The 72,089-nt window shown below is 34.3% G+C and overlaps 2 protein-coding genes and 1 long non-coding RNA gene across 4 annotated transcripts; all 3 read left to right on the plus strand.

Annotated features, from left to right (window-relative positions):
• The first annotated feature begins 11,340 nt into the window (after positions 1–11,340).
• On the plus strand, positions 11,341–33,333 carry LOC132613134 (uncharacterized). The gene is made up of 3 exons (XM_060327183.1): positions 11,341–11,883; positions 13,224–13,918; positions 33,234–33,333. The coding sequence occupies exons 1-3, from the start codon at positions 11,341–11,343 to the stop codon at positions 33,331–33,333; spliced, it is 1,338 nt and encodes a 445-aa protein (XP_060183166.1).
• Positions 33,334–36,303: 2,970 nt separating this feature from the next.
• Positions 36,304–37,005, plus strand: LOC132613136 (uncharacterized). Its single transcript, XM_060327184.1, has one exon. The coding sequence runs from the start codon at positions 36,304–36,306 to the stop codon at positions 37,003–37,005; it is 702 nt and encodes a 233-aa protein (XP_060183167.1).
• Positions 37,006–42,280: 5,275 nt separating this feature from the next.
• Positions 42,281–43,177, plus strand: LOC132615771 (uncharacterized). Of its 2 annotated transcripts, none has more exons than XR_009572826.1 (3): positions 42,281–42,520; positions 42,689–42,772; positions 42,938–43,177. It is a non-coding gene; the product is annotated as an uncharacterized LOC132615771 (long non-coding RNA). The 2 variants fall into 2 exon arrangements; XR_009572825.1 differs by having other exon boundaries at positions 42,689–42,764.
• The last annotated feature ends 28,912 nt before the right edge of the window (positions 43,178–72,089 follow it).

A 72,089-nucleotide genomic window follows, 5' to 3' on the forward strand; every position in this document is an offset into this window, starting at 1 on the left:
CTAATCTAGGTTTTCTAGAACATGGGTATACTACTAAAGATATGAGAGAGAAAAATGCATTAAGTGGAATTGATCCTTGTTCCTCTTGGTAAACAACTAATGTACTATTAAGCCTTTTTGTAGCATGTGTGTCATAAGGTAATAGTAGATCAATTCTAAATATTATGTACATAAAATATCTTATTTTGCAGAAAGTCCATGGATTCACATGCCCTAAAGTTTATACATAGATTCACCCCTGGCTAGATTGCATGAATGCTCAATATATACTTAATGCTTGGTTTATTTCTCTGTGATCCTAAGTGCATATCCTGCAATTGCACTAGCACCCTTTTCTCTCTTTTCACTTACCAACTCATCTTGGTTCACACAACTATATTTCCATGCCATCAAGTTATCCCAATTTTACGATAATAATTAAATATTCTAGATCAAAGATTGGATGTTACACAATTACACAAAACAAACATGATTTTTGATGAGTTATGCTATTTTATGTTTTGATGATTTGACAAACTAATTCGAGGAACCAGATACATTTTTAGATGAACCAGAAGGGATCAAGTTCTACCCGTTACAAAGGTCAACTCTACAGCTGTAAAACTGCTGACAGTGTATCGACTAGTAGCAGTGCAGCAGCACAGCAGCAGAGTACTAGTGATCAAAAGCAAATGAAATGCCGTTTTCTCACCTATCCTCTTGCTCCACCTATATAAACAATATGTTCCAAGTGAAACCCTAGCACTTGCAAATCAAAAAATCTCTTATATCTTAACTGCAAGCCGCCGCCTCTCAAAGTGCTATCATCAAGAACAAAGCTACAACAAACAGAAGGACCAGTTCTGTCACGACCCAATTTTTGGATCATGATGGCCCCTACACTGTCCCCCTAGGTAGGCGAACCATTCCCAACTCATTTTAATCATTTATAAAAATTATGCGAAAATAAACAATGATTTAGTTAACAGATTCAAATCATTTAAAGAGAAAGTGCGGAAATAACAGCAACCCCAAAATCTGGTCTGGGCTAGTACAAGAGCTACTACCAAAAAGATACAAGTCTGATAAGAAAATAGAAATCTCAAAATATCAATACTATCTCAAGAATACAAAGTAGACAGCCAAATGCAAAGGAAGAGTCTCAGGGTTGCAGATCTAGCCCAAGCTCACCCTGGAATCTCTGTCAAGTAGACTCGAATCACTCTCGATGATAGGAACTGGAACTAGCAACAGACTCTGCACTCAAAGAAGGGTACAACAAGAGTAGCATCAATACAAACAACACGTACTGAGTAAGCATCATAGGCCGACTAAGATTAGTTCACGCATATAAGCATAAAATCAACAAGATAAACAGATAGGCACCTAATACTCAAATCAAGGTCATAGAACATTCCATAATTGAATCGCTTAAGATGAAGCTTCTAAACCACAAGTCTGTCGAGCCTCAATACTCTCACACGATATTCACAAGTCCAAGTTCTGACCCTAGGTACAGTCACTACTCCACAAATTAACTCAGTTAATAATTATATCTATACCACACAACCGTTTCAACAAACCATACCAAAATCAGAACTAAAAGAACCATGTAATAATGCAGAGTTAAAGGTAATGAAGTGTAATGCAAAATATAATGATGTGCAATGCAATGCACTGGCCAAAAACCTCAAACCTGTACACACATGCTAAATGATAATGTTTTCCCAAATAGTCATGACCTGCAGGGGACCCATGGTGTCCATGTACTACCCGTTCCAAAACGAACCTCGGACCACGAGTTCACACCAAGGCCACATCGTCACCCCCTGTCAAATGGGCCTTACGTAGATGTATATGTTCCATCTTCAATTATTATCAGTATTATCCATCACAATGTATGTCTCAGCGCAATCCAGTTCATTAGTATGTATGGACTATGAACAGTTAGCAATATCAATATCAAACACAAGGCATCATTCCCCCAAGTCTTTCAGGAATCGTTTCCGAACCATTTCCATCATGTATAAGTGAATGAATGCAAAATTCTTAAATCAATGTAATCAATGCCAATGAATATACTATGGAAGTCAAAATGATATAAGTCATATCAAGACTTAGATAAATCAACTCAACAGTAAGCATGATCAATCAGTGAAATCAAATGCAATGAAAGTGCAAGTCACAATAATATAAGGCATACCAAGACTTTAGATAAGTCAGCTCAACCATGGAATGAATCATACAAACCATCTTAGTCAACACAAAGAGCCAATGTCCCCCTTTACTTCCACATATAACGAGTACACCTCACAATTAGTCTTGTTTCACTAAGGTGTTCCATTTTATCGTATATCATCATCAACACCAAGTCATAACTCAATATCAATATACGTATGCAATGACAATGTATGCCATGCACAATATCATCATCAACAGTAAGTCATACGTCAAGTTTCCATCCGAGTACTACCATAAGTAGATATCCCGATTTAGGTCTAAACTCAATATCCTTCCTTTCTCCGATGATATCTGTCACAATAAGAGAGAATGGAGTACAACGCGTATCACAACACAACAATTCAAGTAACAAGTCTAATCACAATAATAGGGCAACAAGCCACCATTAACAAAAACCATCCTAATAGAACTCCATCCCGAATCACCACAGTATGAATACAACTACACCTTCACAATGCGTAAATAAGGGCGACAAGCCCACATAATCAGAAGTCATACCAACCTAGATAATATCCAACCATACATCTTATCCGAAGACATAGTCATGCTTTCTCCTGTCAATTCTACACAATATATACGTTTCACTAATCAAAGTCTAAATAAAGTAAGTCGTAACCTACCTCGAATGTAGAATAGAAGCCACTAACTACTCCACACGAGCCTTCTGTTTCCGAAACACCTTAGAATGATGGCAGTCTAGTATATAATGACAGACCATAATGCTAAGTAAGCAACATACCATCTAATCAACAAAAACATTAATTGGGAAAGAAGACCCAATTTCTTCTACCCTTTCAAATGGATGGAACCATCATTAAATGGTAAATCTATCATATAATCTCACTCCCAACAATCATTATCCTCCAATTTATAGGTTTCTAATCAATTCAACCCTTTCAAAAAAGATTTTAGGCCAAAGTTCCCATTTTTATTACACAATTCTCACCATTAATAATCGAATTCTCATCCTAGGAAGTGATAATCTATACTCTTAGATGATTAGACAACAATAAAATCAACAATCCATCAATTATTTAAGGGTTTACTAATTCTAGGGTTCTAGGACTTTCATTCACCATTAGAGAACCTTAAACTAGCCATGGAACTTAAGCAAGAAGGGTAAAGGAACAAATAAAGGTGGGGACTTACCTTCAAAGATGCTTTCACCAATGGATAGAATAAAATTCTCCTTTTTCTCTCTTGAAAACTATTTTTGGGGTTTTGTGGGTAATGACTTCGAAATTTTAATATAAAAGTAGGTTTCTGCACCCCCACCCCTCATCTTCGTTGCAGCGGTCCCTAGCTTCGTCGTGACGGCTTCGTCATAGCGGTCACGAGTTTTGCTATAGCGGGTTCACTACAGCGGATCTCCTGGTACAGCCCGCACTAAAATGACCATAACTACCTCATCCGAAGGCGAAATGTGACAATTCTTTTTTCTATAGCTTTGTAGTTCCGATACGGATGATTCAATAAAAACACAAAAAAGAAAGGTCATTTGATCGTTACGGTGCCCTTAATTTCCAAAGGACTACGGCGAAAACATAGAATACGAGCGCAACACAACCCGAATCCATCTGAAACTCGTCGGAACCTCACCAAAACATGTGGACAAGTCCAAAATCATCATACTAATTTGTTAGAACTTTCAAAACATTGACACGGGGTCACCTTAACCCGATGTTGACCATGGTCAACTCTATCTCTTTAACTTAACTAATTCCCCCACCAATGACTCAAATCACACTCAAACCTTTCGGGAATCAAAACAATGACTTTAATAAGTCATAAGTCATACTAATGGGACTCGGGGAAGGTTCAACAAGGGTAAATTGGTCAAAAACACTGTAACGACCAAACAGATTGTTGTAACTTCCCCTATCACTAAAGATGTTTTAAGTCCTTAGGTTTGTTGATTCTTTGTCTTTTGTTTTTTAACTTGTATTCCTACACTTCTTTCAAGAAGTGCCTAGTAGGTTTATTTCTCAAGTATTCTACGTTGTACACTTGGCTAGATTTAGTCAAGGTGTGTCTTTGGGGAAGAGATTAATAGTTTAATTCCTAGGTTGCAATAGTTTGTAATCTAAAGTTTGCTCGTTTTTAGTGAAGTTTGAGCAAATCCTACTGCAATGGGTCGCATTTTTATTCCCTTGAGCAAGGAGATTTCAACGTAAATATCTCGTGTTATTTACTTTCTATCTGACTTAAGGGAACAGATAGAGAACCTGATTCTCTATATCGTTTGATGGACTCGTATATTCTATCAATTTTATTTACTTAAAAAAAGAAATTGATTAAACAACTGAACACACGGAAATATTGCTAAAGAGTTAGTGTTAGACCCCGTACTTTTTGAGGAGCACTTATGAAATTTTAATGTAAGTATGTTAGGCTAGGGCTAAGTAAAACAATCTTAGAATATAAGGAGCGAGGCATTATTGAGTATATTTTATGAGTAAGGAATGTACCTAAGGAACTCCGGAAGGTTCTATAAGGAAATGAGTTGAAGAAGTTGAGTTAGTATGACTTTGGAGGAAGATGAGTGTTACTTTGAACGGCAAAATATGAGCCAACTTGGGGAAAGAATATCTTTTAGTATATGAGGCGTTTTGAGGTAAATTAAAAGCCTAAGATGAAGTTCATGAAGTCTAGTTTCCAACGCAATAAATCGTGTGTCGATCCGACACCGGAATCAAACGTTGTGAGCATTTTAAGACAGACTGCTAGAGCAGGGATTAACTTTGGGCGAACGCGCCTGAGGTGGCGCGAACGCGCCCCAAGGTTGTGTGAAGGCCCTGAGAAAATCCTAGGTCGGTGCAAACCGACTCTAGAATGTTATATAAGGGGGCTTACCCCCTCATTTTTCATCCAAAGACCCCTCTAAACTCCCTAAACTTTTTGGAATATTCCCTCAACTTCCGGTTATAAAATTTTAGCGCAAATTAAGTGGAAATCTCCGGATTTAGGTTCGGACAGCGTATAGTTGCGATTATAATATCGTATTACGATGAATCTGGGCTTGGATTCAAGGTGAAAAGTGAAGATATTGCGGTTCCAGTGGGAGTAATGTATGAATATTTCCTTATTAATATTGATTTAATTTTATTTATGGAGATAGAGCTACAAAAAGGTCGTATAATGAATTGATTGGTTGAGAAATTGGATAAGCATCGTATGGGATGTTTTATTGAGTCTGTTGGTGTAGATGGTGATGTGGTGGATATCAGTGTTGCTATTATTGTTGTTTTGTAGGTATTGTGATTTCAGGCTAGGGATATAAACAGAAGAGATGCTCCCGAATTTTGGCAGATTGTAAAGGAGTTTAATTTGAGGACTCATGATAAGCATATGATGATAGGCCTAACCATAGTATGAATGATCTTATATGTAGATTGCGAGATCGAAAATAGGTGGGAAAGTCGAGAAGTGAACTTCCAGGTATGTAAGGCTAGTCCCTTTCTTTCTAAAGGCATGATGCTCTTCTTATGATCCCATACATGTTTTCCATAATATCTTTATTTCCCAAAAGCTAGAGTTCATGATTCTCAAGGTATTTATGATGCTAAAGATAGATTTTTCCTATGATGAGAATGAGGATGATAATGATCCTATTTCTAGAAATTCCAAAGCTTATGGTTTTGATGTTATTATGAGACTATTGAGTTTATTTCTATGATTTTCTTGATTTTATTCATTGTTGTTGATCTCGCCTTATGTTACTTGCTCCTTCAAGGTGAGATATAGCGATAATGGTTGTTCCATAACATAAATCGGAGGTTACCGACCTTACGTCACTCCGATAAAGTAGTAGCTTTTATTTGGGCTCTCATGCATGCTATTTATATATATATATATATATATATATATATATATATATATATATATATATATATATATATATATATATATATATGGGATATGGGAAAAAGGGTGAGCGTGATATACGCATAACCACCTGATCAGTTGGTATACTATGATATCGTCTCGGACGCGAGATATATTGGTATGGATCGGGTCGTTCGTTCCGTGGCAATATATATATATATATATATATATATATATATATATATATATATATATATATATATATATATATATATATATATATATATATATATATATATATGACATATGGATCGGGCTGCAAGTTCCGCAGCACTATTATGTTATATATGCATGAAAAATGTTTTCTTTCAAAAGGCTAAGCATGCATGGTATCCTCCTTCCGAGGCAATCAGATGTACAGGTTATCTTTATCCCCTGTTATGCTCTATATCTCTTATTATGTTGTTTTTCATGCCATACATACTCAGTATATTACTCGTACTGACGTCCTTTCTTTTGGACGCTGCGTTCATGCCCGCAGGTTCAGGTAGCCAGCCTGACGATCCAGCTCGATAGGTCTTCCACTCAGCCGCAGTCAGTGTGCTCCAGCTGATTCAGAGCTGCAGCCCTTCTTGGCATGCTATGTTGATCTGTGCGTATATTGGTATGACGGGGCCTTTTCCTATCTTTTCTATGATCCGTATTCTATAAAGGTCTTTAGATAGTTGTATGATAGTTGGGATGTTATGTAGCCTTGTCGGCTCCTATTTTTGTTGTACAGTATATGTAGCGTCCTAGTCGGCTTGCACTGCTATTCTTAGCACTTATGTTTATATGTATGCGTTGGCTGTGAGTTCTTGATGCAGAATTTACTGTGTTAATTGCCAGGAGATAGCCTAGCTCAGTTATAAGTTATTTATAGGCCACCAAGTTATTCAAGCAATTGTAAGTACGAGTCTAGGAGTGCTCGGTCAGTAGTGGTAGGGCACTCGTCACAGCTCGTCGGCTTGGGTCGTGACAGTTAGGATGGCAGGGTTGGTGCTCTCTCTGCACACGTTAGCTTAACGTGCACCCACTATGGATAGGAGGCCTAATCTTCTATTCCAATAGAAATTGATTCACAAAAACAGTAGGGACGAACTAGTAGATTGAGAAATTGACGTAGGATTCGATTATGGCACAAAAAAAAGGTACGAAAAGAACCAATCAAATTGCTGAAATGAAGAAAACAAATAATCAAACTATAAACAATGAAGAAAAAATACTGCAGGAACTTGAACTGGGTACAACATCCACGACTATGAGCCCAGCTAAGAATTCAAATGGGGGTAATGGGACTGTTACAGGTGCAATTACTGATGGATCAGTGAATAGTACAAATCGACCTAAAAAAATGACGGCGAATGAAAAACTAATAGAATGGAACCATCTCATCAGAGGATCATCGGAGTCCTTACAGTCATGGGCAGATGAAGTTGAACAACTGGAAACATCAACAGGTAATATCATTGAACCTGATACTGCAACTTGTAGTGCGACTAAAGCCTCTGTATGGGATAACTTTGACATATCAAAAATTGTGAATGCTTGATTTAAACTAGAATATGTTCCACTTGCTAATAATGGAGAACACCTAGTAGTAGAAATTGAGGAGGATGACATTAGTACAGAGGTGGAATTCTGGAACAACTCTATTGTATGCTATGTACTAGGAGTGCACCCTCTTTTTTCTGTACTGAATGGATTCATACAAAGGATGTGGGGAAAACTGGGGATAAACAAAATAGTAATGATGAAGAATGGCATAGTTTTGGTAAGATTTGACTTTGGGGAAGGGAAGAATGAAGTCCTGCAGTGTGGGATCTATCATTTTGATGACAAACCTTTAATTGTCAAGGCTTGGGATCCTGACATGGAATTCTCAAGAGAAGAACTGTTTTATATGCCCGTATAGATCAAACTACCAGGACTTGATTTCAGAAGAGTTTAAGCAAAATAGGTAGTCTTGTTGGAAAACCTCTCATGGTGGATAAAAGCACAGAGAAGAAGATAGGGCGGAACTTTGCAAGACTTTTGGTAGAGGTGAGGATTGGATCAACACTGCCAGATACAATATTTTTTCTTAATGAAAGAGGGAATTTGATGGAGCAGAAGGTGACTTATGATTGGAAGCTATCCATATGCAAAGTCTGTTAGAAATTTGGTCACACTGAAGACATATGTAGAAAGAACAAGGCAACTAAACCAGTTGAGACACAGCAAGATCAGATGAACAGGGAAGAAGAGCCTAAAACTAAGAAGAGCAGGAAAGAAGGAACTAAGAAAGGCAAAGAGAAGGAAACTGTAGTACAAATGAATGTTCAGGGTCCACAAAATGCCAAAGGGGGAGGTCAAGGAAATGGGAAATGGAAAAGACATCCACATAGTACAAATTGGCAACAACCAAGACCAGTAACAACTCAAAAACCAAATGAAGGTGTAGTACAAACAGCAAATACTTTCCAACCATTAGCAAAGGAATGTAATGGAACTAGTTGTCAAAATGTGGTAAGTCCAAATGCTGGAAAGGGTGGAGGTGGTGGTAAGGCCCCAACTAGGGATGGTTAAAATACTCAGCTGGAATGTGAAAGGCCTAAATGGCCTCAATAAGCAGAAGAAAGTCAAATTCCTCTGCAATGAGTTAGATGTAGGGTTGATTAGGTTACTAGAAACAAGGGTGAAAGTTAATAATGTCAGTACTGTTACTAATAGCATGTTTGGTGGATGGGAAATAAGAACTAACCATGTTTCCCATTATAATGGAAGAGTATGGATAATTTGGAGAGCTGATTGGTATGAGGGAAGATGTCATAAGTGAATGTGCACAAGCAATCACATGTGATGTCAAATTCATTCCTATGCAGTTGCAGTTTTGTATAACTTTTGTAGATGCTTTCAATTTAAAAAAGGAGAGAAAGGTATTATGGGAGTTCTTGGAGCAGGTAAAAGAGGGGTGTCAAGTGCCTCGGATCATAATGGGTGACTTCAATACCGTCCTTCATCCTGAGGACATAATTGGAGGTAATCCTATCACTCTTGCTGAGGTAGTTGATTTCCAACAATGTTTGGATGAGTGTGAACTTGCAGAGTTACCAAATACTGGATGCCAATTTACTTGGAGTGATAAGCATGGTAAAGATGGAATTTTCACAAAAATTGACTGGGCCTTAAAATGGAGAATGGGTGGATAACATGCCACAATGCATAGTTAATGTGCTGCCTGAGGGGGTGAGTGACTATTTCCCCCTAGTGGTTAAGTTGATAGAAGATAGAACAAAGAAGAAAAATGCTTTTAAATAATGCAATATCTGGAGTACACATCCTGATTTCTTAAGGATTGTAGCACAGGACTAGGCAAAGGAAGTGACTGGAAGCAAAATGTACAAAATAGTAAAGAAGTTGAAATTGTTAAAAGAAAGCCTGAGGAGGCTGCATAAGAAAGATTGCAATAATGTTTTATCCCAGGTGCATATAGACAGAGCTGAATTGCAAAGCCTCTAGACTTTACTGCAATGTAATCCAACTTATGGGGCACTCCAACAAGAGGAGAAGGTGATGTGTGCAAAATTCAAAACTTCTACATATCTAGCTGAATCATTGTTAATGCAGAAGAGTAAAGCTACTTGGATAAAAATGGGATATGATAATACCAGATATTTATTTTGTGTACTTAAGCAAAAGAAGTTAATGCAAACCATAACTCAGATAAATGATGCTCAACAACAATGGCAACATAAACCTGAGGCAATTGCAAATGTGTTTGTGGACTACTATCAAAAGATGATTGGAGATGATGATGGAAATAGGAGATAGGCTCAAGCAGGAATCTTTTCTCAAGGGGAAAGATTGACAATAAAATAACAAATGCAGCTGGTGCAAGCTTATACTGCAAAAGATGTCAAGCAAGCAATGTTTAGCATTAATGAGAATAAGAGCCCTGGGCCAGATGGTTATGGTAGTGGTTTCTTTAGAACTGCTTAGAAGGTGATTGGGAATGAAGTGTGTGATTCTATACTGGATTTCATGGGTAATGGGAAGATGCTGAAGCAGCTGAATTCAACTATGATCTCAATCATCCCAAAGGTAGCTAAACCTGAATTTGCTAGTTAATACAGACCTATATCATGTTGCAATGTATTGTATAAGTGCATTTCTAAAATGTTTTGTGTAACACTGACTGTTATCTTACCTAGTATAGTGAGTGACACTCAAGCTGAATTTGTGAAAGGCAGATCACTTGTGCACAATGTACTGAAGTGTCATGACATTCTGAGACATTACAATAGGAAAAATTCCTCTACTAGATGCCTAATGAAAATTGACCTAAGGAAATCTTATGACATGGTCAAGTGGGAGTTTGAGGAGGAAATGCTTGAGGGGTATGGATTTCCAAACAAGTTCATTCAACTGGTAATAGTGTGTGTCAATACAACAAGATTTTCAGTCAAAGTGAATGGAGAGGGATGTGGATACTTTGAAGGAAGGAGAGGTTTGAGACAGAGGGACCCCATCTCACCCCTGCTCTTTGTGCTAGTGATGGATTATCTGTCTATGATCTTAAGGAAGATGAGCCAATTACTTGATTTAAGATACCACCCCATGTGCAAAGAGCAACAACTTACTCATCTAAACATTGCAGATGATTTAATGATCTTCTGCAAAGGGAATGGAAAATCTGTGAGAAGAGTGATGGAAGCATTAGACTATTTCGCTAAAACAACTGGATTGGAAGCAAATACAGATAAATCTAGTTTGTATGTTGTTGGGGTTACTGATTCAATGAAACAAAGGCTGCTGGACATTATAGGTTTCTCAAGTGGATCTTTTCCAATAAGGTACCTAGACTTGCCTTTATCCCCAAAGAAATGGAATAAGATTGATTGCCAAATATTATGTTTGAACATAACTGAGAAAATTAGATCAGTGTCAACTAGACATTTGTCTTATGCTGGAAAGTTATAAGTGATCAACTCTATACTATTTTCCTTGCACAACTTTTGGGGGGCAGTGTTCATCTTAACCCAGAGTGTAGTGAAGGAAGTGGATAAAAAGTGCAGGATTTTCTTGTGGGGAAGTACAGAGGAGAAGAAGAAACTATCCCTAGTAGCATAGGGCCAGATCTACAAACCAAAGAAACAAGGTGGTTTGAACATTAAGTGTTGTAGAGTATGGAATATAGTAGCAGTTGGCAAGCTGATCTGGCTGCTATTGACAAATAAGGAAATACTTTGGGTGAAGTGGATTCATGGTATCTATATGAAAGAAGATGAGAATTTCTGGGACTACACAGCACCAACTGACTGTAGCTGGTATTGGAAGAGGCTCAATAAGCTCAAACTTGACATGAGGAGGTGGTACAATGCAGACAGATATAATCTTACACCCTCAGGCAAGCAATCAATTGCAAAGGGCTACTATGATATGATAGGTGCAGGACAAGCAATGGAAACCAGCACACTAACATGGAGTAAAATCCTGCAACCTAAACATAGATTCATCTTGTGGTTGGCAGCTCAAAGGAAACTGTTAACTAGGGGAAGATTAGAAAGTATGGGAATTGAATGTGCAAATACTGAATGTGAACTGTGTGATATGCATGCTCATGAAGACAGTAACCATCTCTTCAAGGACTGCACTTGGGCTGTGGGAATGTGCCAGGCTATGAATGACTGGACTAAATTGCAATTGCCAAAGACTAATATTGTTGATGTATTGAAGCTGATAAAACAGAAGCACTGTCCTAGGATGAAGAAGGAAATTGTTGCTGCTGTTCTAGGAGCTATGATCTATCATGGGATGGTTAGAAACTGGAAAAAATTTAGAAAGTAAAGTGTAAATATAGAGTTTGTGATACAACATATGACAACAGTAGTTAAGGAGAGAATATACATGTTTAGAGATTCTAAACGGGCTAGGAAATGTGAGTGGTTTATTGAGCAAATTTGTAATTAGTTCTTTGAGGCTTGAAAGATCCAGCAATCAACCTAGAAGAGAGTTGGAACTTCAGGTGCTCCTTAATGTGTATTCAGTTTTGTTGGTATGGTAATATTTATATTTTATTGCCAAAAAAAAAATTGAAAAGTTTTAAAAGATCGAGATATATGTAGTCTTAGTTAAAAGTAAAAACAAAGACCTCCTGGCCCCCTACCAAAACCCTCCCACTTTTCTAACCTAGGCAATAAAATACGGCAAGTTTGCGGAATTAACTTTTTTGGAATAGCCTTTAATAACAAATCCAGAGAAACACTTATCTCCCATAAGTTGCATGTATCGTCAAATTTTGCATAATCTAGATGAATAAAATTCAGTAATATTAGATAACAATCATATCATCTTCAAATCACCAAAAGGAATTAAAAAAAGCATTATATCCATTTAGACTGTGATGTACAGAAGAGCAAACCATAATTGGAATCTGATCCCCATATAAACGTTTTTTCAAAAGCCATTGCCTTATCTTCACCAATAACGTATGTAGTAGTTGGGATATGTCATATTGATAGCAACAAATAGTGGTGATAGGGAATGTTATGTCTTATGTGATAAGCCAGGTCAACAAATGGGACGCCTAAAAGGGAAAGGAAAAATGAAGGCATCTAATTCGTCTTATGTGGAGAAGGTAAAGCCAACGAATTCAATTTAATGGAGAAAAAATATGAAGCATAAATTAAAGAGTCTAAAGAAGATTGCTTATTAGCTTACTGATATTACTTTTTAGTTCACTTTAAGATATAAACTACTCGGGTATTTGGGTAAACTCATAAGCGGATCAATAAGTACTTTTTAACTTATATGAGTTTGTTAAATATCAAAAGTGTTTACAATTATTTCAAGACAAAATTAAAGAATTTGAAGTTGATCACCCCATCTTACAATTTTTCAGCTTTGAAAAGCTTTTAATTAATTGGAACAAGATTTTAACTATTATCCCTAATACTTTTTATATTTCTAATTAAAACATCTTCCCTGATACACTCTCTTCAATACATTTTCGACGTTTATTCTTCTCCATGTAAAAGAGCTTCTTAAATTACAGTTTTAGTGAATATTAAGGCACTTTTAACACGAAAAGAATAATTATCAGAGCTGGCTTGGCACTTTTACCACGAAAAAAGTAATTATAGAATCTTCCTTGACAGAAACATCAGACAACTCCTCTGTTTGTTGAGCATTGGACCCTTGAAATGTTATTTCAAGTCAAGATCACTTTGGGCAAAATTTTCAGCATAGTGAATGAAGGCTGGAACTGGGAGCTTGTTTGTGACATAGCCATCAACTATAGACAAAGTATCACCAGCAAATTGGTCCTATGGGAATGCGCAGAGCAGTATTCATTTATTTTGAATACTAATGGCAGTTGTTCTCCCTCTTTATCCAAGGCAGGGGCTGGAGGAATTGTTAGGAAGATAAATGGGGACTTGATCATGGCATCTGCTAAACCACTCCAATTCTTAACTAACAAATCTAGTGAAATTCAAGCTGCCCTACATGGATTAAAGTGGTGCCACCAAAAAAATCTTTCAGATTTTCTAATACAATTGAATTCTCTCTTTGTTGCGCAGATGATTCAAGGTAAAAGCAAAGTTCCATGGACCTATCAAAAGCTGATTGAAGAAAACAAGAAGATAGTCACCCAAAGAAATGTCAAAGTAATACGCTGCTACAGAGAAGCTAACATGGTTGCAGATGCATTGTCCAAGTTTTTCAACAACCTTGCTCAAGAAAAGTTCTACTACCAAGAGGGAGATCTGCCAGCTGAAGCTCTAGGACCTCTACGTATGGATAAAATGGGCATCCCATCATTCAGAATTAGGCCAGCAAAGCATACAGGGAGGTATATTGATCCACCTTAGACAGTTAAGTTCCCAGTGCTCAGGCTGGACCTCAGTCTAAGATCTTGAGCAGTTGGGAAAATTATTTTGGTGCTCCATCATGCTATATTGTAGGTGAGAATAAATCAGATTCTTGTTCTGATAGTTGTAGGCTATAATGTACATGCCCTGTTTTAGTATAGTTTACTGATACTAGGATAGAAGAGGTAAGGTTTATGCCCTCCTCCTTGTGTTGTAATACTTTGGTTTTTCAATTAACAAGGTAAGGTTTATGCCCTCGTCCTTGTATTGTAATACTTTGGTTTTTCAATTAACAAGGTAGGAGTTCATGCCAAACCCCAACATCACATGGGTGAAAGCTTGGATGATTGGTTATGCGGGAAAAAAATGTCGATCAAAGAATAATTAAGGTGTCAGTGTGAATCCAAAGGACAACACTGTTGTGGTGAACTTAATATTCCATTGTTTAAAAGCATGCTTGAGTCCATAAAGGGATCGGGATATTACATACAATTACATATCAAACATAAGTTTATTTATTTTCAAAAGAAATCGAAAAGTTGTAAAAGCTCGAGATATATGTGGCCTTAGTTAAAAGTGGAGGGACAAGGCATAGCAATATTCCTAAAGTGTAGAGAAATTGCTAATTATACACCTAAATTTTATTCGTATTATTTACCCTCTTGAACTTACTTTTTTATACTATTTATCTCATTCACTAATTACCTAGTAAGGAAAATACGTAAAATCACAGTATCTGCAAACATACGCTTATTCTATACTAAAAGTAAGGGGCATTTATGTCTTTTTCTTTTGATTCTTTCAAACCTAAACGATTGGACCGTTATCTTCTCTCAAACCCTTGGTCCTTCTTCTCTCACTGTTACGATCTCCATCTTTTCTTTTATTTTCTTTTTCGTTTTTGAATCACTTGATAAGGATTTAGTCGTTTGGGTTTGAAAGAATCAAATGAAAAAAAACATTAAGACCTTTTTTTTTGTTTAGAATTATTTGCCTTACTAGGTAATTAGTGAAGCAAGATAACTAATACAAAAAAATAAGTTCAAGGGGATAAATTATAATACGAAAAATATAAGTTCAAGGATAATAGGAACCCGCATAATTTAGACGTGTAGTTGATAATTTCGCCATAGTTTAGGGGTGTTTCTATGCCTTGTCTCAAAAATAAACACAAGAACTTCCGGCCCCTGTCCAAACCCTCCCACTTTTCTGACCTAACCAACGAAACTGCAAATTTATGGAATCAACTTTAATTTTTTGAAATAGCCTTTAATAACAAATCCAGAGAAACACTTTTCTCCCATAAGTTGCATGTTTTGTCAAATTTTGCATAATCTAGATGAATAAAATTCAGTAATATTAGATAACAATCATGTCATCTTCAAATCACCAAAAGGACTTAAAAGAAAACAAAGCATTATATCCATTTAGACATGTGATGTACATAAGAGCAAACCATAATTGGAATCTGATGCCCATATAAACTTTTTCAAAAGAAATCGCATTTTTTCACCAATAACGTGTGTAGTAGTTGGGATATTATAACTATAAACCCATGCTTCGTCGTCCGTTGTCCTTTAAAAAAAAAAGGGTGGGCCCCATACTAAACAACACCAAGCAATATAAAAAAAAATGAAATCCGCCATCTCCAAACTCACAAAAAAAAAGTGGACCCCATATTAACAAAATCAAGCAATATAAAAAAAAAAAAAAAAAAAAAAAGTGAACTCCATATTAAAAAAACAAATAATGTCCAAAAAAAAAAGTGCAGACTTTGTATTCGTAGCAAACACTAATATAATAAAGTTTTAGATACGGAGCACAAACTACAACGTTATATTAATCGTGTTTTGAACATATATATATGCATAAAAATAGTGCAAACTAATAATGTCCAAAAAAAAAAAAAAAGTGCACCCCATATTAAAAAAATCAAACAATATTCATGTAATTTCCAAAGTATCTCATTAAGTCAATAATGATGGATTCATTGCCACATGCGTATCAATCTATTAGTGGGAGCAAATGAAATTGCGTTTATTCAAAAGGTTAAGTAGTCAAACCATACAATTTTATTTCTTTTTTTATATTAGCCTGAGATCTAATCCAGATATTAAACTGTTGTATTTGCTATTCCGCCATGTCATTTAGTTGTTATGTTTACTAAAATAAATATACTTAAAATATTTATATTTTAAAATAAGATAGAATTTAATTACTTTTATATTTTTATTCTTACTCTAATAAATGTGAAAAGAGATTAATGTCGTAAAAAAAAATCAAATGGAGATTAAATAATGAATAAAGTAAATTAGTCAAATTATAATTCTAATCGACGTTTTCTTAAAAAACCATGCAAAAGACAACATGACAAGTAAAATGAGCTAAACCGAGAATATTTTCCAAAAATTAAAAAATAGTATTTCTTCGTTTAAACAGAAAATCAATCTCTACTTTGTTTCGTTTTAAACATGTAAAATTAATTTAATAATTTGAATTAGAATTATCCAAATCAAAATTTGATAAAAAAAATAATAAGTATTTTACACCTTTAAATTAATGGAATTAAAATTGAAAGTATCAACTGATGCTTAAATATTGCTATTGTTTTATCTCAAAGAGAGGAAAATAGTTTTCTTTTAAACAAGTCTTCTCTTTTAAAAAATATTAATAAATTTGCCGATTTTGTATTCGTAGCAAGCACTAATATAATAAAGTTTTAGATACGGAGCACAAACTACAATGTTATATTAATCGTATTTTGAACACAGTATATATATATATATATATATATATATATATATATATATATATATAACAGTATCCAAACACAACTATATACATATAAATGCACTATAATCTAAAGGATTGGGCCTGTGCGCAGCACGGACCGTCTAGTATGTCATATATATTGATAGCAACAAATAGTGGTGATAGGGAATGTTACGTGATAAGTCATATCAACAAATAGGACGCCCAAAAAGGAAATGAAACTGAAAGGCATCTAATTCGTCTATGCGGAGAAGGTAACGCCAATGAATTCAGTTTAATGGAGAAAGCGTATGAAGCATAAATTAAAGAATCTAAAGAAAATTGCATATTATCTTACCGAGATTACTTTTTATTTCACTCAAGTTATTAACTTATCAGGTATTTGGGTAAGCACATAAGCTGATCAATAAGTAATTTTCAAATTATTCTTGAGTTTGATAAATATCAAAAGTGTTCAAAGACAAAATAAGCTTTAAAAAAAAAAAAAAAAAAAACTTAAGTGATCACCCCAACTTATAATTTTTCGCTTTTAAACACTTTTAATTTGAACAAGATTTTCACTATTATTTTTAATACTTTTTATATTCTAAAAATACCTTCCCTGATAGTCCTTCTTCAATACGTTTCCGATGTTTATCCTTCCATGTAAAAGAACTTCTTAAATTACATTTTAGTGAATCTTAAGGCAATTTTAACACGAAAAGAGTAATTATAAGAATTTACCGACCAAACATATTAATTGTGTATTATTTTTTTGGGATAATTTTAGAGACCTCCCTTCATATTTGATTTCATAATAGCAATCTCACTTGTGATTTATAATATAATATTACAATTACCTTTATAATTTTAATTTTTGTAACATTCTTTTAACCTATCTATTATTAATGTATGAGCTGGTTAATTTACGGTTTCCTATATACTCTTTATTCAATTAATTTTGTAAGCATTTTCAGAAAAACTCATTTCCATCCCCACGCATCTTTGAAATGATAATTCATCAGTTCAACACAAGTAACCCTCGAGATTTGCTTAATGAAGGTATCTTCTAATACCGAGAGCTGTCCATTTATTCTCTTCTAATACCGAGAGCTGTCCATTTATTCTCCATTGCATTGAATCGCCAATAACGATTAGAGAAGATTCAAAAAAAAAACTTAATAGAAAATGAATTACTCGCACAAAAGTCTTCCTATAAGGGGAGCTAGCAGCTCACAAAGGCGTCTCTCACCAGAACTTGGTCGTTGTAGCAAAACTTTGAAAACTTGTTCACTCAAATGTAATGCTACTATTAAAAGAGTTTTACTCAACTACTAATATGAGTTAAGACTCTACACTCAAATATAAATCAGCAACGAATTGCATCACCAGCTTCCTCATTGTCTTCTTATCATTTTCGTTGCATGTCTAGGATACAGTTGGTGTTCAATATATTCACCTCGGAACTATCCTCAGTAGAATCTTCCCGGACATAAAACATTCTCCTCTGTTTGTTGAGTATCGGACACTTAAAATGTTTTTGGTCGAACGAACACATTCTATTGCACCATTTCAAAATACCGTACATCAACATATCAATTTAAACAAAAGTAATCCTATCCCTACCAGTCGACCACATCTACAAATAAAACACCCTACTCGTCCTATCTTCTATGTACCTGCCTATTTATATAGTTCTTCTATCCACTCTCTATCTTTACAGCTTGACTTCCTATTTAAAATGTCAAAAATAGCGGTATGATCTTGATCACCCCTTGGGGCCTTGGTACTCTCTGATTCCACAATGCTTCATTCCTAGCAGCCCAGATGTGGTATATTAATGCAACCAATATAGCCCATAGCAAACTTCTACTAATTCTGCCCTTTCCCTTCCTTGCTAGTCTTCTCCACATTCCATCCATGACATATTACTTCCCTGTATGTGTAACCATTTCATGACGTCCTCCAAACAATACTTCGAGTACACACACTCAAAAAACAGATGCTTGGTAGTTTCATCACAACTGCCACATAAAGTACAATACTTTTCTTTACGCACCCCCATCTTATATAGCCTTTCTCTAGTTAGTAGTATTTCATGCATGGCTAACCAGTTGATAAAGCTATGGTTCGGGATGTTAGCATTACCCCACATTGCTCTCCACCAAGGTTTGTGATTACCCTCAGTCATCCTCCAATGGTAACCACTGCTTGTAGCTAGTGTACTTCCCATTCAGTTTTAGCCAACAGTTTCCCACATAACCAATTGCATATTTCCCTTTAATTCCAAATATCTTTTTCCAGTACCAACAACCATCCTGAGGGGGATAGTATTGCCACTAGTCCTTATCCTTCAAATGCACATGATTGACCCATTTTACCCACAAGTTGTCAGATTTATTGGCTATGTTCCATACATACTTAGCCACTGCTGCCTCATTCCAGATGACACAATCAGTAATCCCTAATCCACAACACTTAAAATATTACTTCTTCTGAATCACTCTGTGGTTTGACCTTTAGATTCAAATTTGCACAAAGTAGTCCTCATCTTGAATTAGTATCAATATTTCTATTCCTTTATCATTAAGGTTCCCAAATAAGTCACGAAAGTTACCTTAATAGGCTCAAATAATGAATTCTCCATTTCAAAGTTACGGGGGATGACAATGTGTCTTTTTCATTCACAAAATATGTTTACAGTGTTTATTAAATTAATAGTTTATTAAAAAGGGTACATTAGTCAAATTATAATTTCTTATATTGATGATATATAGCTACGAGAATTGTTTCAAAGAAATTAAAATAAGGGAGACATGCGTAATATTGCAAACCACAAGGAAGGTTAATGTTGCGAAATCAAACATGAAGGGAATTTTTTGAAATTATCCTATTAGTTTCAGTATTTTCATTCAAACCTAAAATTACTTAATTATAGAATCAAATATACTACTTCAAGATATTTCTCAAACGGTTGATGCTTATAATCGAGCTACAAATCAAATCAGGCAAACGGGCCAAGATATGTTTCTAAAGTCTCTTAATGAATGGATGTCATTTTCATGAATGTTTCATGATGAGTCTATTTCTATCTCTTTGTGTGTGGGTGTGTCTTCTGCGTGTGTGGACTCTTGTGTGTGTGTGTGTGTGTGATTTCTATATGAGTTTGGTTTGGCTGAATTCACGCATTTCTTGTTCTCCTCCCCCTCTCCATTCACACACCCCCGTCTTTAATAGTTATCATAAATCAACAAGGTGAATGTACATGAAATACATGCAGGATCATCCTTAATTAGGATCATCATTCTTACTAACCATCAATGAACTGATTGGATTAACCAACCAATCATTATGTATTGAACAGAAGCACGTCCATATGAGAACTTTGAGGCTTTCTTCAGAGGCCTAACTATGATGCCATTTGCATTACTCTTTGTGGCCAAAACTCCCTGGCAACCTGGCATAGGGATCAAAACGACCACAGTAATTAACCTGTGGCATTCTTATTTCAACATAGAGGCCCAAGTGGAACTCAGGCTCATAAATGCTCGGATTTTTCCCACCTCGTTTGACACTGATGTAACACGACTCCAAGATTGCCTGATCCATGCTATCCTCACAAGGATGCCGATTATTAATATGGTCAAACCGTGCATTGATTAATTCATGCAAGGTTGTCTCACACATGCAAAATCGCATTTAGTATTGTAGTTCGAAAACGTGAAGTAATCTAAAAGCTCACAAGATAACTTAAAGGTCGGAACCTCAAAGTTGCTAAAATAGCTAAAATTATACTCAACGACTTCAATCTACATAATAACTCACAATTATAAAAAGATTAACCATAACGGCTTTAATTTAATCAGCAAAGTATCCAACACTTAAGCCTAACCCTCAAATTAGTTTCAAGATTGACTCAATTAGGTGATACCATGTTCAATAGACTTAAACCCTCTTAAGGATGGTATTATTACATTCATTTGAGCAACTAAAGTCCCTCATAAAAGACTCATGGTCATTATATCATCCCCTCACCTAACTACAAACTTCATTAATGGCATACTAGGGTTCCTGCGTTTATGGCTTCAAACCACTAACTTAATTCAATCATTTATTTCATTATGATCTCATATATATATATATCATTGGAAAGTTTTAGACTTACTTCTTGAAGAAACCCTATAGTATCTCCTCTTATAATATTATCTGATGATTTTTGCAATCTAGGTAACTCAATATGGTTATTGATTAGAACTAATCAATGAAGGTCAACACTTATAGTTAACATAATATAAAATTGCCTTTTGAAGCTTGGTTGAGACATAGGTGAATTTTGAAAGAGAGGTCCTCCAAAACTTAGGCAAATTTCCGGATCAAACCAACTGGGTATATATTATGTATATGTGTGTAAATAACAAATTTTCTCTCTCTACATTAAACTCTCTTCACAACGTCTCTATTAACAGTCTGATTTGGGCGGTTGGGGCACACGCGCCGCCAGATGGGGACGCCGGCGAGCTCTTTTCCAGCGCGCCTTCATGAGATTTCTGATATCCCAGCTGAAGCAATTGCACAAGCGAATGGAATTGGACCAAAACTCAACTATTCCAATGCAATTACATCTATTCCCAAACCTAACCCTAACTTGAAAAAATTGGAGGACCCTAATGTCAGGACAAGAGTTACGATGCACAATGGAGTTCATGCGGTAATATTCAAGGCAAAGGTGTCACACCCCAATCCTGATAGGGCATGATGGGCACCCGACCCTTACTTAGTGCCGAGCGAACCCGCTGCTTCTCGTTATACTCATAATCTCATAGGACTCTTAAGTCATGAAATGAAATGCATAATGGAAGCTTTTCGAAAACATTCTTTTCGTCTTTTTCGAATCAAATAAAATCTGTAATCATGTGAATCTGTAAAGTAATGCATAATAATACATCGGCTTAAATAGCCGCTTACAAGACTGGCATACTGTATACATGACTCTGTCTGCAAAGTCTCTACATAAATCAATATACCATAACATAGATACTCTGACTCGGCAACACTCCGGAAAGAAATGGAGCTCGCCAATCCAGCTGGAACATCTTCTAGCAGTATCCTCTACTCATCCGTATACACCTGCGTGGCATGAAACGCAGCGTCCACAAGAAGGGACGTCAGTACGAATAATGTACTGAGTATGTAAGGCATGAATAACACCATAATATAAATATGAGAGGTAACATGGAGTAAGAGAGATAACATGTACATCTGGATGCCTCATAAGGCAGATGTCATGCATGCTTAGCCTTTTAAAAAAACATTTCTATACATATACATAGTACCATGCCCGGCCATTAAGGCTCGGTGTCATATATATATATTATCATGCCCGGCCATTAAGGCTCGGTGTTATCATCATTAGCACGCGTCCGGGGCAATATCATAACATGCCCACTGCAGTGGTGTGCACATCTACGTGCCATGCCCGGCCGACTATAGCGCGGTGCGGTGTGAGAAAATACATACATATATATATAAAGCATGCATAAGAGCCCAATCAAAAGCCACAACTATATCGGAGTGACGTAAGGTCGGTAGCCTCCGATTATATTATGGATCAATCATCATCGTTTATCCCACCTTGAAGGAACAAGGGTCATAAGGTGAGATTACCAATAATGAAGGAAATTAAGAAATTTCAAAGTAAACTCAATCACCTCATAATAATATAAAGCTCATGTACATGGAAATCTCTATGAATAAAAATCATCTCATAATAACATGAAATCCGTATGCCTTAAATCCCTCATAATCATCATCATGGTTATCATAAATAAATTATTCATCTTTGCCATCATAAAAACTTTAAGAGTCATGAATCTCTAACATTCTTGGAAATGAAAATTTTTATGGAATTCATGCATAGTTTGGTAGGAAAAAGAATCATGTCTTTAGAATCTCAATAACATCATAAGGATCACGAAATTCATGGACTTCTAGCATTTGCGGAACCAATGATATTATGGGTACGACACAAAGGTTTATAACGAAAGGATCATGCCTTTAGAAAGAAAGGGACTAGCCTTAACCTACCTGGAAGATAACTTCTCGACTTCCAACTTACTTCCTGTCTTGCAATTCACTTAATATTATTCATCGCCTCGTAATCTACATATACAACCATTCATACTATTGTTAGAATCATCATTATACGCTCGTCTTGAGCCCCTTAATTAAAATCCTTTTTGATTCTGTCGAAATTCGGGCAGCATTTCCCCTGTTTATATGCCTAGCCCGAAATCGTAATATCAACAACAACAATACCAACATCATCAATACCATTATCCACGCAAATATATTTCCTAAAACATCCCACACGATGTTTTCTAAATTTCTCAACTAACCAACTGGTGATACGACTATTTAATAACTTTATTTCCGTAAAGAAGCCGAAATTAATACCAATAATAACAACAACAATACCCTCAACATTCTACAAGATAATTATATATATTTTCATCCAAAATTCTCTTCAAACCTCAATCCATAAGCCAACAACAACAACACAACAACTACAACTTTTATTTCTTGCAAATATTCCTTAATCAAGGTTGATAAAGAGAAGATTCAATGATTCATAACTTTTATTTACTAAAGTGGCAAGATCTTCAATATTTACTTGTTCCCAAGCTCCTCCAACACAAAATGAGATGATAATCGCGACCACAAGTTGTCCGGACATCGATTAGTATTCCGTAGCTTAAAATTCGCTCAAAATCCTCAATTCTATGTGATATAAAAGCCCCTTTTGTGAGCTGAATTTTGTGGAACATTTTGGACCATTTTGATGCTGAAAATGGGGTTTTAACCCCTTTTATAGTGGCTAAGTCGGCATCACTGTAGCAGTACTGTAGCAGTACTGTGGCGGTACTGTAGCAGCCCTGTTTCTGCGTTGACAGCTCAATTTGTAACGTCTATAATTCTCTACTCCGATGTCCAACCGACGAGCGGTTTGTTGCATTAGAAACTAGACTCGACGAACTTCATTTTAGGCTTTTGGTTCACCTTAAAACTCCTAATATACTAGGAGATGTGCCCCTCCAAAGTTGACTAAAAATATGCCCAACATTTCTCAAATTTTCGTCGAACTTATTTTCTTCAATTTGCTTGACCTCGAAACCTTCCGAAACTCTCCATACATGATATTTATCATTTATTATACATGATAATGTCCATGTTCTTGTGTTTCAAAATAGTCTTTCCGATTACGACTAACGAGATCGTAATTCATCCTTTACTTCATTGTTACATACTTCCCATGGCTTGTACCTTCCGAAACACCATGGGACGTCTCCGATACTCCATTACTACGGTGATGTATGTGTCATGCTCATTCTCTGAAAGTGCGGGGTGTAACATTCTCCCCCCCCCCCCCCCCCCTTCAAAAACATTCGTCCTCGAATATTGAGGTAGAGTTCGCTCCGAGGTAGATGTCAATATTTTTACCCGTATTTGTCGGTATCTACTTTACTTACTTGCAGTCTTACTTGCTCATTTAAAACTGAACTTATCTGAATTATGCAGTTTATCCTTCCTTTTTGTAGCCAAAATTTATGCTTGTACTCAAGGTCATCCCTTTTCTTATTATTTGTGTGTCTACTAACTCTCCATGCTTTATCGCTTTCATTATCTCTTCAGCCTTCGTTGTTTACATTCTTGTATGCCCTTTAATCCTGTGCTTACCACATTCTTTTATCCAATTTTGATCCCATCTTCTTATTATTTAGAAATTTTTGTTCACTTTGACCTCCACGTGCCTTTCTTACATTTTACAGACGTCCCAAGCCTTTGTCTTCTTGGAGTTGACTTATTCTCACTCTTACTTTCTTAAAGACAACCTCAAGGCTGATCATGTTTGGCATCCTTTGCTTTCTATAGCAGTCAAATTAATCTTTGCAGTACTTTACCTTTCAACTAGTTTAACACCGAAATGTCTCGCTTAATTTCTCTTTCCTTCAATCGGACTTCTGGCACTTGGCTACTAACGGTAATTCTTGTACTTATATCAAAAACATCTCAAATCTCTTCTTTAATGATTTATTTCCTTCAATTTACTCTTAAAGTTTCTGATCCTTAGTTCGGCTAATAAATTTGGGGTGAATTCAGAAGTTTGTCGAAAAATAACCAAGATTCTTAGTCATGCAGCGAATTCGGATCTTTGCATTCTTTCTTTTGTCTGTAACCTTCATTTGTTCCTTTTTCCAATAAGAGCCATCATGTTTCTTGTTTCACGAGGTTCCATTGTCACCCGATTGATCTAATCAAACGCAATATCCTTTGATCGTTTCCTTCGGGTTTCTCCTTCTACTTTTAACCTTTGCCCGATTATCACTTAATAAGTCTTTCCCATAGTTTGACGCAATTGTCCGTCATTTAGATTTACCAATCAAGCGGATCTCATAATTCCTTAAATGTCCATCTCCGTTATTTATATCCTTGAATTCTTTTCCTGCGACCTTATCTTCATCTACTTCCATGACTTCACCTTCCGTTGACTTAGTCCTTCCTGTTTCGCAACCCTCTATTTCTCTACTAGTGGACAACTTTCTTATTTGGCTATGACACTTTTTCTTGTTTGCTTCTCTAGTGCTACTTTATATTATGCTCTTAGTACTAATTGATTTTACATACATATAATCTCATTTCCTTGTTAATTCTTTGGTCAGACTCCTTAATTCCTTGCATTGTCATCATAGTTCCACCTATGGTAGCGCCCAGATGGCTTGCAATAGCATTTCCTTGCCAATGTCCTGTTATTCTCATTAATTACTTTACCTCAGATTACTCATCCAATGCGTCAAAAATACCATAGCCAAGGGGTCTATATTCAAATGGGACTCCATTCGACCCATACAACAATCCTCAGCACCATTCCTTATACACTTGTATACAATATTTTCTCATCATCGTTGTTATCTCCTATCACAAGATTATACTTACAACATACTAATGATCGTATCTCAAGGTAATTTACTATTCAAAATATCTCCAGATCTATGTTTGAATCTTTCCTCCAATTTCTTCTCCTCTAATCTTAACATCATTACAAAATAACTCATAAGCCGGGGACTAAAATAAAATCTTACTTAATCACAACTTCCTTTCAATACGAGTGTTCTTCCCTCCTTAAGTCCTTGGCTCTCCTATACTAGCGGCTAATTGAGATTTAACGAGCTTCCATTCTTCTTCAAATATTTATCGTCGTCCCCACACCGTTTTACTAACCATTTCATCAGGACGGTTATTTATATGGTTCTATGACATATACTCTCGCGATTTGATATAAACAGTGACTTATGACTTCACGACGCATGAGATGTTTTCTAGTCTCAGGTAGTACTGCTGTCATGCTATCCATAAGCATATTGTCTTTCTTTCGTTTGACGATCATTGAAATTCCTAAAAATATTCCTCTTTTAAAACCCTCACCTCTTCCAGTGCTACGATTTCTCTTTACTAATCCCGACTATCCTTGATACTTAACCTTGGTCCCTTGTATGCCTTCTCACTTCTTCTGTTACCTTTTTGGGGTACGTTCCTGCATATTTAATTGTAACCAAAAATTTCTCTGGTATGAGTGACTCGAATCATAGCCCGGAACACAACGTATTGCATTGACAAAACTTAATTCTTTGATTTTCTAAACCTTCATTATCTTGTCATGCCTCCCTTCCCCTGTCTATCTCATAATATACTTGCATTTAGTCCATTTCCACTTTTCTTTAGCACATTCTTGCTATATCAGTTTATCTCGAATTTTGACTCCTTCAAACCAGTACATTTCCTTCTTCTGTACTAGGGAATATTCTAATTCGTCTAAGAATGTCCTCATATACCAGTAACATTCGAGTATTGACCGTCTTTGGTAGTCAATTAGCCTAGCCTAGCGATCCTTCAACTCCTCTAGTCCATATAATGCCAGGGTTACTATCATCGCATGGTTTGACTTATTTCTCTTTTGCTAATTGAATTCTTGTATCAAGTCAAATGTCCACACATATTGGACACGACTCAAACCACTTCCTTCCTTCATGCCTAATAGTCCCCTAGATTAATGAATCAATGGTGACATCGGAATTTGTTAGGCTCCTTATAGAATGCCTGACTATACCATGCTCCTTCAGCCGTAAAATAGTGCATTACATTTATTCATACGTATATACCATTATTGGTCTGGACCGAAAAAAAAAACTATGCAGGATTCCGCTTTCCTTCCGCGATGCTGATGTGGCGTGATTTTACGCCACAAATCGATGCTTTTCTGCTATAAGTTTTACTTGTTTTTAAGCAAGTCTATGTGATTTTACGTGGTTTTTAGTGTTTTCAGGTGACGGGACAGATTTGGCATGACAACAGTTAAAAGTGCAGAACCAGGTCATAAACTCAGTTTACGGTCTGTATTCCAGGTCGTATTAAAGAATAAACAGAACAGAAAGGCAGGCTGAGAACATGGTGATTTACGAGCTCAGTTTACGGACCGTATTTCAGTTTACGGTCCGTATTCCAACACGTATTTAACCATTCGAGCATTTGGCAGAAAGTCTGAGTTCTGGAAGTTGAAAGACGACCAGGCAGTTTACGGGCCGTAAACCACTTTACGGTCCGTATTTCAAAAGACGAAAGTTGATCACAAGTAGAAGGATGACCTGGTCGTAAACTGATTTACGGTCCGTATTTCACTTTACGGACCGTATTTCGTAACGACGGGACCAAAGTGCAAATCTATAACTTTTATGTTTTTAAAACCTATAAATAGTCATTGTAGGGTTTTTAATAGACATCAGTTTTTATATTTTTGTCTCTTGACTTAGAACATTAAATACTCTCTAGTTTTTGAAGATTCAAATATCAATTCAAGTATTATCAATTCATCTTTTCTTCCAAAGTAAGCAATTATGAATTCTTCAATTTCTTATTTCTTATTTCTTGTTCTTTGTCATGAGTAGCTAAATTCCCTTACTAGGGTTGTGAACCCAATGATGGGTGTTTTGTGATTGGGTTTGAGATTGATATGCACATAATGGATTATTAGGGTTTAGTTATTCTTCATTCTTCATTCATAATTAATGGTTGCAAACATTGATTAAAGTCATAAACCTTGATTTATTTGGGAAAATAATTAGGGTTGGTAAGAATAACTAACAAGAACTCAAAGCTTTAAACTTTGTTTAATAAATTCACTTAGGAATAAGAAGAATTTACTTGGCATGATTAATCGTTCTTCATGGTTACTTTCTTATATTTGGGAAAATCATAGAAAGACATAATCTTTATTTATTGGGAAATAGTAGAGATTCACATAGAGATTAAGTGCATTCATATAATGATCCATTATAAGTATATCAAGATCAATACCCATGATCATACACCCTATCTAACGGGGACACAACCTTAGTTTCTTTTACCATAAATCTCCACCAAAGCAATAGATAGCAATTAGTTATCGAAAAAAACCAACTTTTACCAAAATCATCGGATTAAGACATTAGACCTAGAACTTAGCATCCTACGACTTTAGTAACCTTTTCACACCATATTTCCTGTGGGATTCGACCCCAACCTTGTTGGGTTACTATATTTGACAACGTCCGCGTTATACCATTAATAGGTGTAATTTGAGCGTATCAGATGCGGAAGGAAAGCACAATGTTCTGAGACCTTCCGCTTTCCTTCCGCGATGCGGATGGAAAGCGCAATGTCCTGAGGCCTTCTGTGTAGGACTCCGCTTGCGGAAGGAAAGCGCAATGTTCTGAGGATGATTTTTGAAAGAGAAGTTAATGATCTAGCCTTGGCCTTTCGGAGTGACATGAGGTCGATAGTCTCCGAATATCTTATGGAATTCGTATCGAGTCCAAAGGAATAATCGATGATGAGTAAAATAATATTTCCAAGAATCAATCAAATAACAAGACATTAAGATTTGCTATACAAAGCATGGGAATGGAGTGGATTTATTATGGAACGCTCATGTTCATGTTCTAGTTGGGTTCGTGTCAAAGAAAGAAGGAAACGAACACCTTACATCGAAGCTTGCCCTTCACCCGAGCCTATATATCGAGAAATATATCATTAATCATACTTTCATCGCATTTCCATCAACTCATAAGTACTCATAGACATCCTTTCCCCAGTACACTTGAGATTCCTCTTACTCTTGGTTCTCGATTCCGAGTTGGGTTTATATCATACCAGTAAAAGTCAATACTTTCTCTAATATTCTCTAATCACATAACTTCCTTTAATCAATTCATAACCGCACTCTCTCGTACTTCTGTCCTGAAGGTCCTCCTAGATTTCCGTTGCTCTTAAAGTGCTCTTTTCCCATTTGCCACTTCATAGTATCTACTTAGAAATTTGCAAGACATTCCACTATGAGTACAAGCCCACCTTGATCTCGTATATATATATACACTTCTAGGGTGGAACTTTCCCGTACTCGTTAACTTCCTTTTCCATATCAATATCTCTTTGTTATCTCTTACTAACCAATCTAATCTATAAATCGTAATACCGTATTTGATTTCCTAATGTCAACTCTCTTTATGTTTCCAATAGGTCTCAATCCTCCGAAACCTCGGATGAAACTCATTCCACTTTCTTTATTTACTAATCATTTTTTTCCTCCAGGATTCCTCCCTTAAATTAAATTAAGATCATTCTAAAACTTCTCTTTGAAAGCGTCCCATAATTGTTCCTTCAATCATGACTTAACAAACGGCTGATGGTCACATTTTCCCTTTACTCTTTCTCTATAGACCTGCAAATAATTCAATTTGCAAAAATTTCGACAGAGTTTCCTCTATAATTCATACTACCTCATTCCTGCACACAGCCCAGAAAACATATCCAATGCTCCACAGAGCACTCACGGATATCATAATGTCTTGCTCAAGTTCTTATATCAACATCTATCCATATTAATAAAACAGGAAACATACCTTTCGAATGAACAACTTCAATTCTCAGCAATTGCCTCGTAGTGGCATAATCAACTGCTTATCCATGATCAAAATATTTGGGGTTAGAATCAGGGACATCATATCCTACGATTTAGCTCTATGGCACGATCTAGGATAAGAAAGAAAGGTCAATGGTTCCTAAATGCCCTGCAGCCTCTTGTTTATAAGTGTGGCGCGTTTCACACCCATAAACAAGACTCTACTGGACACGACTTTGCAGACAACCCCTAGGACGAACTGCTCTAATACCAATTTGTCACACCCCAATCCTGATAGGGCATGATGGGCACCCGACCCTTACTTAGAGCCGAGCGAACCCGCTAGTTCTCGTAATACTCATAATCTCACAGGACACTTAAGTCATGAAATGAAATGCATAATGGAAGCTTTTCGAAAACATTCTTTTCGTCTTTCTCGAATCAAATAAAATCTGTAATCATGTGAATCTGTAAAGTAATGCATAATGATACATCGGCTTAAATAGCCGCTTACAAGACTGGCATACTGTATACATGACTCTGTCTGCAAAGTCTCTACATAAATCAATATACCATAACATAGATACTCTGACTCGGCAACACTCCGGAAAGAAATGGAGCTCGTCAATCGAGCTGGAACATCTTCTAGCAGTATCCTCTACTCATCCGTATACACCTGCGTGGCATGAAACGCAGCGTCCACAAGAAGGGACGTCAGTACGAATAATGTACTGAGTATGTAAGGCATGAATAACACCATAATATAAATATGAGAGGTAACATGGAGTAAGAGAGATAACATGTACATCTGGATGCCTCATAAGGCAGATGTCATGCATGCTTAGCCTTTTAAAAAAACATTTCTATACATATACATAGTACCATGCCCGGCCATTAAGGCTCGGTGTCATATATATATATATTATCATGCCCGGCCATTAAGGCTCGGTGTTATCATCATTAGCACGCGTCCGGGGCAATATCATAACATGCCCACTGCAGTGGTGTGCACATCTACGTGCCATGCCCGGCCGACTATAGCGCGGTGCGGTGTGAGAAAATACATACATATATATATAAAGCATGCATAAGAGCCCAATCAAAAGCCACAACTATATCGGAGTGACGTAAGGTCGGTAGCCTCCGATTATATTATGGATCAATCATCATCGTTTATCCCACCTTGAAGGAACAAGGGTCATAAGGTGAGATTACCAATAATGAAGGAAATTAAGAAATTTCAAAGTAAACTCAATCACCTCATAATAATATAAAGCTCATGTACATGGAAATCTCTATGAATAAAAATCATCTCATAATAACATGAAATCCGTATGCCTTAAATCCCTCATAATCATCATCATGGTTATCATAAATAAATTATTCATCTTTGCCATCATAAAAACTTTAAGAGTCATGAATCTCTAACATTCTTGGAAATGGAAATTTTTATGGAATTCATGCATAGTTTGGTAGGAAAAAGAATCATGTCTTTAGAATCTCAATAACATCATAAGGATCATGAAATTCATGGACTTCTAGCATTTACGGAACCAATGATATTATGGGTACGACACAAAGGTTTATAACGAAAGGATCATGCCTTTAGAAAGAAAGGGACTAGCCTTAACCTACCTGGAAGATAACTTCTCGACTTCCAACTTACTTCCTGTCTTGCAATTCACTTAATATTATTCGTCGCCTCGTAATCTACATATACAACCATTCATACTATTGTTAGAATCATCATCATACGCTCGTCTTGAGCCCCTTAATTAAAATCCTTTTTGATTCTGTCGAAATTCGGGCAGCATTTCCCCTGTTTATATGCCTAGCCCGAAATCGTAATATCAACAACAACAATACCAACATCATCAATACCATTATCCACGCAAATATATTTCCTAAAACATCCCACACGATGTTTTCTAAATTTCTCAACTAACCAACTGGTGATACGACTATTTAATAACTTTATTTCCGTAAAGAAGCCGAAATTAATACCAATAATAACAACAACAATACCCTCAACATTCTACAAGATAATTATATATATTTTCATCCAAAATTCTCTTCAAACCTCAATCCATAAGCCAACAACAACAACACAACAACTACAACTTTTATTTCTTGCAAATATTCCTTAATCAAGGTTGATAAAGAGAAGATTCAATGATTCATAACTTTTATTTACTAAAGTGGCAAGATCTTCAATATTTACTTGTTCCCAAGCTCCTCCAACACAAAATGAGATGATAATCGCGACCACAAGTTTTCCGGACTTCGATTAGTATTCCGTAGCTTAAAATTCGCTCAAAATCCTCAATTCTATGTGATATAAAAGCCCCTTTTGTGAGCTGAATTTTGTGGAACATTTTGGACCATTTTGATGCTGAAAATGGGGTTTTAACCCCTTTTATAGTGGCTAAGTCGGCATCACTGTGGCAGTACTGTAGCGGTACTGTAGCGGTACTGTAGCAGCCCTATTTCTGTGTTGACAGCTCAGTTTGTAACGTCTATAATTATCTACTCCGATGTCCAACCGACGAGCGGTTTGTTGCATTAGAAACTAAACTCGACGAACTTCATTTTAGGCTTTTGTTTCACCTTAAAACTCCTAATATACTAGAAGATGTGCCCCTCCAAAGTTGACTAAAAATATGCCCAACATTTCTCAAATTTTCGTCGAACTTATTTTCTTCAATTTGCTTGACCTCGAAACCTTCCGAAACTCTCCATACATGATATTTATCATTTATTATACATGATAATGGCCATGTTCTTGTGTTTCAAAATAGTCTTTCCGATTACGACTTACGAGATCGTAATTCATCCTTTACTTCATTGTTACATACTTGCCATGGCTTGTACCTTCCGAAACACCATGGGACGTCTCCGATACTCCATTACTACGGTGATGTATGTGTTATGCTCATGCTCCGAAAGTGCGGGGTGTAACAAAAGGATTACAACCGAGTTATGGCACAGGAATGCAAATATACCCTGATCGAAAAATTCTTGAAGACTCGTCCCAGTATTGAGCGGATAAGGTCATGCTTCGCCGAGAAAATTTCTCTGAAGTGCACTCCGAGAATAGGTATGTATGACTACAGGACTGTTTTCATAGAAGTTTCAAATGAAGAGGACTGTCAAACAATTTGGTTTTATAGATCTATAGAAATAGATGGCATGGTAATGTGGTTGCAAAAGTGGATCCCGGACTTTAAACTAGAGGAGGACTCGCTAATAGTTCCGGTCTGGGTGCTATTGCCGGGACTCCCATTTCACTGCCACCCTTGGAATTACGTGAAAAAAATTCTGAGTCCTGTTGGCACCCCTCTGTCCCTAGACCTTGCAACTGAGAACAGAACGAGACCCAGTATGGCCAAAGTGAGGGTTGAAGTCGACCTCACTAAGCCTAGACTAAATCAGATTTAGGTGGGACAGAAAGACGAGTCTAGTCCTTTAAAAGGTTTCTTCCAGAAACTCGAATACAAGGGAGTGCCAAAGTATTGTAGGCATTGAAAACTGTTGGAACATTCTATCCTACAATGTAGGGCAGTAGAAAAAGAAAAACAGCAAAAACTGAAAGGAAAATCTGAGGATAAGGGGGCTGAAAATGAGCAGTCCAACAATCACAATGAGGGGAAAGACTAACAATGAGAACAAAGACAAAGGCTAGGACAATGAAAAGAGACAAGCTATGTATGACACCCCTATAGTGCAACAGAACAACACAAAGAACAACAACGAGGATAAACAGGAGCAGCATTTGGAGCAAGATGGGGGCAACAACCCGAAAGAAAAAAGCAAGAATGCACAACAACAACAACGGGCTACTGAGCAGGGCAGCAAGATAGAACAACTCCAAATTGGGGTCAAGGAGACCAAGAAGAAAAGGATGAGGCCTAGAATAAAGACGAAAAATCTTGCTGCTAAGAACCTGAAAAACATGTTTTTTTCTAAGGCGGTAAGAAAGAGGCAGATCCCTGGTGATCAATAGCAAGAGCACGAGTTAATAATTACAAAGCATGAGGAAAAGGAAAATAACAGGGAGGTAGAAATGGTGCAGAGTAGCTCAGTCAACAGTCCAGAACAATTGGAGGAACCAGAATCATATGGAAGGATACAAACTTACAATGAGGAAACTATGAAAGAGCTGAGTGGTCAACTAATCATAGACCTAGGCCCTTTAAAACTTAAACAGAAGAACTAGGCTCAAGAAAATGATCTTGAGTTGGATAGCATGGTGGAGGAATCAGTGGAAGAGATTGACAAAAACAAAAAAGAAGAAGTGGTAGCAGCTTTGGTCAGACAACAAGGGGTGATTACAACTTTAAATGACCCTGGATACACAATAGACAAGGAGGTTACTAAAATCATCAAAGGGCAGGGATTATCCCCTAGGGGGATAAAACAGAAAAAACAAAAGAAGAAAGGTGGTCAAGCTGAGATGAATCAGGCGGGACTTCTTGAAAGCAACACCAAAAGGAAAAGCTCAAACCCCAAAAAATCCTAATGATTAGAGCAATCATATGGAATATTAGGGAGATGAGATCAAAAGGGGAATTTGATAGGTTACTTAGACTTGTTAAGCTTCATAAAATAAATTTTATAGCTCTTCAGAAGCCTTTCCTACTTTCCACTCAAATAGAAGAATTCAGAGCAATTATAGGCTTAGATAATGCTATTTCAAATATCAACAGTAGAATATGGTGCTTCTGGGATGATGCTATCAGTTATGACCTTATTTCTCACCACAAACAACAAATGACTTTCAAAGTTAAAATCACTGGAGATACTGATCCTTGCTGGTTGAGTGCAATCTATGCAAGTACTAATGCCAACAGGAGAAGAAAACTCTGGAGGAGCCTAAAGAATGTGCACAATTCTATTAGTGGTCCTTGGGCTGTTTGCGGAGACTTCAATGATATCCTGGATGCTGACAAAAACAAAGGTGGTCGACCACACACTTTAGCTAAAAGTCTAGATTTCATGGACTGCATATAGGAGTGCGACCTAACGGATACTATATTCACTGGCAATAAATTTACATGCAGTAATGGGAGAAGGAGAAGATGGAGGATTAGTAAAAGGCTTGACAGAGTCATTACTAATGATGAATGATTTGACAAGTTTCCACAAACAAGAATAGATCACTTACCCAAAACAGGCTCGGATCACAACATTCTGCTCCTACAAAGCAGCTCTGAAGCTCCTAACATCATCAGATACTTCAGGTATCTGAATTTCTAGTCAGAACAAGAACGCTATGCTGATATAATTAAAGAAGTTTGGGATCAGCAGGTACAGGGAAATCCTATGTGGAGATTACAAAACAAACTCAAGAACTTGGCTAAAGCTCTTAGTAAATGGTCTAGAGAGGGCATTAGTGATGTATTTGCTACTGTTAAAGATAAGGAAGAGAAAGTCAAGAACATGGAAGTTGAGTATGAAGAGAATGAAACTGATGCTAACATGCTAGAAATGCATAAGGCCCAAGCCGAGTATATAAAGTGGCTTAAACCTCAGAACTTTATACTGAGACAAAAAGCTAGATTAAAATGGGTAGAGGAAGGAGATACCAATTCAAAATATTTCTACAGTGTCATTAAGGGCAGGAGAAGAAGAGCACAAATCATGAGAATAAAAAATGCTCAAGGAATATGGTTGGAGAACACTGAAGATATAGCTCAAGAAGCAGTGGCTCATTTCAATAATATTTTTACACAACCTGTGGGCAGCAACAACATGGGGATAATTTATCACCTTGATACAATGGTCACTGACCAGGATAATGAAATGCTTCAGCAAATCCCTTCTGAGGAAGAAATCAAGGAAGCTGTTTTCTCTATGGATCCCAACAGCTCTGCAGGGCTGGATGGGTTCAATGGGCATTTTTTCAACATTCATGGGACACTATAAAGGTTGACATTGTTGAATATGTCAAATCTTTCTTTATAGGGGCCAACTTGACTAAGTAATTTACTCATGCCTGTCTAGTGCTAATCCCTAAATTAAAATCTCCAAAGAATTTCAGTGAGCTCAAACCAATTAGCCTTTGCAACTTTACCAACAAGATCCTGTCTAAAATACTAGCTATAATATTGTCTCCTATGCTCCCAAATATCATCTCTGAGCATCAATCTGGGTTCATAAAGGGCAGGCTTATTACAGAGAATATTCTACTGACTCAAGAAATTATTCAGCTATTAAAAAAGGCTCGGAAGGTGGAAATGTGGTGTTCAAATTGGACATGTCCAAGGCTTATGATAAAGTCTCGTGGGGTTTTTTGGCTTGTGCTCTCACGAAGATGGGATTCAGAGAACAATTCATTAAAATCATTTACAGCCTAGTCTCAAACAACTGGTACTCAATTATTGTAAATGGGATCAGGTATGGTTTCTTCAATGCCACCAGAGGCCTAAAGCAAGGTGATCCCCTCTCACCTTCTATATTCATCCTTACTGCATAGGCTCTTTCCAAAGCTTTAAACAATCTTAACTCAAAGGAGGATTTCACTGGTTTTTTCATGAAAAAAAAATGGTCCACAAGTGAACCATTTATGCTATGCGGATGACCTTATTATTTTTCTCCTCTGTTAAGAAACATTCTATCAAGCTTATAATGAAGATTTTAAAGAAGTATCATGAGGCTTCAGGTCAAGAGATTAACATTGAAAAAAGCTGCTACATTACCCATTCTTCCCTTAATCCCAGAACCACCAAAAGACTCAAGAAATGGATAGGATACAAGCACTCCAACTTCCCTTTCAATTACTTGGGTTGTCCCATTTATACTGGAAGGAAGAGGATCGACATCTTCACTGATTTGACTACCAAAGTCATTAACAAAACTGGAGGATGGAAAACAAATCTCCTGAGTGCAGGGGGCAAGGCTTTAATCATTAAGCATGTCGTTCAATCTCAGACTCTACACTTGTTTGCGGCTCTTGAACCTCCTATCACAACCCTTAAGCAAATTGAGATGTACTTTTGCAACTTCTTTTGGGGTCAAAAGGAAGATAAGAATAAATACCATTGGTCTAATTGGAAAAAGCTCTACTATCCTACTGAAGAAAAAGGATTGGGTTTCAAAAGATTAAAAGATATTTGCAAGACCTTTACAATGAAGAGATGGTGGAGGTTGAGAACCATGGACAATCTTTGGTCCCAGTTCATCAAAGCCAAATATTGCCCTAGAGCCAATATGGTATCAAAGGTCATTAGCCCTAACAATTCAAACATCTGGAGAAGTCTGTTGAAAATTAGACCCCAAGCCGAGCACAACATCCAATGGGAGATCAACAAAGGAAACACCTTATTCTAGTGGGATAATTGGACAACTCAAGGTCTTGTGGCTCCTAGAGTGTGGTTAGAAAGAAAACCAGGAAGCATTACTGTTCAGAACTTTATTAACAACAACTAATGGAACACTGCTTCTCTAAGCAGAATTCTACCAAATGAGATGATCCAGGAAGTCACTAATACTGGGATAGGAGACAACGAGATAGCAGATACTTGCATATGGACACCAAGCACCAATGGTAATTTCTCATGCTCTTCAGCCTAGCAGATCATCAGACAAAAACAGGAAGTTGATCCTTTAGCCAAAATGTTTTGGGCCAAAGGAATTCCCTTCAAAATTTACTTTTTTATGTGGAGATTAATAAGAAAAATTCTGCCTCTTGATGACAGAATAATTAATCTTGGCATCCAAACTGATTCTAATTGCACTTGCTGCAAGGAGCAAATTCCTGAGAAGGTGGATCATGTATTTGCAACGAGTCCTTTTGCAGAGACTCTTTGGAAAAAAAATGGCAAGACCACTAGGCATTCATCAGCAAAGCAATTCTGTCCATGGAGCACTTGACTTCTGGTGGAGAATTCAGCCAAAGAATCAAGTTCACAAGCATATTCTTCTTATCACCCCATGTTACATTCTATGGCAACTATGGAGAGCAAGATGTGACAAAAGGTATAGTAACAAAACAACCACTATAAATAGAATGTCTAACTTAATCTTGTTCAATGTGCATGCTTCTATCTCTAAAAGATTCAACAAAATGGACAACAATTGGGACTGGAAAACAATCTGTCAAAAAGCTGAAAACTACCGGGAAAGAATTACCAGCACAATGGTATATTGGGACAGACCAGAAGGGAACAGTTGGAAGCTAAACACAGATGGAAGTACGATGGAAGGAATCAGAGCATCTGGCATTGGGGGAATTGTTAAAAAGGGAAATGGAAGAATGATCATAGCTTTTGCTAAACACATCGAATTCTCAACTAAAAATTCCTACGAATTGCAAGCTGCAATTCATGGTATCAAATGGTATAAAGAACAGCAGCAGCAGCCTCGTCTTATACTAGAAATGGACACACTAGTGATAGTGAATATGCTCAAAGGACAGGCTACCCCACCTTGGAGACTTAGGAATCCATAGAAGAAGCCCGAAACATCATCCAACAGGAACATATCGAAGTCAAGCACTGCTTCAGGGAAGCAAATGCCGTAGCGAACATCTTGGCTAAAACAGCTGCTATAAACAGTTCTGAAAACAGCGCCTTCATCAGGGAAGACGACTTACCAGAGAATGCTAGAGGACCTATAAGAATGGACTTGCTTCAATTAGCCTCCTTTAGATTCAAAACATGTAAATACTCGGGTTTGTATTTTGATCCACCATGAGTTTTTTTCTGATTTGGGGAAGGCCTCTCTGGCCTTCCCACCCCATATGCAATTTTGGAGTATGCTGTTTGCATCAGGCTGTATAGTAATTGCATATGGGTTTTTTGCTCATTTAGAAGGTTTTTGGCAACACGTCCCCCTTCTTGTATAATCTTTTCGGAATAAACAAGGTAGGGGTCAATGCCAACCCCCCCCCCCTCCCCCCCCCCCCCCCCCCCCCACACACACACAACAACTCAGGCCTACAACTGGTTGGCGGAAAATTGCATTAAATATATATATATATATATATATATATATATATATATATATATATATATATATATATGCACAAATGTCGCTCTTTTTGTGATCTTTTGTGGAGCCAATTGATTCCAAATATTATTATATACTTCATAACACATCTTAATGCCCTCGTACTAGTCTATAGCATTGTTTAGCATATAAAATGATGTATTCTATAGTAAAGTATTAAACTTAATCAAAATTTTCAGAAGTGCTACATAAATGACAATGATAATCAATACAAATGACATAACAAAATTCATGCCTGAAAATAATCAATACATGAAAGATAGAGTGACAAATGTAGTCTTTAATTTTACATATAGTGAATATTACAATCTCTATAATTTTTCTTATTCTTCTCTTCAATTGTTTACCCAAGGGCTTAATATCTTGCTTTTGAGTTAATGAATTTGTATTTGAAACAACCTCTCTCACTACATCATAAGGCATATATAGCTACAAAAGTTTAGCTATGAATTCAATAATCGCACAAAATTTAAATTCCATGGCTATCTGCAAAATTGTAAAATTTCTTAGCCGCGAAATTAAATTGACAAGGCTAATTCCTCTTTTTTGCTATAATTGCTAACAATCGTGGCAATAATTACCTAAATTGCTACAAAATTATTGCTACAATAAAGTTTTGTAGCTGAATCACAAGTTTTTGTCACTCAATAGAAGTTAGTGTAGCAATAGTAACCTTTTAGCCACAATAAATTATTTGAAACTAAATGTTGTAGCTAAATAAATATTTTTGCTTCAAGTTATAAACAAGTGTGACAATAGTTAAATGATATAGCTACAAAGTTTTTGCTATAATAAAATTTTGTAGCTAATCATTAGTTTTTGCCACAAATTGAAATTTATTGTAGCAATAGTAACCTTTTAGCCACAAAAAGTTATTTTAAACAAACTATTGTAGTTAAATAAATATTTTTGCTTCGAATACTAACATCTGTGGCAATAGTCTACTAATAGCTACAATAGTTTGTCATCACGAAATTATATAACCACAGGGTCATTGTTGTGCTAAAGTTTTCGTAGCTAATCCTTATTTTTTACCACGAGTTAAAATTTACTGTAACAATAATAATCTTTTAGCCGTATTTAAATATCTAAAACAAAATCTTGTGCTAAAAATATTTTTTCTTCAAGTTATATTTGAGAATAAAAGTGAAAAATAGTTTGCTTAATAATTACAATTAATTGTCATGACAAAATGAATAACTACAAATTTAAAGTGTCGGCGATAATAAACTATCATAGTTAACCATAAATTTTAAATTAAGGGAGTATATAACAAAATCAACAATATCATAGATGACGAAAAAAGCTGCAAAGGAATTCATATTTTAGAATAAAATTTTAAATAATTACGGTTGATATCCAAGTAATAGTAAAACTAATTATATTATAAGTCTTATTAAATAAATTGTAGTTGTTAGTCCAATTATAATTTTGAAAAGCAATAAATTATATCTAATTGTAACAATAATGGTTTGCCAATTACACTATAATGGTCATGCACTATCTTATTAATTATCATAAATTACATTATACAGTGAATCTAACAAATGAAAATTTAATATGATTTATGTAATGAGTAATCTTGTATTTCTTGTGACTATTATTTGATCGTTTGTAACACTTTTTTAATATTATTCAGATTTATTTACAAAAAAGTAAATAATTCAATATGGTTAATATATGAGTGTATAAAAAAATTAACTAGTATATCATAATTCATATTAAATAAAGTAATGATTGTAAGTTTCAAATACAATTTAGATAACCTCATAGTTATATTTAATTAAATTTGAATCTCTAACTATAAAGCAGACTTAATTATTTGCATGTATTTATCTACATTGATCGGTAATTATATTCATTTCAAATTAGTATAAAAGTCAATCATGCTATGATCTAATGCTATTTCAATAATTATCATAAATATAACTAAACACTTTAAATTAAAAATTTAATAAAATTAAAATCGGGGAGTATATAACAAAATCAGCTATTTCATAGAGGATGAAAAAGGCTATAAAGGAATTCAAATTTTAGAATAATATTTATGTCATATATATAGTTGAATTTTCCATTTACTTAGAGTAAAATCTATAATATTTATCATTATTTTCACTAGGTAATTTTCTTTTCCATATATGATAGTTTCATTATAGAATTTGTATATAAAGAAGTAAAAGAAAGTTGAAAAATATACATATAATAATATGTAAAGGAAACACAAATTAATAATTTAATATGGTTGATATCAAAGTCCATAGGAAAACTAATTGTATTATAATTCTTATTAAATAAGTATTAGATGCAAGTTCCAATAAAAAAATTATAATGTTAAGAAAATTATACAGTCAAATCTTTATATAATTGTCATTCGTTATAACAATATATCACTATAACGACCAGATTTTCTCTGGAATTGATTTTTCATGTTATATTTTACTTCTCTATAACAACATTTTACCTACAACAACAGTGACATTCATTATAATGGTACAATCTTTGTAAAATCATCTCTCTATAATAGTCATACTCAAATATTGCGTAATAATATTTTGTAAGAAATGTATTATGTGTAAAAATAAAATATTTAACTATTCATGATAATCATCATTGATGTCATGCACATAGTAAATTTCAATTATGAATACCTAAAAGGAAAAAAAAAATCTCATAGTAATCTGGTTAGTTTAGTCTTTTAAAATCACTTCAAGCATTAGATTATCACTAAGAGACTGAAATTTAAGAAACAACCTACAATTGTAGAATTCTTACTTCAAACTTGAGATGTTTAAATTTTCAACTAATTTTAAATGCACATGTTTCTTAGATTTTAATTTTTTTTATTGGTATAGTACAACTAGTTATGGATTTATTAGTAATTTATTAGTCTTTTCAATTTTTAATTAATGAAATATGAAAATCAATTGAGATTTTAAATTTAACAAGTATTTTGTTTACGTTTATAACATAAAAAATATAGAAAAATAATTTTTTGTGTGCTTTTGGTTATAACAGCTAAATAAGATCTAAATATCAGATGCCGATATACATACATAACAACACCTCACTATAGCAGCCATGAAATTTCGGACAAACACTGCTATTATAGAGAGGTTTGAATGTATCTAATTAATAACAACTATAATTTTTTACCAATTACATTGTAATGGTCATGTACTATCTTATTAATTTTCATAAATTAAATTATACACTGAATCTAACAAATGAAAATTTGATATTTTATAACACTTTTTTGATATTATTAGGATCTATTTCAAAACAGTAAATAATTTAATATGATTCATTTATGAGTTTATAAGAAAACTAACTAGTATATCATAATTTATATTAAATAATTCTTTTTAAGTTTCAAATACAATTTAGATACACTTGTAATTATATTAAATTAAATTCGAATATCTGACTATAAAGAATTTTAAAGGAATACATATTTTAGAATAATTTATCCCATATAAATAGTTGACTTTTTCCGTTTACTTAAAGTAAAGTATATATTCATCATTATTACTTTGCATTAGGTAATTTTCTTTATTGCCTACTTCCGTTACTTTATAGTAAGAAAGGTAAAGGAAACACAAATTAAAGCCCAATTTCTAAAACCTAAATCCCCCCAGCCGCATACCCTTCCCCACTTTCTCATACCCTTCTTCAACAATTGGTTTCTCTTTTCACTTGATAAAAGCAAATCAATTGAAGCCCTAGATCGCCCAACGGCCACTAATTCGTGAGAATTATGGGTTTAAGTCCCGAAAAGTGAACAATGACAAAGATAAAAAAAAGAAGCAAGAGAGAATCCATCGCTTTTGTATTCAAAGTATGCTCATATCTTTATATTTTAAGATTTTTAAATTTTGGCTCACACCTATTTGACTCAAGTTTTTGAGGTTGTACTTATTCCAAAAAATTTACTAATATCGTGCCTTATTTTTTATTAGTAGTGAGTGAGATTTTGAAGATTTTAAAGTTGTAATAATGCTGGCAGGAGCTATAGTTCGTGATTGCAACAACAAAGCGACTATACAATATTGGGGAGAAGATCTTTTTAACAAGTTTAAAAAGTATACGGGTTTGTATACATTTTTTTTTTGCTTTGCATTTTTTTTTTTTTTTACTCTATTAATTTTTTTGGTAATAGAATTATCTAAGACTTTCTTTTTCGCTTGAATTTCTATGTATACTTAATTGTTTCTGGTTCTTAGTGCTAAAATAATTTATCACTATTAATCGACAGATTTGTGGAATGAGAGCATATAAGTGACAAACTAAGACAAGACGTTGATCAAGCTAACGTGCAGTTGAAGACTGTGGAAGAAGAGAAAGATGAAGACTATGCAGCTTTGGACTCAAACAAGATGGTGTCACAAAAATTGTGTATTATGACTATGTTGAAATAGAAAAATACAATTATTAGTTAACTTTTTTTTTTATCAAGTACAATTATCTGTAACTTGAAAGTGTTTTGGAATAAAAAAAAAATGAACTCGTTTATAAAATTCTTGTTAGTAGCAATGATTGTGGAAAATTCTTTAATTTGTAGTAATAATGGAATTGTTGAGTGTGTTTTAAATTTATAATTGCCCTATAAAATTTCAGTTTCCGTAGCAAATGAAGAAACATTTTAGTTAAAATTTTATATATATTATGGCTAAAGGTATATATTTTTAGCTACAATACAAAAAAAATTGTGGCAAATACTTCAAATCATAGCTATGAATTTCTTGATTCGTAACTAAATATGGGTACTATTACCACGAGACTAGAATGTAAAAATAGCCACAAATTTTGAGTTTGTGTGGAAAATAAATTAAATATTTTGCTACAACACAATACCTTGTGGCTACAATATGAAGATAGCTACAAATTTTGTTTGTCGTGGCAAAAGAATAAAATCACTTGCTATAAGTATATTTTCGTGGCAAAAGTTTTTACCATTACAGCTACAACACAAAAAAAACTGTAGCAATAAGTATTAATCCTTAGCCACGGACCATGTAAAGTTTGTAGCTAACTTTTAGCTACGCTACATTTTGCTACGAATGCTACGGAACAAAAAGTTATGGCTAAAGTGTTTAGCCATGAAAATTTTCATAATTAGCTACAACGTACTTCGTAGCTATAGATACACAATGTTGTAGTATCTACCTCCACGACTCACGAGGTACAGGTAAAGCTTGCATACACTCTACTCTCCCCAAACCCACATGTTGGATTACATTGAGCACATTATTGTTGTTGTCCTATAGCTTGATCTGAATATGAATTTGAAATTGAATTCTCTGTCGTGAACACCTCGCTGGCCTCCACTCACAGTAATTATATCACGAACAAGTAATTTTATTTTGAATGTCTTGTATTTGAGTTGCCTTTGTTCTTGATCTTTGAATATTTGAAAGTTGTGTGAAAATGCTTTGATATAACTTATAGAGAAATGCACGAGCTCCCTCTTATTTTTTGTTGTTACGTCTGGTATTCTGACTTCTGGTGTTCTTAAATGAGAGATATAAACCATTTATATAGTTTGAGCTTAGGTCTGGGATATAGTAGGAAATTACACCCAATGACCTTAAAAAGGAGCTGTTTTAAACTTTAACCCTCATTTGCCCCGTGGACAAACCTTCACGATCAAAAATCAAAAGTTGTTGAATTTACAGTTTTGTCCATGGACCAAGCAGGCCCAAAAATTCAAGACCACCATCTCCAAGATCATCTTGTAAATTAGCTTCAACAAAGGTTAATAGGTCATTGGGCTCCAGCCCATGGACTGGCTCATTTGGTAGAAGCCCAACTTAATAGACTAGCCTAGCCCAAAAAATAAAATTTTATTTAAAATTCATCTTAATTAGATTTAAGTAATCCAATAATATTAACCATAATATTTATTTGGAGTAATATATCTTGATTTTCTTATGGATTTAAATTTAATAAAATTTTGAATGCTTACATATCCTTTGATATTTCTCTAATAGATGTACACTTTAGCTTTATACTGTCAATTGATTAAGGTCAATAATCTTTTGATCTCGGAGATTTTTATACACTAGAAATCAGATAGGCAAGTTCATAACACATGTATAATTGATAAACCTGTAATTCTATTTACTGATAGTCTAGCACCATTAATCACGTTTATTTCAGGATCAAATTTGTATGTCTTTCATTAAATAGTCAAATTTGCTCATGGACTAAGTGTAGTAGCACAATTTTTCTCCGTTAATTATTGGGGCCAGTCATACCTTAACCGTTATACAATTAGAACACATTTGCCCCTGTAATTTGCAAATGATTTATTTTTGCCTTTTTAAAACTAACGGAGACATTAAAAAAACATATGAAGGTCCAAATTTGCCCCTCTAACTTGCAAAATGTTTATTTTTGTCCTCAGTATAATAAACTAGGCTAATATTGCCCTTTTTCACTATTGCGAAATGCACGAAATGTTCAAATTAAGGTTGAAAATGGAGCCCTTAGTGAAAAAGGGCAATATTAGCCCACATTACTAAACATTTCACAAACTAAAGAGCCAAATTATACCTTTTTCATGTTGATTTTTTTTTTTTTTTAATGATTCTATTAGTGAAAAAAAGTAAAAATAAATCATTTTGCAAATTACAAAAGCAAATATATCTCAATTGTAAAACGATGAGGATATGATTGACCCGACTATTAATAGAGGACAAAATTATGCTATTACACATCATCCAAGGACCATTTTTATCCGTTACCCTTCTTTTCTCTTGAGCAGTGACAGAGTCAGAATCTTATTAAGGGGTTAAAAAATACTCCCTCTGTTTCAATTTATGTGAACCTATTTTCTTTTTAGTCTGAATGACCTCTTTTCTAATTTGGAAAGAAATTTACTTTATGAAATGATTCACAGCCGCACAAATATTCAAGACTTATTTTGAACCACAAGTTTCAAAAGTCTTCACTTTTTCTTAAATGTCGTGTCCAGTCAAATGGGTTTACATAATTTAAAACGGAGGGAGTAAAGAAAATAAACACACGAAGAAGTTAAGAAGTTTCAACATATACTTCATGTACATAAAAAACGAAAAAAAAATACACATACAGTGTAATTCTTTATCGAAGGTAATTAAATAAATCCAAAGCCAATCACGTGTGAGATGTCTAAAATAAAGACTGTCTTTGTAGCCCGCCGTCAAGTCGTACACGGCACTAATCAATTTAAATTAATACACACGGCATTCTTTAGCTAAGATCCTTTAGGCTTAGGCGCTTAGCTGTTTTTTTGTCCTTTCCCCACCTTGCTTTTAATTATTTTTGTGATTATGTTTTCTTTTTATTCTTTTTTCTCTTGGTCCAAGTCAACAAAAGTTTATTTGACCAAAACTCAAAATTATCCTTATGTCCAATGAAACGATAGGGAAAGTGAAAAATAAGAAAATTGAAAAGGAGTAAGCTTAATTGGTGATTAAGATGCGCCTTTGAGTCGTAAATACCATTAAATATATAAAATTAAAAATAACGCATCACCGCATTTTACTATTGTCAACTAAATAAATTTAACATAACAGAGATAATAATTTTTTTCTATTTGTTTTTTATTGATCTTATATATACAAGTTACATTTGTTTTGTGCACTATACCATGGTAGAAATATTAGAACATGTGATCTATTTACTACTCCCTCCGACCCAATTCGCTTCTTGAGAATAAATTTGACTAATCTTTGAAGCTGAAATAGAATTAAAATTAACATTTAAATATTTAATAACTTATGTTAAGTATTATAGGTTGTAATTCTTCTCATGTCAATCTGAAAGTATATATTGACCAAATTTCACATAGTTTGAATTTCGAAATGCAAACAATATTATATGATTGAAGCTTATTATTTTTTAGTAGAAGAATGCAAATGCCATCTTTTATTAGTTCTATTATTTGGAAAATAAGATAGAGCTGAAGTCAATCACGTATTAAATGCTAGTCAAAGTTAAGGGAAGATTATCATGGCGTTTAAGAAGATAACTACAAAATGCAAAAGAGAAAAATGTAAAGAAACCTAATCTACGAAACATGAAGCAAAGTATGAGTTTGACTTATAAAAGTATGCATCGACAAAACGTGCAAAGTTGTCAAAAGGAGTCTCCACACATATTCAAAAATCTCATACTCATAAAATAAATTAAAATATAAAGAATTAAAGAATAAAAGAAACACTACTGATCCATGGACGTTAGATGTGATTATGTATGCATGGAAAGAGGAAGCAGAAAAGGACCCCAAACCAACAAGGGCGGAAGAAGTGGTAAATATTTCTTCATTTGTAATCAAATATTCGGTTTCGAGCCTTGCTTGCTATGGAATTGCTTTCGTTAGGGAGGGTCTTTACCCTGAATATAGGGTGAATTTGAATTTAGTCAGACCCAAATACAGATACCGAACATCGATTGAGATAATAAAAAATAAAAAAAGGAAAGGGACCGCAAACAACAAGGGAATAAAGAATATAGAATATGGTTTAGAACTACATTCATTGACCCTACCATCTCTTTTCTGTCTTTCGATGTTATTGGTTCATTGGTAGAAGGATCAGCTTGAAGTTGGATAATGGTCATTTTCACAAGCAAGAGATAACGACTCAATTCAAAAGGTTTTAATCCTCATAATAACAAAGAAATCCCTAACGCTATATGCTAATTAAATTGTCAGTTAGTTGATTCATAGTTATCAATTTATCATTTGGGGATTGCGATATGGAGTTTAGTTTGTGTCGGCAATTATATTTATTAGTATATACCATATTTATTTATTGTTTTGACAGACTGAATTTATTTCAAAATATTTATTATAATTTTTCTAAGTTGACTCTACCACTTCAATTAGCGAAATATTAATCAGGCGAGATGTTCAAAAGAAAAATAAGTTAGCTTAGAAAAATATTTCTATAATAAAGGCTATTAGACACTCTTACATCTCAATTTATATTATATATTTTTCTTTTTAGTTTATCCTAAAAAATGTCATAATTGTTTATGTAGAAACAACTTAATTTTAAACTTTTCATTTTTCCCTTCATAAAATAATTTATATCCGCACAAATATCTGTAACTTGTTTTAGACCACTAATTTTAAAAAATATTTCTTTATTCTTAATTTTTTTATCCAATCAAATACCGTCAAATAAATTAAACTAAAGAGTATCTTTTTGAAGATGGTACAAAAACTCCAAGATACAGAATGGAATTCGTGAATTTCACAAAGTAATTGTTTCAAAATCGAATAAAGAAGAGAAGCTGCATGAATTAATGATCAATTTAAATAGTCTAATTAGGACGACACTGATAAAGACAGCACCGTTTATGGTGTTGCAAAAAATTTCAAATTTGTACCAATTGGGTGAGGCGTGATTAGTGAAGGGGAAAACTTTGGACTTCGAAAAGTTGCTCTTTCAGGGCGGCTAATGATACAAAACAGGATCATATCGAAGAGTAAAGTTACATATTTAGTCGGTCAACTACAAATAATTATATTCGCTATTTAACTATATTTAGTCGGTCAACTATATATATATCAATATATTTTTTCAATAGAATTAAGGATAGCAATATTATGTGGTTTTTTACTAATATTTTATTTTACCCTCTCTAGTACTACTCCTAAAAAGTTTATATAATTTTTACATAATTTCATTTTTTTTCTTACTAATTATTATTCCATTTTCTACAAATAGTCTCAATACTGTTTGTAGGTGTCCTGCTCTGATACCAGGACACCTACAAACAATATTTAGACTATTTGTAGAAAATAGAATAATAATTAGTAAGAAAAAAATGAAATTATGTAAAAATTATATAAACTTTTTAGGAGTAGTACTAGGAGACATTCTTTTCTTGGTTTTCTGCTCTTTCACGAACACTGATATTTATAGGAGTCTGGCGGACTTCAACTGCGGACTGGAGCTGTCTTTAATCCAAATGACATTACTAACCATTCGAAATGTCCTTCAGGACAGGTGAATGCAGTCAAAGTGCTACAGAAAACAAAGAAAGACATTTCAAGAAAGATGAAAGGAAAAAAGCATTGAAAAAAACATTTGAAGAAAGACTTTAGTGGCTTCATTCAGTGAAAAAAGAAAAGAAGACAATGACATTAAAGAAGAGACAATGACATTTGAAGACATTTTGGCATCATTTCTCGGAAAGATAAAAGAAGATGAGACAATGACATTAAAGAAAGAAGACTTTTTGTAGACTTTTGGTGGAAAGTTGAGAAGGACAATTCAAAAAAAGAAGACCAGACTTTATTAAAGTAGCTTTAATAAAGTAGTAGCTTCATAAAGTAATGGGACAGCTCAGCAAACGGACAAAATTATAAAGTATCTTTTGAAAAGTTTCACGTGACGATGGGCCCCAAGAGCAACCCGACTGAACTCAAAAGGTTCTTCACAAATTTGAAGTCCGCAGTTGAAGTCCGCCAGACTCCTATAAATATCAGTGTTCGTGAAAGAGCAGAAAACCAAGAAAAGCAATCAAGAAAAAAGTCAGCGAGAAAAGAAAACGTCTGACACTTCTCTCAAAACCACTCCATATTCCTCTTTGATACCAAAGTTTTTTCAATAGAATTAAGGATAGCAATATTATGTGGTTTTTTACTAATATTTTAAACAATCCTACTCGGTACTCCCTCACCCCTTGATTCCTCTTATCATGTAGGTGTATTTCTTATTTTCTGCCTATTCTCCCAATTTTTATAATTTTCGTTTTTTTTTAATAAATCTGTTTAGTTATGAATCTTATTACACTGTTCATCTCTTTCTCTTAATCTCAGTTCTTAATATCCGTCTTCTTTAACCACACCCCGGTTACCATGACCAACATCGACTTAGAAGCAATGGATAATTTAGCAAATATAGCAGAAGACTGTAACCATGAGTTCGAACGAAATAAATGATTGGATAGTAATGCATGTTTCTTTTGTAAATGGTATCCTAGTAGAAACAAAAGAGCTAAATGTAAAAATTGTTATATAGAAGGATGTACAATGTGTATAGAAAAAGAATTTAAAACAAAAATAAATAAAGAGGCAACCCATAAAAATATGAAGACCCGACTATTAATCTAAGAATGATAACATTAGAAACAAGAATAAATGAATTAGAAACTAGATTATGTAACCTAGAAAAAGGAAAACAAAAAGAAGTAGATAAGCCAGCGAGAAAAGAAAACATCTGACACTTCTCTCAAAACCACTCCATATTCCTTTTCCCTTTCATAATGCCCAACTCCTTTTCCCAGTAAAATCTTTTGTAATATAACTTCCCTGTAAAATAGTCTTAAGCTTTCCAGTAATTTTCTATTAGTGTGAAGTAGTTTTCGGGTTTCCCGAAAGGGAAACCTCTCTCCATCTTCAAGTCATGTAAGTTTTATCTATGTTTTCTGTACTAATCTCCCTGCTATGTAAATTATTTTATGTTTAATTAAAATATTATGTTGATAATGTTTGAGTAATTACTTACTTCTTGTTATGAATCTATTACTCTTAGTATATGGTTATTCTCTTAATTTCTTAATATACTCGATGGATTAACCTGTAAATTCCTAGTTGTTTGAAAGGCCGTTTTAATGTCCAAATGATAAGGAACGATGTTGGTTATGGTAACCGGGGTGTGGTTAAAGAAGACGGATATTAAGAACCGAGATTAAGAGAAAGAGATGAACAGTGTAATAAGATTCATAACTAAACAGATTTATTAAAAAAAAAATTATAAAAATTGGAAGAATAGGTAGAAAATAAGAAATACACTTACATGATAAGAGGAATCAAGGGGTGAGGGAGTACCGAGTAGGATTGTTTAAAAAATTACATAATATTGCTATCCTTAATTCTATTGAAAAAATATATTGAAAAAACTTTAGTATCAGAGCAAGAAGATTTTTGGACCTAAACCTATATTTTAGACAAAATTATATGAGACAACATAGTTTTACTCAATATATAAGTTATAATTATCGTATGATATATTTCACCCAAAAAAGACTTGCAAATCTTAGACAAACAAGAAAGTTTTTAACTGAATACAGTAGATACATAGACATAGTCCATCGCCGAGACTTACATAATAATATAACAATACTAAGTTTAAGAAATAATCTTAATTGGGATATATTTTTCATTAACGACGAGATAGTTAGAGCTGAAGATCTTATTAGACATCTAGAGCAAAAAATAAAATTTATCCCCTTAGGGTAATGCAAGATAATTATTTAGTCGTAAAACAAGAGCTAGAAAAACTATATCAGGAATATATCAGACTAAGTAATACTAAAGAAAACCAGTTAAGACTACAAGAATTAATAGATATAACATCAGGATTAGAATATAAGTTACTAGGATATATAAAATCTAGAAAGACCTCAAAGAACCAAAAGCGATTTAGACCATATTAATTGTATGAGAACACTACCCTTTGTTAGACAAATAGCTATTAATCATTGGTATTTATATAGAGATATAAAGAAAAGACGAGAATACCGACAAGTAGAAAAAGCTTTAAGTGCATATTTAGAAATAATAAATTCAGAAACATTGTCATCACTAATAAACAATAGACTCTTACAAAGTCAGATTAACGAATAAACAATCTCTGCTATAACGTGAGAATTACACGGTATAAGAGAAGTTATAGAAAGACTTACAACTAGTATAGAATATCAGAAGAAAGTTTGTAAAATAAAAATTCCGTTAGGATAATAAATAAAGCTAGAAAAATAGACACATTAAAAAATCTAGAATACTTAGACTTAAGAATATACCCAGAAAGGAAATATAGAGTATTAACAGACCATAGTATTATAAAGTGTAATTTTAGTAACAGAGATCATATATTACACAGTGAAGACAAACAGTTGAATACATTAGTAGATTTAGTCATAAATTTCAGTGAAAAAATACAAGAAAATAATAAAGATATCACTAGAATATTAGAGGTGGTAGCAGCATCTCAGACTAAGCAAAAGAAAACCTTTGATAAATTAGAACAAAATCTAGATTACTTAAAAACACAAGAATTAGAATTAGAAAAGAAAATGCAGATTCTAGTCAATAAATTTAATTTAGAAAAATTGCCTACAAAGACGGAAATAGAAAAGTTAGTTAAAGTTATTACAGAAAAACCAAAAGAAATAGAACTAAAAACAACCCACATAGTCTCTAAAATAACGCAACAAGTAGAAGTTTTAATTAGTGATATTAAAGAATTAAAAAAGACAGTAGAAGAACTAAAAGAAATCACCCTTTCATGAGTAGACCAACCTTAGCTCAAGAAGAAGCCTTAAAAATAATAGAAAAGTATATACCTTTACCAGCAGACTATAAAGATTATATACCTAACGCTAAATCGGATCCAATAACTTTGCAACAAAATATTACTATAATCTCATTAATATTAGAAATAATAAATAAAATAGAAATAATAATACCACGGTTAGAAATAATAAGTGAGCGCGTTCGGTTATTAAGTGAACAACAAAGCGAGAAAAATAAAGAGACGTTTAAAAATAAAGAAGTTGAAGAATTAATAGATCAATTAAAAAAGGTAGAAATAACACCTCAAAAAGAAAAAGTTTAAGTAATTAGGAAACTACAAAAATGGACTTTCTTTCAACTAGACCAAGAAACGAAGGAGGATCAGAAAGGCAAGAAAGACAAAGAGTAAATTTTTCAGATAGTAGAATAGGTAATAATTTCTTATCAAGAATTTTAAGTAGAAGAAGACCGGAAGAAAATAATCAACAACTAAGTGAAGTAATAGATGTAGATAGAGATTTTTGTCTGGGTTTTGTCTGAGAGTTGGAGAAATATAGTAGTTTGGACCCAATACTCCTCTAGCATAGTCTAACGCTTCAGTGAAATCATTAAATCCTTTAAAAAGAGGTTTTCTTATGTCTTTAATAGAGTCTAGAACTTCTATCCAAGTTTGAAAAACACCATTAGTTTTACCGTGAATTACAACATAAAATTTAAAATTTTTGTCTAAATTTTGGTCTGTAAAATACTGACAAAGAGAATTTATAGTAGCTACAAAATGTTTAGGGTCTTTTCTATTATGCGAAATCCATAAATTATCCACTAAGCATCTTTGTTGTCTGTCTATTACGTATTCTGGTAATACTTTAAAAGTCCAATTAGATGGCTGGAAAGCTACTAAGTTATTGGCTCCGAATTGTATTCTTTCCATAGTATTTCTCTCTAATAAAGATGTAGGTCTAAAATGAAGGTTACCTAATACTGTCTGTCTGTATGTGTCTTGGGTTGAGGCTATGCCTTTCCCCTTGTCTGCTGTCTGAGAACTGGAAGATCTCATGCTGTCCAAATAAAGAATTAGTTAGCAGTAATCTTTAGTCTACTTAATTGGTCTGCTAAATTATTATTTTTTCCTTTTATATGTTCAAATTTTAAATTATAAATTGAAATGGTATCTAAAAAATTTAGCCATCGTCTTCTACTGCTATTTTTATCATTTCTCTTTTGATAGAATTTAACTATGGCTTCGCAGTCTGTTCTAACTAGTATTATTTCTGGTTTATTTAGAATATATAGTCTAAAACTATTTAATCCATATATTACAGCTAAAATTTCCGCATCTATACTACTCATATTTCCTTTTTCTTTATACTTACCACTTTGATAAGCACATATCTTTTCTTCATTCTTATTACTATATTTATTAGGTTTTGCTTTTAGTACTGCTCCCCATCCTTCAAAACTACTGTATGTTTCTATAATTAAATAGTCTGTTTCTAGAGGTATGTTTAAATCGGAAATGTTTTTTTTTCCTTTTTTTTTGTACTAATTTAATGTCTTCAGTATTAAAGTGTTTTTGACCATTTGATCCAGTCTTTGAATACAATGGTCCTGCTATTTTTCCTAAATCTTTTATAAAGTTTCTAGCATAATTGACTATTCCTAAAAAATTTTGTAATTCCTTAATATTATCTAACTTATCTGGCATTTCTAAAGTTTTTTTTGGCTATATGAGGTTGTAATTTTATTTTACCCTCTCCTAGTACTACTCCTAAAAAGTTTATATAATTTTTACATAATTTCATTTTTTTTCTTACTAATTATTATTCCATTTTCTACAAATAGTCTAAATATTGTTTGTAGGTGTCCTAAATTTTCTTTGATATCTCTACTAAACACTAGTATATCATCTACATATACTAATACAAACCTTTTGTATTCTCCAAATATACTATCCATTTTTCTTTGGAAAATTGGCGGAGCTGTCTTTAATCCAAATGACATTACTAACCATTCGAAATGTCCTTCAGGACAGGTGAATGCAGTCCATTCTATACTTTCTTCATGCATTCGTACCTGCTAATATCCTGATTTACAATCAAATTTGCTAAACCTTTTCTTTCCTTGTATTCTATTTATTAATTCTGTTTTGTCTGGTAACTTATATCCATCTGTCCTAGTATTATCATTAAGTCTTTTATAGTTTATTACCATTCTCGCTTTTCCTCTTACTATTGCACATAAATGTTGCAGATCTATATTTAGAAGTAGATCTCCGTATTACTCCTAAGTCCAATAGTTCTTTTATTTGTACTTTAAAATCTTCTACATCTTGATTTGTTGCTTCAATCGAAGCTGTTTTAATTATATAGTCTGGATTTATTATATCTAATTTACATACAATCCTATTATTTTTCCAATGTTTTAATGTTTTTTCTCCTATAATTTCTATTTCATCTAGTATTTTTATTATATTATCTAGGTCTTTTTGATTTTTTATTATTCCTATTCTTTCTATTCCTGTTTTAAAATTATATAACTCTGTCTCTATGTCTATTAAAGTATGATTTTTTTCTAACGAATCCTCTTCTCCTAGAATTTCTTCTTCTTCTAGAGTTAAATTTTTTATTTCTGGCTTGTCTTTACAACATGTATTATTTTCTTGACATTCTTTACAACAACTATCTTTTTTCTTTTGCAGGTCTGTGGTAGGTATCTTTTTATGACGGATCCTAGTTTCAGTCTGAAGAACTTGTACTGGTGTATGAGTAATATTTTTTAAGAAAATTACTCCATCTTTTGTAAACATACAGCTGCCATTATTATGTAACATAAAGTCTAATCCTATGACAAAGTCTACATTTATATTAAGGGCTCTTACCCATATCTTATCCATTTTATAGCTTAGTTTGTAAAATTCTGAACATGTATTTATAAAGCTAATGTAGGCCTTATGAACATAATGTCTATATATGTTATGTGTTCCATCCATTTGCATAGCTGCCACTGGTTTTTCTAGAATTTTTATTAAATTAGGTGGAACTATTCTCTTGTTTATTATGCACTTTGTGCACCCTGAATCTACTAATGCTAATGTTTCTATCTCATAGTCATCTATTTTAATTCTTGCAAGTATTTTTATTGTTCCTAATTTTTTATATTCATTACATACTAATGCTTCATGATCTTCTATACTCATTAGTTTTGCTTGAGAATCTTCTGGTATTATTCTTAATGGTTTCATTATTGGTTGTATATTTGATAATCTTATTTCTTCGTCTTCACTATCTACTTCTTTTTGTTTTCTTTTTTCTAGGTTACATAATCTAGTTTCTAATTCATTTATTCTTGCTTCTAATGTTATTATTCTTAGATTAATAGTCGGGTCTTCAATTTTTTTATGGGTTGCCTCTTTATTTATTTTTGTTTTAAATTCTTTTTCTATTAACATTGTACATCCTTCTATATAACAATTTTTACATATAGCTCTTTTCTCTCTACCAGGATACCATTTACAAAAGAAACATGCATTACTATCCAATCCTTTATTTCGTTCGAACTCATGGTTACAGTCTTCTGCTATATTTGCTAAATTATCCATTGTTTCTAAGTCTAGATTTTCTAGTCCTATTTCATTAATTAATTCGTCTGCTTCTGAGTCTGATGAGTCTGTTTTGATTTTTTCTTCAGTGTCTACACTTACTATAGAATATATACTCTCTGTGTCTGACATATATTCGTCTACATTTATTAATGTTTCTTGAAAATCTTCAATTAGCTAAGAATTTCTTGTCTTATTATTTATTCTTTTTGGACATGTATTTGCTAAGTGCTCTACACTTCCACAAGTGAAGCATTCTAATTTATTTTTATAATTCCTTTTTGTTCGATATTTTCTTACATGCCTATTTCTGTCTAAATAAGGGTTTCTAGCTGTTGATTTTCTAAGATAATATTTCTTTCTATTATATTGAAGATAATTTCTATTATAATGTGTTCTGTATTTTTTATGCTTTTTCTTTTTGTAATTGTCTTTATCATAGCTTTGTGTAGTGTAAACTATGCTTTTACAAAAGTTCATTTCATTTTGTTTTAACTATTTTTGTATCTGTATATGCGTACATTTTTCTTGTAGTATATCCATCATATGTTGTATTCTAGTCCTATAGACCATTTTAAATTAGGATTCTGCACTACTCCGTCTCTCTTATTCCATCTATCTTCTATTTCTCTTCCTAAGGCTCCTGGTAGTTTATTAAATAATTTTTTACCTAATTCTTGATCAAATGCATTTCCACTAATAGTACAGTAGTAAAAATAATCGTTGAGAAATTTCTTAATATGAAACCAACTAGTTATGCTTAGTTGTTCTAATTTTATTACCGCATTTCTTTGTAGTACTAATAATCCACTATTTGGATCTTCCCCTATAATTAAAGTATGTATTTTATTAGTAAAATTATATGGATTTGCTCCCATGGATACTAAGTGTTGAAATTCCATTGGAAAATTTTCTTTATAAGCTTCCCATAAACCTTTGGCTGATAAGTTTCTAAATATTTATACATTGTTTCTGCGTTTGTATCACTATATGTTTTTATATAGTCTGCTACTATTATTCCTTTCCAAAGATCTATTACTGAATTCCATCTTTGCGGATCATGTGCTGCTATATTTAATATTTTACCTTTATTACCTCCTTCTTGAAGAATAATGGGTTTCTCTATGGGCATTCTTTTCCCTGATGGTTTGACATTGTCTAAGGGTTCTCCCGCTGTTCTAAAAACTCTTCTTCTAGGCACATTTCCTGTGCTAGTATCTACAGTATATTGTTCTCCAGTTGTTCTTTGAAATGGACTAGAGGTAGATGCACTAGATTCCATTAATTCTTTTTGACTTATTATAGAGTCTATCTCTATTTCGTCATCACTATATTGCATATCTTCTAATATTTTATCAAATTCGTCTGATTTCCTTTGGTATATATGTTCTACTCTATATCCCCAATTATCAGTTCGGGCTTCACATAATTTAAAGTGACTTATAGTTTCTTCTATTGTTAACTCCCCTAACTTACATTCTTTACATCTAAAAAGCATATTTTTGTTTTCTTTTTGAAGTCTTTTTGCTTCTTCTATAGCTATGTCTACCGCAAACTCGTCTTGTATTAGTTCTATATTCATAAAAGTTGTTTCTGTAATTTCATTTTCGTCTAAAGTACTTTCTTCTTCTAGGTCTTTTTGTGGCGTATAATTATAATTAGTAAAACGTACAGATGTTTCTCCCTTAGAATTAGTATACATGAGGTGAGATTCTGGCTGTAAAATCTTTTTTCTATTGAAATCTTCTAGATTCCATTCCATCCCTGCATATTCTTCAGGATTTATTTTTATAGGCTTTATTAGTCTTATTCCTCTATTTTCCATTACTTCTACCACATCTTCTACCTTAATTTTAAATTTTGTATTACTATTATTAGTCATTTTTCCTAGAAATCCTATGCATATTAATAAATTATTACCGCCACACATCTCTTCATATCCCTTGGTCTGTATTCCTATTTTTATGTGCTTTCCAAATTCTGCTAAATTCATTATAAAATCTGGGCTAATATAAAAGATTCCTCCATTATTTGTCATGTCTACCTCCGTTAGTCCTATTATTGATTTTTTCATGTCGGACCATCTATCGTCATAAATCACTATTAAAACTTTAGTTCCTAAGTTCTTTCTAGTTAATCCTTTTAATCCTATTACTATTAATCCCATATGCATTAAACTTCTTCCAGTATTTTTTATTTGTTTTACAGCTGCTGGGTCTATTAAACTTATGGTAGTAATTTTAGTTCCTATGGCTGATATTTGTTCTTCTCTATAATGTCTATATAATTGGGCTGTACTTGAAAAACTGTCCTATATTGTATAAAGTTTTTGGATTTAATAATTTTAACTGGTTCTGTGGAAAATTTGTATATCTCTATCTACATCTATTACTTCACTTAGTTGTTGATTATTTTCTTCCGGTCTTCTTCTACTTAAAATTCTTGATAAGAAATTATTACCTATTCTACTATCAGAAAAATTTACTCTTTGTCTTTCTTGCCTTTCTGATCCTCCTTCGTTTCTTGGTCTAGTTGAAAGAAAATCCATTTTTGTGGTTTCCTAATTACTTTAACTTTTTCTTTTTGACGTGTTATTTCTACCTTTTTTAATTGGTCTATTAATTCTTCAACTTCTTTATTTTTAAACGTCTCTTTATTTTTCTCGCTTTGTTGTTCACTTAATAACCGAACGCGCTCACTTATTATTTCTAACCGTGGTATTATTATTTCTATTTTCTTTATTATTTCTAATATTAATGAGATTATAGAAATATTTTGTTGCAGATTTATTTGATCCGATTTAGCGTTAGGTATATAATCTTTATAGTCTGCTGGTAAAGGTATAGACTTTTCTATTATTTTTAAGGCTTCTTCTTGAGCTAAGGTTGGTCTACTCATGAAAGAGTGATTTCTTTTAGTTCTTCTACTGTCTTTTTTAATTCTTTAATATCACTAATTAAAACTTCTACTTGTTGCGTTATTTTAGAGACTACGTGGGTTGTTTTTAGTTCTATTTCTTTTGGTTTTTCTGCTTCTGAGTCTATATAATTGGGCTGTACTTGAAAACTGTCCTATATTATATAAAGTTTTTGTGGCGTATAATTATAATTAGAATTATATATATGTATATATATATATATATATAAAATATACTTGAATATATAAAATAGGCATAATACATTTATAGACACTAAATTTAGCCTATACTGGTAACTAAACACTCTAATTTTGAAATTCATATCTAGACACTTCAACTCGTACCTAATGTGTCAACTGAACATGTTAATTTACAAAATGATCATTTAGACACCGCCATTTATGTGTCACGTCATGCAACGTCAGCGTCGGGTGTCCACTAGATACAATGGGACGAGTTGAGGTATCCAGATGCATTCTCAAAATCGGAGTGTTTAGTTACAGTTGAGACCAAATTAAGATGTCTAATTATGTATTATGCCTATATAATATATGTGTATATATATATACATAAAAAAATATTTATTAATTATTATTTTAGTAGACCGAAATACAGTATAAAAGTTCCATAATATAATTATCGGAGATTGGGAGATCTCCCATATTTATTAATTATTATTTTATGACTGACCAAATTCTTGGAGTCTTTTCTTAATTGAAAATTAGTGTGAATCTTAAGAAGAAAAACAAAAACAAAAAAAGGAGCCACCAAAAAGACATCAGTAGGCGGGGATGATGATTATTCCACAAAGCGGCACCTATTAGCATTTTAAAAGTATAAATAATTATTGGAGAATATATCAACAGTTTAAAGAAAAGGAAATATTTTTGACCCCCCCCCCCCCCCCCGCCCCACCCCCCCAAAAAAAAGGAAAAATTACTCTCTGTATCTCTATTTTGGAAAATGTTTATGCCATATAGCTCATATTTTGTGTATAAACACCCGATTTAACTCATATTTGTATATAGACACCTTTTGTACACTATTATACGCGTTATACAAGGTTGATACATTATGTATAATATTTTTTTTTCTCATTATAATGTTGTATAATATTGTATATTGGGCTACGTGACGTAAATATTTTCAAAAGCTATATATTTTTGAAATTTTTCCAAAAACACAAAAACCACACGCACACTCGTGATCGAGAGAGGGCAAAAAAAATTGTTTGCCAAAAAAAGAAAAAGAAAAAAGCTCTCTCTCTTTCTCTCTCTCCTCAGCATGATTTGTCATCTCAGTAAATTTTGTTTCCGCCCCAATTTTTATCCGAATCTAGCTTTAAATAACTGAATTAAAGACCACTTGTTTGAACTTGATGAAAAATTTAAATTTGTTCATATTTTAATTAAAATGTTAAGTGTATTTCATTTGTTATTCTTTGCTACTCATTTATCCAGTATTTAGATTTACGCACACAAGAAGTGAAATTTGTGTATCATCTTTCAAAGTAAACAAATGGACCTAAGTGAAGTTCCACTCTTATCTCTGCAAAATTCACATTGAGTAATTTTTCCAAGTATTGTAAAAAAAAAACAAAAAAAAAAAAAAAAAAAAAAAAAAAAAAAACAAAAACAAAAAAAAGAGGAAAAGTAATGTTTTCCATGTAGAATTAGTTCAAGGAATGACGGTGATTGTTTTATTTTCTAATTGTATTTTGTAACGTATAATGAGGTCTTCTGTTACTATGATAATTGACATAGACTTTCACGTGTTATATATTTTGTGATAAAGAAGAAAATAATTTTGCTAATGGTAAAGAAACTGGCATGCATGATCCAATTTTGAATCGACGATATAATGTCCCAACAAGAATGTCCCAACAAGTCTAACATATAATTATACTGCCTCGCTGTCAATTTGGTTGTCTGATTTGACTTGTCATAGAGTTTAAGAAAGTAAAGATGAAAGACTTTTAGATCTTGTACTCTTAAATTAAAAATATGTCGAATGTGTCAAAAATGTTTTTTAATCTTGTGATCTTAAACATATCATGTGAAAAGTTGGAATTAAAGAGTTGTCAAAAACTAAAAGAGGATACTCTTTCTTAAATGGGCTAAAAAGGAAGTGATGTAGATCAAAGAGACACTACTTCAAGGAGGCCTTTCAAAGACCGTTAAGCTAAGGACCTTCAAGCATTGCAAGTTTTATGGATGAAAATGGAATCTTTGGAAGGCTCCAACATGCAAGACTTGAAGATATTTAACATCTTAAGTGTTTAACCATTTTAATTGGCTTGTAATTTTAATGAAGGAAAATTAGTTTAAATGGTAGAATATTAGGTTTCATAACTAGTTTTTGACATATGATGAATTGTACCTTTTGTGAGAGCTTGAAAATCCTTGGTTAAATTTCAACATTTTGTCCTAGAATTTACAAGTAAGGTGCCTACCTTCTTCAGGATTCTAATAGATTAGGTGCTCTCAGTTCCCAATTAAGTGATGTTTTGTTTAGTTTCACTATTACATCTTTTATTTGTTTGAAGTTAATTGTCATGTCTATCTCTCTTTAAATTTTTATCTTGTTTTAGCTTCTTGTTTCACATCAAAAAGTGACACATACAAATTGAAACATGGAGAGTAATAGTTTTGCAAGCGCAATAACTTCTTGTTAAGTTGGAGCAGCCAATGGCACATCGCACAATACTACCAACATCTTTCATTGATCAAAACCAAAATCCCACATTAGGAAACAAACCAACATCCACTTACTTCATACTAAAACTCTAGTGAATAATTGAGCGTTTAGATTATGGAATAGCAATACTTAAATACAAGGAAACATAATAAATGGCAACCACGGATAATGTGGCGCTTGACTCTAGTATCACTACAAGAGAAATTCAGCCTCTAAAAGTCAAGTACGATCAGGAAAAAGTCAATCGTCATTGATCACTAAAATTGCTGATGTTAAAAGTACATAACCGAATTCTTTTTGCAACAAGCAATCTTTATAAGACGTGCTTTGATTATCTAAAGGTATATGCATAAGTTCCTTTCCAAACAATTACACAATATTTAATCACATACTTTCGAAAATAATGTATAAACTAAATAGTAAGTCAATAAATCATATATTTTGGGAGGTCACGACTGTCAGAAACGGTATGCATGACATATTGGGAAAGCTTGAAATCCTACCCATTGGTCTGATACCATCCTTATCATTATTGGATCATATATATGCAATACTGGTTTATAAAGCCCCATAGATTTGGATACTTTTCGCGCTAATTAATATCTTAACGCAAAGTTTAAAATGACAGAGATGTATCCGGGCATTTTGATTCGCATGCCCATCGCACGAAGGTCTGACCTGACTAAAAATGCAATGAGCATGAGTCGGATGAAGAGTTTTAGAGTTTTCAAATAAGGCCATGTGATACTCATGCGCCATATAAGTACTAAATGAAGCCCAGACTATATAAATATAAAGTTGATATTAGGGAGGGAGGATTTTTTTTTTTTTTTTGGCCAAATGAAAATTTTATTTATCCAAGTGAACATTAATACATAGCCAGCTCATTTTGGACTCTAGAGCCAGTCTCTCCAACCTTCCTATACTAGGCTACTATAAAATTTGAAATAAAACCACCTATACAGGATAACTATTCAGACTCTATATTTTATCCCATTTACAAAAAAATTGTCCCCTAATGTGTAGTTGTAGGATGATGTCTCTGATCAGCAGCACATTAGCCTTGCTCTTGGACTTGAATCTCCTAGTATTTCTCTTTATCCATATCTGATAGACAGCAGCTACAAAGATGAAGCTCAAAATGTTTGCTCTTGGTCTTTTGTTGGTCACTTGGTTAGCAGTCCAGACAACCTCGTCTGTCCATGTCCCAAACTGTCTTGCTACACCCAACCAGTTGAGAAGAGTGTTCCATATGTATCTAGTATACCTGCATTCAAAAAACAAGTGGTCTAGAGTTTCCACTGCTTGAGAAGAACATAGTGCACATCCCTGAGAAACTTGAATGCCCATTTTGCTAATCTGTCAACAGTGGCAAGTATGTTTTGTACTACAGGCCACACAATGAACTGATGTCTTGGTAGAGCTCATGTGGTCATTACAAAATTTCTCCATGGCACCCTGGGTTGCGACGAATGAAGGCTAGGTAAGTCTGCTTGATACTGAATACACCACCTCTGGCAAACTGCTCCAGATGGTTTATAGGATCTGCATTGGGAAACCAAGTTCTAGCAACAAAAATTTTCCTCACAAGCCAATAAGGTTGCTTAGGGGTGTCCATAGTACTTAAGTCTCTGTCCCTGATGTAGAAGCTGTGAATCCATCGAACCCATAGAGTATCCTTCTTATGTGATAGAGCCCAGAGAAGTTTACATATTGCAGCTTTATTCCACTTTTCAAATTCAATTATATTCAGCCCTCCTGCTGATCTTGGTAGACATAAAGAATCCCAGGATACCAGAGCATTTTTGGAACTTTCATGACTGCCTGTCCATAAAAACACTCTGCATACAGTGGTCACCATTGCAATCACTTTCTTTGGGAGTAAGAACACCTGACCCTAATAAGTCTACATCTCAAAAAGCACACTCTTGATCAGTTGTAGCCTGCCACTATATGTTAATAACTTTGATGACCAACGTCTGATCCTGGCTGCTATTTTCTCCACCAATGGAAAGCACTGTTGTATACTTTTCTTCCTAGAAGACAATGGCACACCAAGATATCTGAATGGAATTCCCCCCAGAGTAAATTGCATCTCATGTAATATCTGATTCTTAAACTCATCTGTGACCCTGCTATATATAAAGAGCTTTTATCCAGGTTTGCTTGGAGGCCTGCCACTACTGAAAAGTGTTCAAATGCCTCTAGCATTAGTTTTATAGACCCCCTATCTACTCTACAACACATAATCAAATCATCTGCAAAACAAATGTGGACCAGCTGCATTCTAGAACATTTAGGATGGTAGTTAAAATTGGGGTCATGTCTCAGTTGCTTAAGAGATCTATTCAAATATTCCCACCAAAACAAATAGATAGGGTGACATACCCCTTTTTTGCTTGGAATACTTCAGTCAGATTCCTACTTAATATGACTGAGTAACTAACAGTTGTAATACAAGTCATGATCAGCTCAACTATCTTGCCAGGGAACCCAAACTCTAGCAACACCATTCTTAGGAAGCCCCATTCTACTGAGTCATAGGCTTTCCTGATGTCTATTTTTATAAAGCATCTTGGTGATACATGTTTCTGATTATACCCCTTGACTAGTTCATGTGCAATTACAACATTATCTAGGAGGCTTCTTCCTTCTATAAAAGCTGATTGAGAGGGCCCTACAATCTAATCTACTATTGTCTTTAATTTAACAGTAAGAATTTTACCAATCAACTTATACAGTGTAGAACAGAATGCTATAGGCCTGAATTCGTTGACATAGTTGGGATTTGTTACTTTTGGCACTAGAGTGACTGTAGTACAATTAAGGCTCTTCAACAGCTTCCCCATTCTCAAAATACAGCATTATAGCTTCGGTTACCTCATTTCCTATCATAGCCAATAAGCTCTGAAGAATTCAACAGGGAAACCATCTATACCAGGTGATTTATCACTAGCCAGGTTTTTTAGTCGGTGTAAGAAATCTTCTTTAGTAATAGGAGTCAGCAGCTGTCTTTGTTAGTCTAGTGTCAGGAAAGGTCCGTCCTTTGCAATGTTAGTGTCCAAACATGGTAATTATGCAGCAGATGTACCGATTAATTGCTTGAAGAAGGACATGAATTCATGTTGGACTAGACTGGAGTCTGTAATCCTGACACCTTAAGCATTAAATATAGAAGCCACTCTACTTCTAGGCTGCCTAGCCTTTAAGTGTGCGTGAAATTTTTTAGTATTGGAGTCCCCATGCATTATCCAAGTTGCCCTTGACTTCTGCCTGAGTACTTGCTCATGTACTATGTCCCATTTTTGTATTTGATTAATGATGGATCTCTCACTTGTGATGAGAGAAGCATCAAACATGTTACCCTTTAGAGCATCCTGGACTGTAAGTAGATTGGCTTTAGGTTTTCAATCTTGCTTGCTAGGGGCATTTTCTTGTTCAAACTCTTGGTCTGCTGCCCAATTGCTTGTAGCTTCTTCCATAAACTGAACATGGTATGTCCTGGAATTTGGTTTGCCTAGGACCCTTTAACAATCTCTCCAAACTGATCCTGGTGAAGTAAAACATTTAGTTGTCTGAATGGTTTGTGACTTGGATAGTGATGCACTATAGTATGAATGATAATTGGAGAGTGATCTGAGCATTCTGGATTACCAAAATAAGCCTCCAAATACCCATACTGCAAGTACCATTGGTGATTACCCAATACCCAATCTATTCTACTATAAATTCTGTCATTAGCATTCCATTCGTTGCACCAAAAATAGTCACAGCCTCTCCTAGGTAGGTGACCAGCTCCTAGATCCTCAATACAGTCTAGGAAGTCTTGAAATTCTTCCTGATGTACTGGTGCACCATTCAGCCTGTCCTGAATTAACAAGCCTGTATTGAAGTCTCTTAGAATTAGTCAGGGTACTCCCATGGTAGGGTGAAGCAATCTGTCACGACCCAACTAAGGCCGCGACGGGTACCCGATACTTGTACCGAGCACCCCTTATCTATCATCTTACCTCTATTACTGAGCGGGCCGCATGAACTATACCACATATTTGTTTTTGTTACTAAACATTAACATTAGTAGCATACTTATAAACATAGGCTAACAAATTTTACTAGCACCTTATACAACGACGAGGACCATCAAAAGTACAAAACATCTAACTGTACATATCTGTCTACGAGCCTCTAAACATAGTACACATATACATAGGAAGGGCCGAATACTGCTGTGCCCGAATATATACACAAAATAGTACCAAGCGACTGAGGCTCCGGGACAACTGGAGCGCTGTCACTACTGTTGATAGAACTCCTAGGAATCAGGTCCGTCTACCTGCTGACCTGCGCGGCATGAAACGCAGCGTCCACAAGAAGGGACGTCAGTACGAACAGTGTACCGATTATGTAAGGCATGGAAATTAATAAAAACAGGAACATAGATTATGATTACCAATATCATGGGGTCATAGACATATAATGAGACAAGAAAGTAACCTGTACATAGGACTGCCTTTTCAGGCCGGATACCATGCATACTTGGCTGTCTTTGAAAACATTTCTTTTTCATATTCATAGAAAATAGAGCTTATTTCACATTGTATCATGTCATAGCATATCATAGTATATTATGTAATATCATAGCACCGAACAATGTCGGCTCGCCCACATTGCGCCGAAGTACATCGGCTCGCCCAAATATATATATATATATATATATCCCGCGTCCGGGATGATAAGCCAGCTGACCAGGTGGCAGTGAAACATGTTTCCCTTCCCATCCCCATGTATCCCTTCCCCCACCCCATGTTCATATACATGTCTTATATATATATATATCATATAAGCATGCAAGAGAGCCCAAGGAAAATCATGTATCCATCGGAGTGACGTAAGGTCGGTGACCTCCGATTGCATTATGGAACAACCGTGATCGCTTTGTCTCACCTTGAAGGAACGAGTATTTTAAGGCGAGACTACCAACGGAGAATAATACTAGAAGAAAACGTAGTATGAAATCATAGGCATCATAGACGTCAATTCATAGGCTTTGAAATCCTTAGAACATAGTGTCATAGCTAAGAAATAGAGATAAGAATCAAGAACTAGTTTGTCACCTTCGTATTCACATTGAATCCTTTGCTTAGAAATCTTGGTCGTGGAATCATTCTGGTCATACTTATCATAGGCATATTCTCTTTTCTAACATCATTGTTATCATTATCGTCATAGAAGTATTCTCGTTGGAATAGGTATAGTACTTGTCATTTGATAACGGAATAAGGATCAAAGGTTTCTTTCGGATTCAACTTCAAAGTAAGTCAAGCGGAACAATAAGGAAAATCCGGGAACAATGGGCCCACCTCGGGTCAAATGAGGCGGCGTACCAAATTTACATATGTTACATGTCATGGCGTTACTTGTGAGGGTTTTAGGGTAGTCGGGTCCTATTTATGCGAGTTCTAGAGGTTTAGGAAGTTCTTCCAACATTTTACACAATTTTAATTCAATTCTACTGAATGAAAAAGGGGAAACTTTAGGTACGGATTCCAGAGAATAGGGTTGTCCCCAAGGCTCATATCCAACATATTACGTCTAAGACATGCCACAGAAGGAAGGGTGAAGCCTTACATACCTCTTTCCGCTCCTTATGCTATTCCAAATTCAAGTTGCAAATCCGCCAAAATCTACAAATTGGTCACATTTACCAAACTTGATTAGAGCATTTAGAATTGGAATCTTAAGATAACATTTGTCTACCGAAATTTCGGCAGCACTTCCCCTGTAAATACACCATCCCCAAAATTCAACTTAGCCAATTTTTTTTCAACAACAATCCGGGAATTCAACCCGGCCAAACAATCAACATAATTTCAACAACCATACTAACAATTTCCATATTCAATCCAAGATACATTATAACAACTTAATCAATTTACTACTTCTTTCAAAACCTTCCAACTCCAATAAAAACAATAACAACCTTATAATATATATTCCAACAACACCATACTAATATCATTATCTTCCATACATGTAAGAACATAATATTCAATTTACATAATCTTCCAAGACAAGCCTCCAACTACTAATACTTCACTAAGCTCATTAGGCTTTTATTTGCAATATAAAATCCACAACACAACAACCAACATACCAAATAAAACTTGCTCACATTCCTTCATGATTCACCAAATATACACGGCTATACATCATGCATATACAACTACAACCTCTCCAAAATCATTCAACTTCCATTATCAACATAACATTCACAACAATAACAACCAATTACTATATAAAATGATTGAAACATGATTTCTACACACACACATGCTACCTCACGGCCACCACCCCCACTTCCATATTCCTCATGAATTTCATCCATCTTTGTACACTACAACATGCAAAAATATCCATAACATATAAGAAAAGAGTTTCACCTTACCTTTTTCTTCACTTCTTCACTTAGCTAAGACTTGCAACTTTGCTAGAATATGGATTCTTCTTGCTCCAAAGACCACTCCACCTTGCTAGGGACCCTTGAATTGGTAGGAATTGATTTTTGAAGAAATTTTTGTCAATTTCCTTGGCAATTTTTGCACTTGGCCGAAATGGCCCTTGAAGCTTCCCCTTTTTTTTTTTTTTTTTTTTTTTTTTTTTGTGTTCTTGGTTTCTTGAAATGTCTAGAGAATTCTATGAATTTTATGAAGACTTGGTCTTCTTTTAAATCATTCACTTAATTCCCATATGGGCTTGGCCCATTAAGAAGGAAGTTGGATGGCCAACCTTGGCCCAAAGTGATCTAGCCCATTTTTGTTTTTGCACTTCATGACAAATTTTAATTTTTTTTCAATTTCCAAATTTGCCCTTCGCCTTCCTCCATATTTCCACGAATCATATTGCAAATTTACCTTTTTTCCCCTAATCTTTCTTAATAATCCCACTTCTAAATTCTTCATAAGCAACTCATATGCTTAACAAAATAAAAATATGGCCTTGCTTATTGTCTTCCCGCGATTACCTCGAATTATCCGATTGTACAAAAATGCGGGATATAACACACTCTAAGTGTTTCCCAAATGTCTTTCCTACCAGCATTAGTATTTAAACCATAGATGAAGGCCATAAGTGCATTAAAAGTGGACCCTCTATCTTCAACATAACAGTGCATTAGTTGAGGTTTAGCCATTAATATAGTAACTTGCACACTCTGCTGCTTCCAGCATATCCAGATTCTACCAGTTGGATCAACATTATAATCAGCATAGCAAGTCCAAGCTGATCCTAGACATTTCATTACTATTACTGCTCTGCGTTATTTAACTTTAGTTTCCAAACACCCCAAAAGATCTATTTTCTGCTTAAAGGGCTGGTTTCGCCCTCTTATATTCCAAGAGCTAAATATCATGGTAGGTTTGGTAAGGGCTTCTTAGGACCCTGATTCTCCTTTTCTACCACAAATCCCAATGCAGATAATTGATCATACCTTGTAGTCTCTGTTGGATTTGCACTTGTTGTGTTTGCAGGTTTGTTATATCAGCAGTTTTCCTTGGTACAACTAGTGCCACAAGTTGAGGTTGTTCATTATTAATGTTCAGTTCTTCAGTGGTTTCTAATATCCCAACTTGTGGTTGTATACCATTAGTATCTTGTCCTGCATTAGCTATTCTAGATAGTCTTGCCTCCTTATTAGATTTCCATTATGGGACTTGCTTCCTTCTTCTAGGAGCAACAACTTTTGGTTGAGTAGTAGTTGTTGATGCATCATTTTTACAGTGCATTTTGCAGTTTCATGTCCTAGACACATACAATCCTGGCAGTACTCAGGCCACCAATCATAGTCCAGCTCTTGTATGATGCACTCTCTATTTTCTTCTTTAATTAGCATCTGCTCTGGCAATGCTTGAGTAATATCCAATTCAATAAGAATCCTTACATATGCTATTTATCTTCCTCTGCAGTCAATTTATCTGTACAAATAGGTTTGCCCAAGTAGCTAGCAATTCGACCAAGATTTTCAGTTGCCCAGTAATGAATAGGCAAGTTTGGAAAGTTGATCCATAGAGACATCTGTCGTATTGATTTTTTCCCCATTTGGAAGTTTGCAGTCCACTGCTTCAACACCATAGGTCTATAGTCAAATGTATAGGGTCCATATTCAAGCACATCAAACTTATCTTGTTCATTACTAAACCTAAATATGTAGTATCCTTCCTTATGTAGGAATACTCTTGGTGTTGTTCCAAATAGCATACACAAATTTCAGCATCTGTTTGAATGGGGGATTTTTGCCGACAACATAATTAAAGCTGTACCCATTTCTTCTTTTGGTTCTCTAGTTCAGCCAAGTTGAGTTTAACAACCTTTTTTCCCTCTTTAAGCACTGGGGGATAATAGCTGAGCTGCTTACCTCGATTTGAGGCTCGATTGTTCTTTTTGGTTTCGATCAGAATCTAAGTTCCTGCCGAGAACATAAGTCTTCTAGCCGCCTGAGCTGCAACTGTCCCCTCATTAGGTGGAACAATTGGGTTCGATGCAATGAAAGGAATTCTCAGTGTAGCTCCTTTTGTTGGAGCTTGTTGCATATTTTGAGTCGGTCCCTTCCAACCACTGCGAGAATAGCATCGGCTCTAGGGTTTGAGGAACTCTATTATCTAGTGTTATGAGTCTATTACTTTCTTCCGACCTAACTATTGATTGAGGTTGAGCGGTAATCGCCGTCGTTTGCTTTTGGGTGATTGTCTCCGGTGGCAGCGCACGTTTTTGAGTCATTATCTGAGGAGGTGTACGTTAGCAGACGTTGCTTAACATGCGCCTAGGGAGAGAGTGTTACTTAACGTTCGCTTATCACTTGGAATAGTTATGGAGAGAGGAAGTTACTATCTGGAAAGAGGGCTGAGAGCATAGAAGGATGGAGATACTTCATGCGATACTTATGCCCTACATGAGTACAATATGATACCCAGACTATAAGAATATAATGTTGATGTCTAGGAAAGATAACTACAACAACAATAACATACCCAGTGATTTCAAGGATGTGAGGAATCTATTATTTGGAAAGAAGAAGGCTAAAACCATAGGAGGTGGAGATACGTCCAAGGCTTTAATGTAGCACTAAGGTTAACATTTATGGTTGGTTTCAAGTATATTCCATCACTTTATTGCTAGTACTAACCTCTAAATACATTGCAATCAAGAACACCAAAAAAAGAGGAGATTCAGGGTTCTTCAAGCAAGGTAAAAATTGTTTGTCCCTCTTAAATTCGAAGGTCTAAATATGATTATGTATGAAGCATGAATAAAAGTGAAAATTGCTAAAGTAATCTTAAAAGTAGGTGTTTGTGAGGAAGAAAATGATTAGTGACTTAGGACTAAAATTTGAGTTAGGTTATTAGAACCTTAATGAGTAATTGTTGCTCCCAAACACACGCAAGTATATGTGGTCGTACAAGTAACATAGGATTTAAAGTCCAGATATCGTACCCATAGGGACTTATGATTAACTATTTACTAAATTAAGCTAATGTTAATTATCTAAAAAAGAAATAAATCCAAATTTATATTTGTAAACTAACTAAACATAAAAGAAAGAAAATAATGAACTTCAACCAAGAAAGAGCGGTTTTTTGTTGGAGATGAGATAGATCTAGGGCTATGATCACTAACAATCCAGTTGAGTCTTCAAATTGTTCTACCTATGGGCTACTAGTTGACGGGTTAATTATAACTTTATGAGTATTTTCTGAGTTGCTTGCAAGCCTGTAGATGCTACTATAACTCCTATATTCTTATGGTCGCCAGAGGTAATAAGAATGCATTTACTTCTCTGTATTCAACTAAGCAAGGCTAAAGGGTATATTCCTATACTCAGTAGCAAAATGATTAATCGAACACGCTCTATTTATTCTTATTACGCATGCAAATTCCCTATCCCTAGTTCAATTCAAACGCCACAGATAGTGCTCTACTATTTCGTCAAATAATCAAATAATTAAGACTCAAAAATAAATAACCCAAAGATGGAAAATCAATAGATATAAACGATAATCAATTGCCAACTTGCATGTTTGAGCTAAAACACTAGAACTAAAGAGTTTAGCTCCACATAGACATGGAGGAAAAACAACAAATCATTCGAAAAAAAAACCCGTAAAAACTAGTACTACAGAGAAGAGAAGGTAAAATCCTGTAACTACGGCCTCCACGGTGGCTCCAAGCTCTCTCTAGGTCCAAAGTTCTGTCAAAACTGTGTAGGATATATATTTATAGGGTACCAAAAGACCTAAGCTTTTAAAAATCAAATCCAACTCGGACCAGGAAAAATAGCAGGCTTGCGCCACCTGTATGTCACGCAGGTGGCGCACAAAGCCAAAATATGTTAAGAGACCAATATTTCGTGCAGCACTATTGTGTCGCAGGCTGATCACGAATTTCCAAAGTTTTGGTCCATTCTTGTTTTCACGTCAGTTGGAAAGTAGTACTTCTCCTTATTTCAATTGTTTCATCTCTTTAATATATTCACTCATCATTCAATAATTGACCAATCATTACACTCTAATAAGACAATCATTAAGTCCATTAATTTGATGTGTGTCACGGGTCTTCAAACTTCAAACGTGACCTCTTTGGTTACTTTTTTCCTTTCTTGTTCTTCTGCGTTTTAATTGATTTTGCTCCAAATCTCTTCATCTTCACACATCTTTATTCCTACATAATAAAATATAATATTAATGTAACGACTTGTTTGGTCGTTAAAGTGTTTTGACCCATTTAACCTTGTTGACCCTTATCCAAGTCCCGTTATTATGATTTATAACTTAGTGATGTTATTGTATTGGTTCCCGAAAGGTTTGAGTGTGATTTGAGTCATTGGTGGAAAAACTAGTTAAGTTAATGAG

The sequence above is a fragment of the Lycium barbarum genome, chromosome 10 (assembly GCF_019175385.1).
Source record: "Lycium barbarum isolate Lr01 chromosome 10, ASM1917538v2, whole genome shotgun sequence".
In the NCBI taxonomy this organism is placed as follows: Eukaryota; Viridiplantae; Streptophyta; class Magnoliopsida; order Solanales; family Solanaceae; genus Lycium; species Lycium barbarum.

Coding starts and splice junctions, on each gene's coding strand:
- LOC132613134 (XM_060327183.1), top strand. CDS start 11,341: ATGAAAGAAGATGAGAATTTCTGGGACTACACAGCACCAACTGACTGT. Junction 11,884..13,223: donor CTATGATCTATCATGGGATG/GTTAGAAACTGG, acceptor CTTCCTTGACAG/AAACATCAGACAACTCCTCT. Junction 13,919..33,233: donor CCAGCAAAGCATACAGGGAG/GTATATTGATCC, acceptor CCTACAATGTAG/GGCAGTAGAAAAAGAAAAAC.
- LOC132613136 (XM_060327184.1), top strand. CDS start 36,304: ATGAAGATTTTAAAGAAGTATCATGAGGCTTCAGGTCAAGAGATTAAC.